The sequence below is a fragment of the Strix aluco genome, chromosome 2, assembly GCF_031877795.1.
Source record: "Strix aluco isolate bStrAlu1 chromosome 2, bStrAlu1.hap1, whole genome shotgun sequence".
NCBI classification, from domain to species: Eukaryota; Metazoa; Chordata; class Aves; order Strigiformes; family Strigidae; genus Strix; species Strix aluco.
The window spans coordinates 135,064,391-135,136,207 of record NC_133932.1 but is presented as its reverse complement, the minus strand read 5'-3'; the positions used below and the strand labels follow the sequence as shown (position 1 = coordinate 135,136,207).

Below are 71,817 nucleotides of genomic sequence, written 5' to 3'. Positions count from 1 at the left end.
TTGTGACCTTGGGAAATCATTAAGTTTATGTGGTTTCTCCATCAATGTTATGGCAGTGTTGTTTCCTTATTGCACAGTGTCGTTAACAGCAGTTAATGACTGTACATAAATAACACAGGGAGGAGAGCCTGAAGCAGGGTAAGGATGGAAGACAAAGAGCTATACAAAATTTTGTCTCTTCCTCCTAAGTTACCATCTCAAAAGAGGGAAAGCTGTCATGAGAGACGACCACATCAGTAGTTTGTGCAGTTTGTTCTCCCAGCATTTTCACTTAAACCTAGGGGAGAGGTTTCTCATTCCCAGTATTCTCCAGTGCGTGTTTTATAGCCCCAGTGGGAGACTTGGTGACCTTAGTGCTGAGATGTGTGACAGCCATGTGGCAAGCATCATTTGTTTATCTTGCTGGACGTGTGCTGGGTCTGGATGGGGTCAGGTTGCTACACCAAGTTCTCAGCTCTGGAGCATTTGACATCCTTCCAGGTCTCCCCAAGGTCCTGAGTTCAGAGAGGTCTCTGAGAGAGCTCATCCGTTGGAGCAGGAAGGAGGATTAGTTAGGCTGCCTTATTTGCAAGCAAGCTGAGGCTGTTTGTGGTGAATTTGCTCCATAAACCTCTCTCAAGGTCCTGCATGCAACCAAACACATTTGGCTACCCCTAGTGGTTCGTTAATAGAGATTGTAATGAAACACTTGGAAAGAAAGCAATAAAGTATGATCCTGTAAAGAGTATTGCAAAGAAGGAGAAAGGGATTCAACCCCAATGCAAGCTGTCGATCAGAGCTTTGAAGGTGATGAGGTAGGCAAGCACAGCCCCAGGCATCGGGTAATGGCTCCTCTTATTTCCTTTGTATTTAAGCAGTGTTTGGAAGTGGTGAAGAGCATGGGCCCCTCCTGCACTGCACATACACATAGGGAGAGATAATCTCTAAATGGAAAAGACACACTATCAGCAGGGGGGAGAAAAAAGGAGGAAGAGATTTGCTTGCTCTCATCTTTTGTTTCTGCCTTAGATCAAGCAATAAGTTGAGGTCTCTGGAGTCCAGTTCAGCAACCCACTCAATCTCATGACCTCTCCTTTTTGGTAGAGGGCTAGACAGAGGGGTGCAATTGCACTCCCTCATCACCTCCAAAGAGCTACAAGCTGATCTATATAGTGGCTTTCCAACCAGACCCCAAGTCTGTTCCCTGGGAAATCTCTCGCAGGGTATTTCCAACCTCTCCAACACTGCCAGCCCTCAGGAGCCACTGCAATCCCTGCTGTGCGTAGGGGAGAAATGATGTCAGGATGTAGGAAGGCCAGACAAGGAAAATTCACTTCTGGAGGGTTATGGCGTGTGTTTTTCCCTGTGAGGCCATTGCAGCAACACGGATGTTCAGACAACATCTGGGTATGCAGGCAGCTCTGCTTGAGGGAAGTGTTTCATGAGATGGGTCTGTGTTTGAAGTACAATGAATAAAATAAGACTGGATAAATATTTGGGGTTGCTGTTTTTCTACTTAGATTATGACCATGGTTCTAAGAGTAAATCTAGGAAAGCCAAAGTGGAGACCACTGGAAAAAAGGAACAAAACCCACAGAAAAATCACATCCCTGGCACTGAATCACAGCCCTGACCCCCACCAAACCCTGCTTAGCAGCTTGATGCTTTTTGCCCTGGCATTGCAATGGTTAAAAACTAAAGCTAAATACAAGGTACTGCACTACTAGCTGTAGTAGGCAATGGCTGTCACATGCTCACCCTCATCTGGATGCATCCACAACTCACCAGAGGGCCCAAATAATTGTTAATTGTACTCCAAAATCACCGTCAGCCCACAGAAAATGTCAAGTATGAAAGATTTGTGGCAGAGGTCAAAAATCTGGAGAAACAATAGAACATACCACTGCCAAATTACACAAAATTTGTAATAAGAATGAGAGATGCAGGAATCTGAATGAAAAGGCTCAGCAGACTTAGTAACTGTCAGGTTTTTCTCTGGCCTGTGCAGATTTTATTGTTTCTTTTCAGTACATAGTATTTGGAAAGAAATGGGTTTCTGAAATACGACTAGCAGGTGAAGAAGCTGAGGACAGTGCCCCAAAGACACTGAAATAAGTTACTCTGAGCACTGCATCAAGGGGCAGGCTATCTGACATGCACTGCAGGGTATGGACTGGACTTGTCCTGGGTGATGCTAAGTACCGAAGCAAAGCACATAGGAGTGCATTTCCTGGAGACTCCCCTTTATGCTCAGTGGAAAGAAAGAGGCACTTCCAGAAGAACTGGGCTGAAATGCCCTCTGAAGTTGTCTCCATTGGTTACAACTAGTCAAGGGTGCTCCTGACCTCGGCTGGCTAGCTGAAGTTGGGTAAAATGAGGTCTAAAATATACGGATCTAAATATCTACACATTAATAAGCTAGAGGAGAAGTGGGGGTAGAGCAGAGGAGGTGAAGGTGGACACTGAGTGGCTGGAGGTGGTGGAGGTCCTAAGTGGAATGGTAGGGTAGAAGTCAAAGGCAGGAAGATAATGGGGCTGGGGAGTGAAGGAGGCAGAAGGCAAAGCTCCTTTAGTGAATTCTCGGATAAAGAGGAGAGCAATTCTTCATAGCCATCCCCAGTTGTTCAGACCTCCAAATTGTCAACCCTCATGCTCCCACAAGAACTCTATCAAGAGCTGTGAGCATAGGAAAAGTGAACTCCCGCCTATGTGAAAGTGCAGAACAGACATAAAGTTCACCAGATATCAACAGGATGCACAAAAAGCCATGGAAAAGAAGACACAGAGAGGCTACTAGCTGGAAATACAGAGATGAGCTAGTCACATGGGATAGACGTCTCAGACAGAAATGCAGCTGAATCACAACACCCAGATTTTTGGGAACAGATGCACTCTCCAGAACACACCAGAAAGCTTAGAGGTGCCTCATACTGGCCAAATGCGATCAAGGATATCTGAAGTCTGGTGAGCAGATGTTATACAGGCAAGGAAATGCTGGCCAAGCAACAAACAGAGACAATGAAAATATACAGCATCCCCAGTAGATTTTGGAACAAACTAGGAAAGGACCTTTTCATCGCAAACCACACAAACTACCTCATTGTTGCAGACAAGTGTTCAGACCGAGGGGAGGGAGATGAACTGCCAGATGAAATGCAATAAAGCAAAGAAGCATTTCAGCAGGCACCTTGTTTGACTTGCAGTAACTTTGCATGATTTACCCAGGAAGAGAAAGCCTGTCCCAGCGTGTCGCCCTCTGACCGTGACCAAACAGCAAAGCTGAACCAGCAGTTCTATTTGCTAAGATTGTACTGAAGGAAGCAAAGACAGTGCCTGATGAGTTATTCTCCAGGGTAGAAATTCTCTCACTGATGACCAGCGTGACGCTTTGATTCAAGCACCAAAGTCTAAATACTTGCACAGCATGAAAGAACCAAGAGGAGTGGAAAAAAATACGAAATGAGAAGGAAAACAGCCAAAGACCAGAGCTTACCTTTCTCTCAAGCTGGAGACCTTGTAGAACATCTTTTTGGGGTATTTTTCAGGACCATACGATTTTCTTGGAACAAAAAATGAATGTGTAAGAGCGCTCCATGTACTGAACAGTGAAGGGCATATAAGAGAAAGCAATTCTTTGAAGCCACAAGTATATTTGCCCGTTGCACATATGAGATACAGATGCAGATGTAAGAGATTACAGATCCACTGAGACTTGACCGGAGGGACACAGAAGGAACACAAGCCACGAGCAAGCAGCAGATACAGAAATATATGCAAAATATCACATACCCCCAGAAGAAATACATTCTGGAGAGTTTCCTGTTCTAAAAACAAAGGTCAGCCCCAGTTCACTGCAAGACTTACATGAGAGTTTGAAAATAATCAAGGTCTTTGCATCAAGGGGTGAGATCTCTGGTCCAGCCCACTGCTAGACCTTATCTCTGTCTTTTCTTACTTTGTGGGCCAGCTATGGATCCTACATTACCTATACATTCCGTAGCTAAGCTATAGACTAAGACGAGATGAGGGAACCTCTCTGAACTCATCATTTATTCTTGTAATTCTTCAAAACCAATAAAGATTTGGCCGATTTTCCTTCAAAAGGTGTTGCTGTGAAATGGTGCTAAGCAATGCGTAACATAAACAAAGCTACCAAAGGAAGCATGGTAGAATGTGAAATATGGAAAGAGACTTATTACTGTTACCTATTTGTATTTTCAATTTTCCTCTTCAAGGAAAAAAAAATGGAAAAACAAACAAACAAACAAAAACACATGGAAAAGGGGACTTTACCAACTGTAGCCTCTGCCCAGGGGAAGGTAACATGATAGCAAGCTTATACTTAAAGCAGTTTTGGGAATGGAGGGACGCCTAATTGTGGGAAATGGTCAATAGGGAAGGATTGCAATGGGAAAGGAAGGGATCAGGTCTGAGTGTTGAAACTCCCTGTTTATGCTTGAACTCTGGCATCTGGTAAGGCAGATTTGCTGGAGGGTAAGTGAAGAGGGTTACGGTACAAAAGCAGAGGAAACATGTATGGGCTGGGAGTAATTTCATGCTAGTGTTTTAAGATTGAGGAGATTCGACTGATTCCTTCCCTGAGTTTCCTTGCACCAAGCACAGGTTTTTGGAGGTTGGTGCAGAAAGATAGTCCAAGTATCTGTCTGGCTTTTGTTACTAGAAAATGCATCTGTCTGCCTGACTGTCAGTCACAGTGTTTATATCTAAACATTATTTCCTTATTCAGTTGGAGGACGGGGTGCACCAGGAAAGTGATCATCTGCAAGGCACTGAAAGCTAACATGGATTGAAAAAAAATCCCTTTCCCTTCCAATCTGTCAGACTGATGGACCAGAAAGGGTATCAAATCCATCAGGCCTGGCTGTATGTGTTTAGCAACAATGGAATGTAAAACACATTTGGGGCTCACCTGTTGAGAAATTCAGACGAAAGTTTCCCTTCATGATGTCTCATTTTCACAAACACCAAAGCCCTGCATGGCGAGGAGACCTGAAGAAACTCCTGCTGTTACTCAGCATGAAAATTACCCAGCTGGGATGGGCTCCATAAATAAACATTGCATTCAGAAAATCCTCCTCTGTAGGACTGTGTATACTCTAGCAGGAAAGAGGAGAGGCAAAGGGCTGCAAAACTGAGAGATACGATTTTGCACGCTCACTTGAGAAAACTTTGATTTTCACAAGGTGTAAAGTGGAAGTTTCAACCTCTGAAACTTGATGCACCCTAAACCAGCAGCACTTTTGTTTCTCCAGTTTGGCTCTATCTGTCTCATTCAACTAAATCCACATAATTAAGCAACCCTGCACTTAAAACCGTTCTTCTGAAAATGACCTTCTGGCTTCAGACAGGCGAGGTATGCCTAAGGGGAGCAAGTGCTGATGAAGCCCTGGCCATACAGCAGATAGCTGCAAACCCTGGTTTGACTTTAGTGGAACAAGGACTGAAATTGTTTCCTACCTGCTGCTCATTCACTGATTTTGGGTAAAACTGGGTCCCTCAGTTTTCCTCCTTCCCTTGTTGCTTTTGTCTAGCTGGTTGTTGTAGAGCAAGGTTTCCTGTGATGCTTTTGGACCTTCCTCATGCTTGTCGTGTAAAAGGGACTGTCCCTGCCAGCCCTGTGTGTCTAAGAGTCCCCAAATCATCTCAAATGACAACCATGTGTAACATTTCAACACTTACTTTGGGCAGCTCTACTGAGTGCAATATTTTGAAACGTCATCTGGCACAAAGGATCCTTTGAGTTCTGTTTTTTCTAAAACTGGTGGGCTTTAGCATATAAATTTCATGTTTTCTAAAGACAGAGGGTCACTCTAAGAGGACCCATGAGTACATGAGAAACCCACATACATTTTACTTTGACTTACACACCACACAGACACAGGCAGAAATGAATTTACTCCTTTGTGGTCTATTTTTGCCTCATCGACGTTTAAGACAATACCTCTAGGGAGCTCTTAGATGGGAGAAGTTGGCTGTGGCCACCTGCAGAGGTCCGTAGTTGAACCATAATCCCAGCTGATATAAAGAAGGGAAGTTGTATTGCTGCCTATGGATCTATACCCTGGAGAGATGTGCAGGCAGGTCTGGTCCTGGAGCTGCACACTGGTCTGGTCCTGTTTGAACAGTTTCTCCTGTCACCTTCAGAGGGTTTTGTTCCAGTCTGAGCTATAAAATGCTTATTTCATAACAGACATTTGTTATAAGCCTCTTTAAAACTTTTATTTTTAGAAAGCGTAGCTGGGAGATGCCTGAAATGCAGTCACTTGAAAGCAAGCTCAGCAGGCACTGTACTTCACTGCGCTTGTCCGTAGCCTGGACAGACCATCACTAACAGAAAGAAGGTTGCTTCCATCTTCCCAGTGCTCTCCTTCTGCATGTAGGATGGTGTGAGGACCAGCCTGGTATTTCAGACACCCAGGCTCAGCATCCCACCCTGCCACTCCCTTCAGAGGTGACCTTGGCCAAAGTACTTCATCTCAGTTCCCTTTCTGAGACAATAAAAGTAAAAGCAAGGGTTGATGTCACAAAGCATTCAATATCTGCAGAGGTGGGATCACAAAAGTTCTCAGGAATACGGCTCCAGTGCCCACTGTTTTTACAGTGCAAAATTTGCACCTCGTGAGGACTGGTAAAGTTGCTCTCCTCCATGTCTTTTTTTGTCCCTTATCCCTCCAGATGAAGGACATAAGGCACCAGGTAAAGGTGGCAGGGGTTCATCTCACCTAAGCTTAGACACCTGAAGGATCCAGAGTAGGACCCTGTAACAGTCTGGGGCACATCCAAAACTTCTTTCATATCCCACCAGCCTTCATCTTCTGAAAAAAACTGGGATGGAGAGTGGGTGCCTGCCTCTCTGTCTCTAGAAGCATTTGGGATCTACATGGTCGACAGACTCAGTGCATGGGCTCACCTGTAGATGCTGGCTGAGCACTAGCATACTCCTAGGAAGGTTTTGGCAACATTGCCTGAGCACTGACCAGAGACCATTCACCACACACAGTTTTGGGGAAGAAAAGTGGGATTTTTAACTGTGTGGATGTGAGTCATGATCTGAGATCAAACCTGGGCTGCTTTCCTTACCCATTCAGGTGTAGCTTGGATGGTCAGTGTTGGCTAGAGATTGAGCTCAGAGACAGCAAGTGGGGAGAGGTGTATGTGTACCCTAGAGATCGACTCAGCTGCAGAGGAGGGCTTGATGGCGTGATAAAAATGCATCTTCAGCACTCTCAGTCACTACCCAAATTGGAGAAGGAGCCTAGCCCTTTTGGCAGAGAAACCTGGACTTGCTATCAGGGTGTTGGTGCCTTTCTGGGAGGGGATGGCCAGGCATCACCATGCTGAGGACACCCTGACTGTTTTTGGAGCTGGGACAGGTATTAAATCAGTGTCTGCACTTAAGGCTGAGCCATAAATTTCACCCTGTCAGTTGCTCTCAGTCTCTTTGTTGTTTGTTGCCTTGATGTGTGAGATTTTCCTGCCCTTATTTGAAGAAAAAAAACCTGCAGTGTGGAAAAATGAAGGTGGGTGAGAACAGCACCCTTCCCACAACCAGCGCGATGCTGGTGTTGCTGCATCTGCTGACATGACTCTCTTGAATGTTCACGTGGGGCTCTGCGGTCCCTCTCCCTTCATTTCCAAAAAAAGTTCTTGGTTGTCTGCGACTGTTGGTGTAAGCATTAATCATAACCATATTAGGACCAACAGTCAGACTGAAGCTAGCAATAACAGAACTGAGTGATGACACCCTGTCTTCTGTGACAATTCAGATTCAGATAATGATGGTGTTTTTTATTTATGAATAAGCAAATTTCCACGGGATGAGAAGCAATGAAATCTGCCCAAGCTCAGCTTTCTGGGGACACAGGAATTCACTCTAAATGGGATCCATCCCATGACGGTTAGTGTAAATTAAGCAGTTTCTGGTTTAAGTGCCTGGAGATGTACATGCTTGTCAGATACTAATAGTTTTAAGTAAGTGATGACCCTTGTGTGACTTGGGTAAGTCCTGTCCAAACCCTTACATGTTTCAGAATCATTTAGGCCTTGATCTGACATCCACTAATTGGAATAGTCTTTCTGGCAGACTAAATATTTGCAGATTCCCTTTCCCCGGTGGTTCAGGGAAGCGCTGGAGTCTCAGCACTGACATCCTCCTGGCTCTGTGTCCTGGGTACCATCCCCAGGGAAGGCGATATTGGACTTGGACATTATCTGGATCTGATTAGTGTCAGATCTTCTGGCATCTGTCCCAGTCGTCCTCTCCATCTATTTTATGTTCTCCCTTTTTAACTATTATCCTATTTTCTTTTTTTTTCAAAGAAAAGGAATATTTTTAACTAGCATCAGATTTGGAGGGAAACTGAAGCACGTCAGGAGTTGCTTAAGAGATTTAAGGCAATGCTGAGCTTGTTAATTTTTTCAGGGCTACTCCTTTTCCCAGAGGGAGGTTATTGTGACTTAACTGTGGCGAAGGCTCCAGGGTAACATAACTGCCAGCCACAGTTATGGGTTGAGGTGGTCAGCTCCATGGGAAGGTGCTACTGGAATGACAGGGATGTAGTCAGACTCAAAATAATTGCTTAATTCCCCATTTTGCTATAGCCTTTCTTTATAGTTTTTGCTGCCTCACCTTCCTAGATGAAAACCAGAACAAAACTATCCTTTTTTCCACCCTTTCATCTGCACTTCTTACTGCATGTCTATGAGTTTTCCCCCATATAATACTGTAGGAAGGGCTGCACTGGGTTAGCCTTTCTGTCCTACCTCTGAGAAGATGCAGGAGCTCAGGAAAGACTGATTGAGCCTGAATACAGCAAGGCCTATTTTGGTTCTGCTCTCATTTTGTTCCAGGACCTTAAAAGATGTTTATTTTTGATCCTACTTCACTTGCTGGCATTTTTTATTGAGGCAGTAGACTCAACATCTAAGGCAATGGAAGTGCTGCTGTTGGAAATGTAGTGGAGGATACCAAAGGCACCTTCACATCAGCAGCCAGACAGGGCAGTTTCTTTCTGCCCCCATCAGCGCAGTTTGTTCCTTATCTCTTTTCCACTACTGCAATATTTTTCAAAATCACGTCTGAAATATTTTGCCGATTGCTGGGGGTAAAATGCAAATGCACAATATCACTGACAGTCCAAGAAGCAACATGAGATGGCTTCATTTCCATTTTCTCTATCAGCTTAAGGAGTGTGTGAGTGCTTCCTGACATTTCTCTATTCGGAGATCTTAAGGGTGGCAAAAACCATCGAACCCCTAATTTGATCTCCTGCGTGGCACAGAACAGATGTTTTCACCTTGAAACTGGACTGAGCCCAGTGACCTGGATTTGTTTAAAGTATCTATTCCTGAAGGTACCCTAACAATTGGCCAACCCTTTAACCATTCCTTGATAGATCGCCCCAGGCTGTCAACCTCCCCCTTCAATTTACAAGGCTCACTTGCTCATAACCAACGTTTTTTTGGCTTCAGCTCCCAGCTGTTGGTTCTTGCTGTTTTTTTCTCTGAGTAAAGCCCTTTATTATTCCCTTGTGTTAAGCTAATATGATTGTAGCTCTTGCTGGAAGAGTGGACGGTTTTCTCCTCTGAACTTACAGCAGCTCTTACCCCATATCTATGTTCAATTAAGAGTGCTCTCAGTAACCAGCAAAAAGGGTAGGCTTGAAAAAACACAGCCCAGGATTTGGCAAAAGAGATCTCCTCTTTTCCCAAAGCTATTACCCAGCAATGAAATCACTGTCAGGTTTCTCTCTCAAGAGGCAATAGCACAAATTCAGGATCCTTACTCAGGAACTTATTTCAACATGTACCTAAGAATGACTCTAAGGGTTTTACCAAAACAATGGGTGCTTAAGCAAGTCTTTAAGTACTCTCTTCTGAGGGCACTAGGATTGGGGCAAGGCTAAATCTTTGTTGTATCAGAGTAACGCTACCCACAAAGCATGGCAGTGGGAGAAGACAAGCCTAGGGCCTCTCTGCTGTGAGGTCCCACTTCATCAGCTCACTCTGTGCTTCAGTGATGTCCCAGGCAACTAGGCAATTTTGTTGGTGGCCAGACAGGGGTGGGAGATGTGTATGATGAGGTTTCTGAGCACCAGGAGCCCCATAGTTACAACTCGTAGACTACCTGACATCCCAGGGGATACTGGGGAGACTTTGCTCTGTCCTTTTCCCCACCCTCCCTCTCAGCTGCACCTCCAGTTTCATCCAAAGCCTACTGAAGTGAAAAATGTTTTTCGGTCGACTTCAACGGGCTTCAGCTCAGGCTCCCAGCGTGTGCATGCGTCTCTCACTTCCAAACACGGCTACCCCAGTTCAGACGCAGGGTGTCTGAAGGCTCCTGGCATCCACGTCCTGCAGCTTTCCTACTCAGCTCTGAGCCACATTGCCAAGGACTTCACACCTTGAGTATGGGCCATCGCCTGGCTGGATGTGTGGCTCCTTCCAAACTGCCAGCATTAGCACCTTGTCCATGTGCAGCTTCACGCGGTGGTGTGGCTGTACTGGTCAGGGCTGAAGCTGCACAGGGACAAGGTTTCTGGTGGCCCACCTACATTTGCACCCCTGTTCCTCCCATCATGCACACATAGACACACATATGTGTATGCAGAGCCATGTGCATTTCCTGGCTTTGTTTCAACAAGAAAATAAAAAAGTGGGAACCTCTGGTCTAATCTGCAGGGACAGGATTCCTGAATTAATAAGTCACCAACATCTAATTCACCTCTCTGTCCTCAGCAGCAAGTGTAATGATTCCCTTTTTGCCTCTAACAAAAGCAATAAAAAGAAAAAAATTAAAACAGAAAATTCCTGAACAATGCTTTTCTTTTCTTTTTTTTTTTTTTTTTCCTTCTAACATCAGTAAGTGGGGGTACTTCCATGATCCTGAAATTAAAACAATCCAGACAAACAATATGTCAAGCTCTGTCCTGCTTCCTGCTGCAATTATTCCTAATGTTTGGCCTCAGATCAGAGACAGCAGCAATCTCTATAAATACGACAGTGGAGCGGAGAGTTATTTCCAACAGAAACGCCTCCCGAATCATGTCAGGAATTTATGAGGCTGAGAACGGGCCAAGATTGAAATATGTTCTGGATCAAATGGCATTGCATAGGTGGCTCTGATCAGCTTGGCAGTGGTGGGATGAAGGAGGAATCCTCCAGATGGAGGAGTGGAGGGATATTTATTGATTTAAAAAAATAATAAATTAAAGCTGAGAGTGACAAGAAAAGGCATTGGTATTTTAAAACTCAGGCTCTGCCAGACAGAGCCAGCAAGGAAAAGGCTTTAACAAGTCTAGACTCCTCTGCATCTTTTTTTTTTGTGTGTGTGTATGTGTGTTATTCTTACTGTTAAAACTCCCTGGACCACTTTGTGCCTGGTACATAGGAAGAAGCAATCCCTATACCTCTAACTTTTCCCCTCTGAATCTCATCTTCCTGGGGGTATGATAGCAGATTTGCCCCCCCCCCCCCCCCCCATTGCAGACCATTTGGAGCAGGTGTCTTCTGGCGGGTTTTGTTCAATGCCTGCCTCCCATCAAACACAAAGTAAAACATTTTGCCCATCTCTTTCTCCGCTGAGACCACGTTAGGTTAGACAGAGTCCTCCTCAGAGCCAGATCAGCCTCCTATGCCTAAATAAACCTGGGGAAGGAGAGAGCGAGCTGTGGGGAGATGGGCTGGCATGCTCTCTCCCCTTGCCAGCCCTGAAGGTGCAGCACTGAGAAACGTTTAAAATTGCAAAAGAAGCACCAGCATCTATTTTCTTTCACCGCACTTGCAGAGACTCAGTGTTAGACCTTTTCACCCCATTTTCCTGAACCATGATGTAACCAGTGCTGGAAGTAACAGATCTCACTTGTGCAGAGACACAGTGACCAGCACCAGCTCAGATAGAGCAACACCTTTCTTTGTTAAGCAAATTGAACATAGAGAAACAGCACAGACTTAGACCAGGATTTTCCAGGGGTAAACGCCTGGTTCGCATCTTAATAGGGCTTTTGGGCAGGGACAGCATATATATAGAGCCACATTGTGCTGGGTTTGGCTGGGATAGAGTTAATTTTCTTCGTAGTAGCTGGTACGGGGCTATGCTTTGGATTTATGCTGAAAGCAGTGTTGATAATACATGGATTTCTTCATTATTGCTGAGCATTGCTTACACAGAGTCAAGGCCTTGCCTGCTCCTCACCCCACACCAACAGCGCGTAGGCTGGGGGTGCACAAGGAGTTGGGAGGGGACACAGCCAGGACAGCTGACCCCAACTGACCCAAGGGGTATCCCAGACCATATGACGTCATGCTCAGTATAGAAATCTGGGGGAAGAAAAAGGAAGGGGGGGACATAAGAGGGCCACAGAAATGATGACAAGGTTGGAGCACCTCCCCTGTGAGGAAAAAGTTGGGGTTGTTCAGCCTGGAGAAGAGAAAGCTCTGGGGACACCTTAAAGGGGCCTTACAGTACTTAAAGGGGGCTCATAAGAAAGATGAGGACAAACTTTTTAGTAAGGCCTGTTGCAATAGGATGAGGAGTAATGGTTTTAAACTAAAAGAGGGGAGATTCAGACTAGATATAAGGATGAAAGTCTTTCATGTGAGGGTGGTGAGACACTGGCACAGGTTGCCCAGAGAAGCTGTAGCTGCCCCATCCCTGGAAGGGTTCAAGACCAAGTTGGACAGGTCTCTGATCTGGTTGAAGATGTCCCTGCTGATTGCAGGGGGATTGGACTAGATGACCTTTAAAGGTCCCTTCCAACCCAAACCATTCTATAATTCTATAATTCTATGACATTCAGAGTGATGGCATTTGTCTTCCCAAGTCACTGTTACGTGTGATTGAGCCTTGTTTTCCTGGAGATGGCTGAACACCTGCCTGCTGATGGGAAGTGGTGAATGAATTCCTTATTTTGCTTTGCTTGTGCACACAGCTTTTGTTATACCTATTAAACAGGTTTTATCTCAATCCACAAGTTTTCTCACTTTTACCCTTCCGATTCTCTCCACCATCCCACCGGGGGGAAGTGAGCGAGCGGCTGTGTGGGGCTTAGTTGCTGGCTGGGGTTAAACCACTACATGTTTTGTGAGTCCCAGACTCCACGAACTCCAGGATGCTTTTGAAGGACCAGTGACATTCCCAAAGGTCCCAATTAACATTTTACACTGAAACCACTCCCAGATGTCAAACCCAAAGAGCGATATCATATGTAGATCACGGTGGCATCACATGGTCGAACAAGCACTTGATCCCATGCACACACAGGGAGTAAGGGGATCATGGAAAGCTCATGCCCTCTGTGAACTTTTGGACCAATTTGCTAATTGTCATGACAAATTAACATTTGGTGCGGCGCCAAGTACACTGTTTCTATAGTCAATGGAAGGAGACAGGCAATGCAAGAAAACAGTTCATTCACCACGGTCAGATATTGAGAACGAAGTATTGAGGGAACGTGGATGACAATTTTTGTCTAGAATCCAGTGTTTAGAAGCAATGTCTATCCTTGGCTTCTGATTCATATACCAGCTCGGGGGTGGGATATAAACTCTATTTTTCACACTGTCCAAGCTGCTGATAATATATGTGATGAGAGGAGCTTGAAAGGAAAAGGAAGAGGTCTATTTTGAATAAATGAGGATATCCTACAGAGCCATTGGGAGATGCCTATATACTGCTGAGGTAAGCATGGCTTAGAGCTGGCTTGTCTAACAGAAGGAGATAAGTAGCAGAAAAGAGAATATCAGTTAAAGTAGCCCTTAACTCAGGGCTAAACTCTTCTTCAGCTTTAGCAGGAGTTCCTGAGGATAAAATGTGGGTATGGTGTATTTGCATTTGAATACAGTAAAACTGTACCCTACGCTCACCCATATCAAAAGCAAGAAGGGTATTGCAAAGGAAAGAGGAATCATTACTTGCTTTTTAGAGTACTTTTTCAAACATTTGTTTCTGACTACAGCTGGGTGGGACATCATCTGTGTATATATATGGTCTAATGTAGTTATTTTTTTATCATTACTCTCGTAAGGACAAGGTTCTGTGTAGAGATGACTTTTTAAAATGTCTCTCCTCAGCCTGTAAAGATTTAATTCAGTTCTGCTGTGGAGGCAGATTAAGTCATTTTAAGGGCAAGTTGTTGCCCCAACTCACACCTACAAAGCATGTGGGGTTGTGTTCTCCAGGCCCTCTGCACATAAGCTGCAAATATTTAGACTTCTTGGCTCTCTCCCACCAATGTGTAACTTCAACCTTCATCTTTGTGACCCCTGACTTTTGCCTCAAACCTTACAACTTGTATATCATTACTGAGTTCCTGCTCCATCATTCCTGGGCCTCCTTTGGACTTTTCCATCAGCTTCACTGGAGGTGGAGTTCCCATCTTTTTCCAATATTCTTCCACCCAGCGCTCTCATTCCTGGGGCCGGTCCATAATGCATAATGTTCCTCTTCATGTTCCTGCCAGGTAGGTCTTTATTAGTTTTGGTCTACGTGTTGGATCATTGTTTGGATCGTTGCACAACTAAGTCCTGGACAATAACAGGATTCTGTGCATTCGCTAGTGTTTCCGTCATCGTTTCCAGGACTAAAATTTCCCCAATTAAAATGAAGTAAGAAGAAAAGAAACAAAAAAGAAGAAACACAGACCATCCGCTGCTACCCTCTACTTGCAAAAGCCATCTCATCAGTGAAACAATGCTCCCAAAATTTGGCTTCAGATGTTACAGCCCAAGCGCAATAGGTTTTGTCACCTTTGACAGTTTTTTATTGCTGTTTCCTTCAACACTGGTCAATATTTGCATAATAAAGTTTCTCTGATGCTGGAATGCAGCCATGTCTTTGGAAACAAGCCCTGGCTCTGTCGGGAATGCCTCTTAGAATGAAAGAAATATATGAATTTCCTTAATTTGTGCAGGGATTTCCCTTTCAGTAGCTTGGCTGGCCCTGGTGGAATAATAGCTAAAAGAGACATTGTGCCCAGTTATTTTCTTCTTTCTCTTTGTGCTTCAGAGGTCAAGACTGTACAAGCTGCAGCTCTGCTAAACTGGAGGAAAATCTTGTGATAATCACGGTAAAGGCACAATAGAAGATGCAGCTGGATTTTTGTAGGGGAAGCAGCTGTGGGATCTGTTTTGAATGGGTAGGATTTGGGGAAATTCCTAAAGGCTTGGAATATGTGTGGCATTTCTAAAGTGCAGCATACCTGGCAGATAGAGAGCTAACATCAATGTTTATTATAGTAATAACACCCATGGCTTCCGGGAGCTGAGTACTGTACAGAAGGGAGACATTCAGTGGTCTGTAAGCCTGCTGGGATATGTTTTGGATGCTAGTTCAAATCCAGCCTGGTTTGATAGAGGTGAAAACCTGCCCTCTCCTCACTGCCTGGAGTCAGTAGGTAGACATATGTCCATCTTTTATAAAAGCACAGTTGCCCCCTGTGATGTCCTTGTCAGCAGGGAGGTGGGTGTTGAAGGAGCTGCTTTATACTCCAGCCTCACTGCAAGAGAGATGGTTTCTCTTCCACATTATCTCTGAAGACGTATCAAGCCTCTCGTATTGTTTGACTGAGGCACACTACTTCCATCCTTGCAGATGAACTGGTATCTCAGCTGGGAAGCCTGCCTTGCTTGCCTCACCTGACCTGGGATCTCCAGAGCAACTTCACGCAATGATACCTGAAGATAAAATATAGATAATATAAAAGATAATATCCTCTGAGGTGGGCCACATGCAAGGTTTGAGGAATCATCTCCCAACACCTACAGAAATGGGACAGCAGTGTCCTTGTAGTCTCAGGGATAAAGGAAAAGGCTCATGAAGTAGACTGGCTGGGAGATGAGTTCTTGACGTTCACAGCTCCACAGGCTGGTTCTTGCAGACCAACAGCAAGGCCATTGTGTCAAGAGATGTAAATTCCTCGAGTCAAAGTCAGAATGGATTTTCCAGTAGTGACCTTTCAGTCATTTGTTCACTGAGCAAACAGAGCCCAAAGTGTGTCCATGATTTTATACTAAGTCATTGCCTGAGGCACCTCCCTACCTACCTCTTCTTACACAGTCAAGGCACTCATATTCTTGCAGACCACATCCAGGCTATTGAACAGACTTAGATCACAAGCACTTTCGTACAAGGTCCTTTTGTATATACAGCAAAATATCCAAGCTCATGCTGCATGAGGACCTAGAGGTTTGTTCTGATATCTGCAGCAATGTCAAGATATGCCTGGAATGTCAAACCCATGCATTCTGGATTAAAGACAAGCTGGGTTTTCTTTCTCAAAAGAGCAGTCCACATCTGCTGTCCCTTTGTGGAGATGCAACCCATCGTCTGTGAACAGCAGGATGCTGGGGCTCAAGCACACAACCCAGTTATGGCAGCCCATATGGCATTACCAGATGTTGGCTGAGATGTAATAACTATCCCAGCGCATAGCCTCCATGAAAAGCAAGCAGAAGTTGGACACTTCTGCATGGTAAGCTGAGTTGATGTGAATGACCTCACATTTGGCTGCCATGGCTTACCTTGCATTTGATAACCTTATTAAATGACTCTGTTGTGCTGGGGACTTAACCAGGGGTATTTATGGAGACTTGCTGGGTTTAGCATGTTGCCATGTGTCTTACCAAAGGAAGATTTCTCTGAGCCACAGTTTTCATCACATGAAAGTGAGCTGAGAATTCAGTCGGATGAACGCACATCTCACAAATTATTTCCAATGCCTGCACTGGCAAAAGTCTTTCTTGCCTTCCGAGGGCATGGTTCCCCTAAATCCACAGCGATTTCCTCTGTAGCAAAGTGGGCTGTGCTCCCATCTAGCCTTGAAGTCCAGTCACACAGCCTGGTTTGTATCGCTGCACACAGCTTGGGGTTGCCAGCAGACTGCCTGGTCCACAGCACATGGCATTTGGCCTTCAGCCTCCTCTGGGTCTTGTGTGATGCCCCATGGCCCTAGTTCATAGTAATTATTGGAGGAGGGATGGGGGGGTTCAGTTCAAAGTGTCTGAAATATTAAGTGGGCTGTGCTGCAGCCTGCCAGAGTAATGTTTTTATAGCAAGAAACTGAGGGTAGGTGTTACGAGCTCTGAGATGTGGCATAAAGACTTGTGGGGGTGTTTGAAGGTGCAAAGCTTGCTGGGACAGAGGGAGCCAAAAGTGGTGTAGTCTCATCAGCAACACCTACTCTACTAAATAAAGCCGGCCAGGGCCCATTCGCTGGCCCTGAGGCCAAGTGTCACAACATGGCTTGTGTCCAAACACCTCGGCTCTCCTCTGACTGAGAGCAGGGTTTGAGAGTGAGCTAATGGTGAAGCAGCATGGACAACTGGCGCTCCAAGACCTGAGCCTACACCCTGGACCTCTCTTACTTAGCAGTGGAGATATTCCCTGAGATCCCAGGAATGATTTCAGGGATCTTTAAACAGGCTCCTCTATGGTTTAGAAGCAGCAAGAACCTTCTTATGGGGACTGCTGAGGACCTCAGATTGTATTTTATAATATAATCTGAAATTAGATGGTTGCCCAGCTCTCCTTCATCAAACACAAGAGCAGCAGCTCTGTCCACCTTCAAGTACCGGGACACTCCAGAAGAGAAGACCACCATGTCTTTCTGGTTGCCCTTTCCATAAGCCATTCACACAGACAACACCATTACTAAACAAGGCTATTATTTAAAAGTGTAATTTCACATGGGAGTAGCAGACTCAGCACTTCCCAGATGATGAGAAAAAAGTCACTGGTCTCCTACCACTAAAATGAAGTGGGCCCACTTTCTTGGAGGTAAACATCTGTCTCTCATTACTGTCATATTGGAATGATCCTCAAGCTGATAGAAAAGTAAAAACCTTATCTTGCAAATAGGGGGGAAAAAAAAAAAAAGGAAATACAGATGAAATATTGTAAGAAAATGTCACACCCAAAACCTATGCCTTTCATGTGAACCATGTCCACACCAGTGAAAAGGGTCACCTTGTTAAAGAAACTCAAATTTTGTACCATGCAACTCAATAGTTTTGTACAACATCATAACATACCAGTTATATCTTCTCAGCATCTTCCTGCATATGTTATGCAAAAGTTGGCTAATACATCCCAAATGTCCCAGCTGGTTTATGACCAAACACGCATTAGCCTGGCTAGCAATCACTCAGAAAAAGGCTTGTTAGACAGCTCTTTGCCATTAATTTTTTTTTGCTCAGACATTAAACAGCCTCGTCCACCTAGATCATAAAATGTCTTCCTAACCCTGCAGACTGTTAAAAAGTGTGTCTGCAGATATTTACTGTCACATCTGGAAAAGCCCGTGCTATCATAATGACTTCAGTACAGATTTCATCAGAAGACACATGGAAATTAAGCTGGATTCACCAAATCCCTTGCAAGCCATTCCACACTAAGCACATAGGAGCAAACTCCCTCTGCTTTGGGGTCTGCACAAGCCGGTGGTGCTCAGCTTGGTTTGCAGGTGAGTCTTCAGGTCTAGTGTTGGATCAAGCTTGAGTTAAGCATTTTTCCCTATTCCAACGATCCTGTTCCTGACTTTGTCTCTGCACATTTTGGATTCCTGCATGCCCCTGGGACCCTGGTTCATGATTCCTTCTCTGATACTTGCTAGCATGATGAAGTCGCATTTCCTTCTCTTGAAAAGAAACTTTTGTGGAAACCCCAGACTTGACTATGACTTATCTATAGGTCAAGACACAGTCCCAGTGTTTGTCACAGTGCCAGCAGGGACTGGGTGCTCCCTACTTATCTACGACCTGAGATGCCTACTAACTTACCCTCTTGTTTTCTAGTTGTCTCTACTCTACGGTGTGGTGTAAAGGCTGCAGTGAGTTGCCCATGGTCTGATATAATTATGTGGTTTAATGGGGGGTCCTGAAACTCAGTACTGCACATCTTGAGGTTGCTCTGCTGTGGCTGGAGAAGAGCAGACCCAGGAGAGCCCTTGGCCTGTGGTTGCACTGCTCCAGCTGATGGAGCACAGATCAGTTGGAAGATGGCCTTGCACTTTGCAATGCTATCTTCAAATGGTCGAGGTGGCAGCATTATATTTTCCCTGTAAATGTCTCAATCCCTTCCTGGGGCTGGAAACTTGTGGCTCTGGGGACTTTGCCTACAAAAAGGCTGTTTCCACACAGATAAGTGAGTACAGCATGAAATTTTGCAAAACGTAGAGACAGAGAAACATTTCTTTCTAAAAAGAAAAAAGCCTCCAATGTGACAAATCCAAGTATTGGAAATCTCGCTGAGAAAAAGTCTTTTCTCTTGGTGAACATAGACAGGTTTTTACTCCCAAGTTTGATTTCTAGCCAGGAAGGACAAAAGTCCTTTTCATGAAACTTTAAAAAACTGGGAAAGAAATACAAAGTTTACAAATTCCTTTCAATGCTCCTCCTTATTTTACCATCATTACTGGAAACCCACTGGACCTGAAACCTTTCTGGCTTGAAAACCAATCAGGTGACATTTTAAAATACAGCCTTGAGAAGCAATCAGTGACTTCATTCCCTTCTTTTCCTTGATTGTTGCACTTTCTTTTCTCCATGGTTCCCAACCCTCTGCCTTCCAGCCCACCCTTAAAACCTACTACCTGCCTTTTCGTGCACACAAAGGACCCAGACTTCCCACTTATTTCTACAACCAGGACACAATTGACTACATATGCTTTAAAAAAACCCACACAGGCTGTGTAAGGAACTCCGCCTTGAGCCAACCAACACTCCTGATTCTCTTTGCAGATCCTTTCCCATGGATGCAAAGCAATGATGGAGTGGGCGTCAGTGCCACCATACACAGTTTTTTGCATCCTCTTTGCAGGCCAGTCGGGCTGCAGGCTGTGAGCTGGGCCAAGAAGAGGTCTGTATCTCTTAATCTTCCTTCTCTTGGTGGGGAGCTTGGCCAGCTCTTGGAGAAGAGGGCACGTTTCTCCAGACCACTCTAGAAAAGGTTACAACATCTGCTTGCCAGGGAGGAAGAGAGCCACAGTACAAGGATCCCATCTGTTTTCCATCTTGACATGAAGCCAGAAAAGCCAGTTGGTTTTTCATTTCCCCAGATGCTTGTGGAACTCAGCTCCTCACCCTCCTAACTATGCATGAGGAATGGAGGGTGCTGGACACCGGTGAGGTTTGGTGGTCCATGAAGATCTTGTGGACTGATTCACCAGCCCCTTGCCTAGTTTCTTGAGACAGGGAAGCCTTTTGTTCCCCTGCAGACCTCACCTTGTGATACCTGAACATGTCTTCATGGTCTCAAGGATGGTGCTAAGACACAGACCTCTGTGTCCCAGGTGAACACCATGCAATGAACCTCTCAAGAGTTTGTTCTTGAACCCCCAGTGTCCAAAGTTAGCTGAACTGAGGAAACATGGAAGCTACTACTCCTGAAGCATTTTGGGATCCATCTCTGGTCCTTCTTGTGTGCTCCTCTCTCTGAGCAGCATATGAAGGGATCTCATAAAGGGAGAAGAAGTATAATAGAGGTACAGAGGCTTCCTGCCAAATTTGGGAGGTGGAGAAAAGAGCAGTTTGCTGCTAGTCCTTACAGGTTAGCTGTCCTATTCCCCTGTCCCATTGGGAGATATGGAAGGAAAGGGGTTTTGTGACCTCTGTTAGTACCTGCAGGGTGATACATGTTTGTTTTATTCCAGAACATTTGGCTCAGCAGTCTTTCCAACTACATCTCACCTACATGTAGGCAAAGCGCTGGTCATTGTTCCCAGCCTGGCTATGGGGGGCCAGGTCTTGCCAGCACCTCCATCCTCTCTCCCTGCCTGCAAAGTCCTATGGAGAAAAAGCACTACCTCAGAAGAACCAGTAAAGGATCCACCAGTTCTTTTTCAGTCTCCACCCTCAGCCTCCAATTTATTAAGCAAAAGAACCAAATCAAAACCTGACCTGGTATCACCAGTGAGGATGATGTGGTCCATATCTTGTGGTTGAGACTGGTGGTTTTTACCTGAAAAAAGTTGTTTCTCTTTCTCCTAGCCCTTCATCATGTTGTGGCCCAGGAACACTGTCTGAGCTCTCTCCTTCGGCTCTTAATCTCCTGGGAATCACTGGGACAAGAAAAATAAGCAAATGAGACTCAGTCCTACCTTGACTATCTTCAGTGAGGGAAGCCTGGACGGACATCACAGTGACTCCTGCTCCTTGCAGTCAAAAAGCTGCAAGGGCTCATTTCTGAGGAAAGATAAAAAAGAGGTCTACAGCTTGTGTGTTGCTTGACTACCAGCTATAACTATAGCAGGCTATCCCTCTTATGCCTCCATTATCACAGAATCACAGAATCACAGAATCAACTAGGTTGGAAAGGACCTTGAAGATCATCTAGTCCAACCATTAACCTAACACTGCCAGTTCCCATCTACACCATATCTCTCAGTGCTATGTCGACCCTACCCTTAAACACCTCCAGGGATGGGGACTCTACCACCTCCCTGGGCAATCCATTCCACTGCCTAATAACCCATTCTGTAAAGAAATACTTCCTGACATCTAGTCTAAACCTTCCCTGGTACAACTTGAGGCCATTCCCTCTTGTCCTATCGCTTGTTACTTGGTTAAAGAGGCTCATCCCCAGCTCTCTGCAACCTCCTTTCAGGTAGTTGTAGAGGGCGATGAGGTCTCCCCTCAGCCTCCTCTTCTCCAGACTAAACAACCCCAGTTCCCTCAGCTGTTCCTCGTACGACATGTGCTCCAGACCCTTCACCAGCTTCGTTGCCCTTCTCTGGACACGCTCGAGTAATTCAATGTCCTTTTTGTAGTGAGGGGCCCAAAACTGAACACAGTAATCGAGGTGCGGCCATTATGCATCCTTGAGGATTATAAGGGTGATGATAGCTACATGAAAGTCAGAGGATGTCCTGGAAGGACATCCAGGAGGAATGAAGAGGGATCTCTTTCAGTACAAGAACCTTCTCTTGTAGAAGGAGGACTAGGGGACACCGAATGAAGTTTATGGGAGCTAGGTTCACAACAAACAAGGGAGTTAGCTCTTCAGTCAACAGAGAGGTGAATTGCAGGACTCTCTGCTGGGGCATGAAAAGGTGACAGGAGCTCAAGGGGAAAATGTATGATTTCAGGAAAGGGAAACCTAAGGGTTACGAAATGCTTTAAGCCTCCAAGACTATGTCTGTATTAGAGCCAGCTAGAACCAGAGCAACGTCTCCAGCTCTGTTCCATGATCATCCAGACTGCCTAAATCTTAGCTTACTCCCCACCGTGTCTGAGGCCCACACCAGTTATTGAGTCCAGACAACATCCAGGCATGGTCATCCTAGCAAAGGGCAAGGATCATTGACAAAACTCAGTAGGCGTGAAGTCATCTGTTTGGGCGATAAAAACCATCTGGTTACAAGTTCTGCTGTGCCATTTGCCATGGGCAGCCAGCAAACAGGCTCCAGTCTGGTTTATTTACTAGTGAAATGCAGCCAAAGATGCAGGTATCTCGGGGCTGTACACAGGCACTTGAGTCCAAGAAAGAAGTGTGATTTCCAACACGTCTCTCTCTTTGGCAGTGCCTGTTGGCTGGGCTGAGACATTCCCCTGTGAAGCACTTCAGGCTGCTGTGATGCTGAGATGCCAGTGGTCCTCATTTAGGCATGTCCATCTGGCCTTGCCCCATCTGCTAACAGGGCTGTGTCTCCACTAGACCTTTCCCTGTTCTTCTGATCCAGGGAACTTTAAAAAACAAGTACGATGCAAGCTGGGATGAGTACCAGAAGGAGCATGGCACCCATGGCAGGAACACAATGTCCCATTAGTACCTCGCACCTTCCATAAGCAGCAGACCTGTTCTGGTCAAAACAGTTTGTCTGATGGGGTTTCTGCAAGTGAGAATAATGTGGCCCATCTGGTAGCTCCAGAGCTGGGATTTAAGCCCAGAAGCTTGGTCAAAGTCCAAACAGAAAGTTCAGCTGTAGCTGGGACATCATATTTAAAGGATAATATGGTTTTCCACTCTCAAGCACACTCTTATAAAATCCTGGTTATAACTGAGCACAAAGGAGAGCAGGAAAATGAATTGGTGTTTCATAGAGAAATGCCTTTCTTTGACTTATTATGCACATAGATTTAGCATGTTTCAAAGGCAATTTAGCCAGAATGGAGACAGGAACTCAGCTCCAAGAGTTTGGGATTATTATCACTAAAGTTAATTTGCCTAGCTCTACAAGGAATACAGTTGCTTTTTTTTTTCTTCTAAGTATCCCAGGTATAACTGATCATTTACTAGACTAATGCTGAACTACCCTGATGGTGTGCTACCTTAATCAGAGAAGTTCTGGGCTATTTTACACAACAATGTCCCTGATGCCAATTTCTAATCACTGCTTATAGAGGGAGTCCAGGATGAAGTAACTCAATGACAGAGCTAGCACATCCAGGCAGATGGGATATCATCCACCTTTGATGCTCTTGAAACCTCAACCCCCTGCCAAAGTTTTCTGGAGCTGCCCACTGAGAGCAGAAGTCATCTGAAAGGACAGAGGATGGATGTACACACATTCATGAAGGCAGAAGAATGTCACAAAAGGCTTGTATCCTTATCAAATCAGGGTCCAAACTGCAGTCCCTCCAGCTTACCAGAACTTGTCACCTCTCCTACAGCACTCAGCTCTGATAGACAAACTCTGGCCAAGTTTGCTAGGAGACTTAAGATATTGCCACCCCCAAGTGTTCATTCTTTTCCTCTGCCAGGCTTAGCTACCCCAGCGAGAAGAGCAGAAGATGTTCACTAGGTTCTCAGATGCCCCTAATCAGAGGTCCATATATTGATTGTCACTCCTTGAATTCTTTTGCCTCAGGAAAAGATCCCTCAGTCTTTTGGAGAAAAAGAAATACATTAAAAAAAAACCAATAAATGCCATTTCCTACTTGCCCTCACACTGCACTGTCCTTCCCATCCATCACCGTGGTGTGTGGACACCTGTTCCCACCTCCTCCCATTGTGAGTATCCAACCTGTAGGCTGCATCCATCACAGCTCCAGATGCCTCTGGAGGCCCCTGAGATCTCTGTAAAGCTCTGTGGGCTCCAGCGGGGCTTGCAAGCTGTCAATACCTCGTACGGGATACTCAGCACCTCAGCTTCAAGTGACTGGTCCATGATGTAAGAGGGAGCTTAGACCATTATCACCCAGCTCCTGGTCTGTTCTGCAACAAGTCCATCTTTCCTCTTGTTTAATCATGCAAACGACATGGGAATATAAAGGATATGAAAAAAAGATGGCATAAAATACAACTGTATTTTTACAAAATGTTCTTGTAACTAATATTATACACAGTCCAATGCACTTTACAAGGCAGGCCCTCTAAAACCTGCTACCAAACACCAGAATTCATATGTTCAGCTGGTATAAATCATTGCTGCTGATTTACACCAGCTGAGAAGCAGGTCACAATTGCCTAATTAAATAGCTTCTCTTTGAGCAAAAAGCTATACTTTTAAAAAGTATAACTGTGAATTACTTTATATAGCCCATCAACGGAAAGAGAGAGAAAGTGAGAAAGCAAGCACAAAAAAGAGAGAGCAAGAGAGAGCAGAAGAAAGAAAATTAAAAGGAAGGGAAAGAAAGGGAAAGAAAGAAGGAAAGGGAAAGAGAAAGAAAAAGAAAGAGAAATAAATATTTTTTTTAATTATTATTTAGTTTGGGAGCTCAATTCCTTTCACTGGGAAAGAATAGGGAAGTTTGGGAAACCCAGACTAAATCACTCACAATGATAACAGGGTGATACTGAGAGCAGTAAAACTAATTTATTGGGTTGACTTTATCTGATTCTAGGGAAAGTGAGTACTGCTGAGTGCAGTTCTGACTGTGCTTGCGTCTGACAAGACACACAGTTCAGATGCAAAATTACATTAAGCAGATGTAGCCCATTAAGAAGCCGAGTCTGAAAATGTACTTTATCCTGTCAAGGCAAATCCTAGTTGAAAACTTTGGGCCTTTAAAAAAAACAAAACTGCAAGAAGATGTTCTATTTTGGGTTTTATTGCTTTAATCTTTTTTGTGTCAGTCCTAGTTACAGGGTGATGATAAATATAAACCCACCTCCACATAACATAACTCCATTACCTTGCCTCAGCTAGAGCAGTGAAAAGTCCCTTAGTATGAAACCCAGCAGAACCATCCTGGATTCAATTATAATCCAGAATTAGGTGAGGCTGGCCAGATCTCGGAGGCAAACCAGGTAAAACAAATCATATGCTCTTACCCCAGACCAAGCTAAAAAATAGAATAGAAAAGGGGCACAGCCAGTTCCTACCTCCCTCGTGCCCATCCATCACAAAGATGGTGCTGTGTTAGCTCAGATGTAGTGTCTCCATCACTGTCATCTGAAGCTGCAACGAGATGATTCTCTCCCCAGGTACCTCTCTGCATGAGAGCACCTGAAAAAATATGGGATATGGTGCAGAAGGAAAACTTGGATGGGATTTGAGATCTGTGGAGATGCATTTGGTTGTTCTAAAAGAGGACGGGAGTTTTATTCAATAAAAATTGTGGGGAACTCCCGTACCCAATTCCTTTATAATTATCCTATTTATATACCCACATTAGTTGCAAAGCTGGGAAAGAACAATTGGTCTGGACTAAAAAAGGGCAAAATATACAATAATGTATTAGTCACTGAGGCACTTAATTCTTGCTATTGAATTTAGGTTCCTAAAAAGTATTTTGGAGCACCTTCCCTCTGAGTGCTGACTTTTTTTTGGAGTATTTCTGCTTGTTCTCCATGATTCCTTTATTCTTATGTATTTCATCCAGTACACACACCACTGAGAAAAGTGTTCAAAAGTACCAGCAGGGTATCAGCAACAAGAAAGAAAGTTAATCTCATTAGACTGACCAAGAACATTTTGAGGAGAAAAAGGATGACATTGAAAGGATGATCAGTGTATGTTTATGTAGGAATATCTCTCATCTTATCTAAGTCACCTAAAGGTAAGCCAGGGCACTTAGGTTATTAACCAGACTACGTAGAGTAATGGAAAATATTTTGCAAGGATAAATCCTCTACCAGCAATTCAGTGTTCATGTAAAACACCGTTACTCTATGGCATTCATTTTGTTCTTTGATGTTTCTTTGTTTACATTTTATTATCTGGAATAACCTCTTTAATGTTGGGAAAAAAAAAAACATTACTTTGTACCAGAGCAGTTAACAACCCAAGTCAAGTTCAGGGCCTTGAGTCTGACATTTGATTGCAACCGCAAAGTGGACAGTGCACTTAATAGTTTGATTTTCTTTATAAACTCCAAGAAAAGTAACTTTTTTAGTTTTCCTGGAATTATGTGCAAATCCCAAGATGAAAATGTTCCCTCTAATGGAGAGAAGAGGAAAAAGTAAATCTAACCACCTACATTTACATGTTTACAATGCTTGATTTCATCCATTGAGTTTCGTTGTTTTATTTGGAAGGGTCTTTAAGCAATTTATGTAAAATAATAGATGCCAGCTGTAATCATTTTGAGCATAGGAGTTACACAGGATCATGCTCTGATGCTAATAGTCCAGATATGCTTAACAACTAATTACCTTGGTTTATAACAAGACCAAACATCAAAACAGAAGGACCTCTATGACAAGCATCAGGCTAAGGATAAATCTCATCCAACTTCTGACATCTGCTCTGTGGATGTCTGCATGAAAAGGGTCACACTAACTCCCAATGGACATAATTCATCTTATCCTGATTTTTGGAGGCACGCCAGGTTTCTAGCACTCTAGAAATATCTTTATTGACAGCACAGGGAGCTGAGGACAGCTTGCTCCATGACCTGTGCAATGTCAGAGGAGGTGAGTTCCTTCTGGAGTAATTCATTCAACAACTTGGGACTTTTTGTTAAGGTCCTGTTTAACTCAGAAGCCTCTCTTGGAGATTTGGGGCTGTAAGGACCAGATCTGGAGGTCTGACCTGGCCTATGTGCGTCAGTGGAAATTAGGAGGCAGGATCAGCCCAATGGCTTTGCAGAGCTCTTTTTTGAGTGTCACCCAGTTTGTTGGTCCACAGTGGACCTGGAAGAGCCCTTGGGACCAGTGCTGTGGAGGGAAGAACGAGTCCTTGAGTCCTTGCATCACCAGATGCAGGGGTGTAATTCAATTGTCTAATTGTCAATACTATTTGAAATGCCTTTGGGTGTCCCTTGATGTTTCTGCTCCAGCCCTGGTGGGCAGAGGACTCCCGCAGGGCCAGGGTCACTCTGAAGTCCTGTGCAAAGCCTCAAATGACACCAGATGCTTCACTGCAGACTGCTGAGAGGAGCCCTACGTCCAGCAGAGGAAGAGTTATGTGTGGGGGTCAGGGCGAGCTGGGGAGTTGTGGCTGCCTTAAATCAGCCGATTCTTTGCAACTGTCAGCTTGACGCTTTTATGTCACGCCGAGGGCTGCTCCTCAAGCGTGGATATACAGGGAGTTGCTAGCTGTCAGTTCCCACTTTCCCCAAATGCAAAGAGACTTCCAGCTTGCACACACACCCCCCCCAAACCCCCCCCCACCCCCCCGCAGCTTGCACACTGCCTGCAGCAAGAAAGGAAGCACCTGCAGAGGTGAGCATCGAGGTGGTATTTTAATCTGTTCAAGACAGATGAGGAGAGCAGTCCTGGACAGAGCAAGTTTAGAAAAGAAAACAGTTTTTCTGCCTAAGCCTGGCCCTGGTCAACATGTGCAGCACTTTGTAAAATTAATTACATATTGAGCCGGTAGTGGAGTGGGAAGTAGCTGCAGGTGGTGCATGTTTTCAGTGTCTGCATGCAGCAGAGAAAGGTCTGGATCCTCCTTTGCATGGTCAACCGCCTGGACGTGGGGATTTGATTTGAGATATGCACACCAGTTGGTTTTCTTTGGTGATGTAGTTGCTGTTATTAAGGACTTTTATAATGACCCAGATTATAGCATCTCACAGAATCACAGAATCATCTCGGTTGGAAAGGACCTTGAAGATCATCTAGTCCAACCGTTAACCCAGCACTGACAGATCCCAACTACACCAGATCCCTAAGTGCTATGTCGACCCTACTCTTAAACACCTCCAGGGATGGGGACTCCACCATCTCATCTTAAATTTCAAGCTATTCAGGAGTATCCTAAATATCCTAAACATAAGATACTCCTAAATAGCTTGAAATCTATGATGAGAAACAATGGGGAAGGAAGGAAGCCCCCTGGAATGATATAGCTAAAATCTCTCTTCTAAAATTCAGTATGAATTTTGAGAAAGCAAGCAATCCTCAAAGATGTTGAAGTTGAGCTGCCATACACTCCTAGAGTTTCAGACAAATGCGGGGTTGTGAAAACCCAACTTTACCTGGTTTTATTTTATAGTCCCACCTTCGCTCCAGCTTGGGTTCATCATTCATCACCGCTGAGCAATGCTACAGATCCGATCCAGACTGAGTGAATTTGGGGCCCAGTGTTAGAAAATGTGAAAGAAACGTGGGTCTCCATTTTAAAAAAACCCGTGTTTGTCAGAAGTTACCACTTAGAGAGATCTGAGATATCGATAACTGGCATTTATAGGATTCAATTCTCCAAGGTTTTCAGCGCTTTGGCCCTGATCCAGAAAAACACTTATACACGTGTTTAGCCTTAAGCGTGCGAGCTGTCCCCGTTCAAGTTGTCATTGTGTTGTACGAGTGGGCAGACTCCCAGAGTAACTCAACCCACGACAATTTTTAGGTCTGAAGCTTGTCCCTGTGTGGACGGCAGCACAAGAGCCCCAGTGCAGTGTTACGGGTCCTGTGGCTTTCTCATAAGCTCTGCGGCCTTTGCAGCATGTGCCTTCATATCCCAGCTCCTGAAGTCGTTCAATTACATGATACCCTCTTCTGCCTTTTTATTTTCTTTAGAGAAATTTCGAGGCCATGTGGTTCTGGTGAATACCCTGAAAAATTCCACTTAAAAGAGAAAAAAAAAAACTCGACACAACCAGAAAGGATGTTTAAAATAACTCATTTCATCTTTACAATGCAGACAAAATGCAGTCCACTCACTCTAAACCAAAAGCAAATAAAACCAGTCCACAATGCATACCATTGTTATTATTTTTATTATTATTGTTGCTTTTATAATTAGAAAACAAAGCTAATGCTGCTTCCCTGAATAGCAGGTAACTTTTGCTCTAGATGAATAAACCACGGCTCTGCTGAGATATTTAATCAAACTCTGTCTGACTGATGAAACTGGTCCTGAGGGAAAAACAAAACAAAACAAAACATGTTGTACATGTTAAAGTCATTAATCTCAGGTGGATTTTAAGTTTCCTGTTCTTTCTCTCCCTCTCCCAAATCTTCCTTTCTGCTCCGTCTCCCACATGTAGAGGACAAAGTCATTCCTCTCCTGGCTCCCAACTGCTCTTGGAAGCAAAGCGATGGTGTTTCATGACCCTCTGCCTGATGCAAGGAGGGCAAATCCTTCATGGTGGAGTGGTAGTGTTAAGGACAAGCAATCCCACGGCTGAATTTTCCTCTTGCTCCCCACATCCCCAAGTACCTCCAGAGCCTCCTTCCAGCATCTTCCCAGAACAGGTAGCCTGGAGCTGGGCAGCGCAAACCCAGCTTACTTGGAGGATGCTAATGGTTGTCTACAGGGATCTGTTTTTCAGCAGAAAAAGGGAAGGTCCCTCAGGGTCTCTTACCACTTTCCTGACAACGGCACTGTTAATTGTATTCAGATTTTTGCCTCCTTTCCCCACCCCCCTTCCCCTCAGCAAGGGCTTTTGAGGCTGCACATGAAACACTCGTGGGCTGCCTGCTTTAGCATCATTAAGATACTTTCCATTTTGCAGACTAAACTAAACAATCGGATGGGAGTTTTCTATAATGAATGTAATTTGCCTACCTTAGGGAGCAACCAAAATAATATAACACTGGAAGGGGGTGAGGATGGGGGGGAATTAATCAAAAAATAGAAAGCCAGCTGGATGCATGCAAGATCTAAATCCTCAGATTTGGAAGTAGCATTAAGTCCAAACTGTTTTATTAAATCACAGATATTTTTTCAAATGAATAAATGCTACAAAGCCACGGATATAATACTTTTCAAGATAGCTTGCCTTTTCCCCTCAGGGCTAATAGTGTAAAATTTTGAAATAATAGCATTTATGGGAATATATCTCAGCTGTATTTCCCCAGCTAGTGTAAAGCAACAGAGCTGTGTAGTAGGACATGGAGCTGGACTAAATTATACCAGCTGTTAGGATCTGGTAGGGCATGTTATAAGAGAGGGAACTGTAGCATCACCTGACAGAGACATTAACAATAATTAAAGCTATTTCATTCAGAAGGTGAAAGACCTCAGTGTTTCGGAGCAAAGCCTTGAAAACTGGTTGCCAAGGGGCTGGGGTAGGAAAGGAGACTGGTACCTGAAGGTCTTGTCCTGCCATCAGGGATATATTTTCCTTGCAAAACTGGTTTGTGACAAGTGTTGTCCCAAATATCTTTCAGACTACACACACACAGAAAATAATTCGGCAGCTACATTTTGGACTCCTGTTGTATCAAGAATTGCAGGTGAGAGTAAGGATACTTCTGGCCTCTCTGTGCTTTGCTGCTGATGCCAGGATGAAAGCATCAGAGCCAGGTTGCAAGATGCACCATGGGTCGTTCTACCAGTATGGTCCCATGTTATAGACTCTCTTTTTATTCCTAGTTTGTATTAAAAGGAAAAGAAACATTTTTTCTGAAAAATTAGAAAATGCCAGAATGTCGAGAGGGAGATGACCCTAATTTGCTGGATGAAGCAGAGCTGTGTAACAAGGAAGACCCTGTGCATGACTCATCTTAAGGCACATCACCCTGGGCACATGGTTAATGCAGGGTGCTGCCGCTCCGGAGAAGGGCCCTGAAACTTAGAATTTATGGGAAAAATGGTAACCAACAGCCTAGGACGTGGGCTGGGGCCACACAGACTCTTCTCAAAGAAGCAAAATTCAGATGAAGCCCATGATGGATTATCTAGAGGAGCCAGCAGAACTTTTGAGCCTGGATGCCCCAAACTGCAAACCTCCAAACACTGCAGACATTTAAGTTCAGCATTTTCAGTAACAGACAGATGTGGTCAGAGGCAGAGACGAAGCATGAAGTACCACCGTGGCTAAAGGTCTGCTGACGGGTCATTTCCCACCAGATGGACCTGCAGATGCCTGGTAGGCTTACTCACATCTTTTCATGCTCTGCAAAGTTATGGTTTCTTCTGACATGGGGAAAAGCAGCTGAGGAACACAGGCCCAACACTGGAGGAGTGAAATGCAGCTGAAAACAGTGTGCATATAGAGCATTTCTTCCATCTCATTATTTTTTCGCCAAGCAGAAAGACTCAGGACATCAGCAAGGGAGCAAGAAAAAGAATCATTACAGAATAGCATTGAAATGCTCAATTTTTTCTTCAGTCAGAACATCCCTGCCTTGTTGGCTTCATCAGAAACTGGAAATAAAAATAAAATTCCTTAAAAGAATGAAAGTAGACAGTTTCTTTACATATCAAACGAAGCCAAATTCTGGCTTTGGAGAGCAGTGGGATTTGTGCCACCAGCCTGTCTGCATGTCAGCCTAAAGACACCCACCGCTCATCACACCGCACCGCAGAGATGTTTTAGTCCACCAGCTTTTATGGGGTGACAATAACACAAACCACTGACAAACTACCAAAGGCCTCTTTTTGCGTGCTCGTGGCTGGGGGAGGGAAGGAGGCGAGGAGACCAAATCCATTGCAGTAAAGCAAAGTAACTGAAGAGAACAAAATATCTCTAATTTTGCTCTATAGTCCATGATGTTTTTCTCCTCCAGCTCCCCAGGGCTACTCACACATATGTCAGAGGCAGTTGCCTCCTAGAGAGTGGCTGTGTGGGGAAAAATAAAAGATTTGGAGGAAGACTATGGTGTTATGGACATATTTCCCCTAGGAAAGTGCCACAGTCCCACCACATCTGTGTAGAAGTGATTTTCTGTCTGCTTACAGCACTTCTCTTGGGGAATGGGGTGCCCAAAAATGATCTGAGGGACTTCACAGGCTCTGCTGCCTTCTGCTGCTGGAGCAGACATCCTCCTCCAATGTCACCTTTCCTAACAGGGACACAGAATTAGATGCCCATTGCAAAAAAAAAAAAAAAAAAAAAAAAAAGAAAGAGCTAAAAAGGGAACCTAACCTAACCTAAAACCTCCCTTTGCATAGCAACTCCTCTCCACACGCAGGACTGAGGAGCAAACCACCCATGAGAGGTATTAGTCACATTTGTTATTAAGTTCCTTGGGGGCACTGGGATATTTTACGGATGAGAGTGATCACTGATACAAAAAGCAAAACAAGAACAGTGACTCTTCCTTTCTCCAAGTGCTCTGTTTCATTGTCTTGACTGTATCTTGGCTAGTTCTGCTCAAAATGAAGAGGCTGGGGAGACAGGGAATAAAAGAACTTATCTATCCCACGCCAGTGAGTGCCTCGAGCCATGCTCTTCTCCCGTCCTTGGGAGGAAAATCAGGGTTGCTTTCCAAGTAGGAGAGTGAAACATAAAAATCTAACATTTTGCTGTTGCACCAGTAACTTCAGCATTTATTTCATACTATTGTTAATGCTTGTTTATAATATATAGATATATTTATGTAGAAAGTAGAGTAGACAAAAGCGCGAGATATATCTTATAAATATTTCTGTATGTCCGCATAAAAAAGAAAATATGTACAGCCACAGATAGTGGTTCTCTGCTGTGTCAGGGCAGGGCCACGTGCAGGACTGGCATGTTCCCATTCCCTTTTGCTGGGAATAGCTGCTGCCCTGCATGGCTGCTTTCCCTACAGCCAGGACCAGACCCGCTCTGCTCTCTGCAGTTTCTTGGGGCTGGTTCAATAGTTTTGCTGGGGGAAAAGAGTCAGCGGCATATTTCCCTAAGGACTTGATGGCCCAATGCGGCAGAACTTCGGTGACAAAGGGCATCACACCCAAAGGGCAAGGGAGAAAGAGAGCAGGAGCTGGATTTCTTTTTCACTTTCCCACTGGATTTTGACTTCACTGTTATTTTATCCTAACGGCTGCACTACAGTCTCGTGGACCCCATAAAGTCCTTCTCAGGGTACCCTACTCTCACTGCCTCTGGAATCCCAGGGGGTTTTTTAGCATGGCTGAATGTGAAACCCCGTCCAGCCTGGATAAATCAAGGACAGCTTTTCCTGAAGCAGTAACATCAAAGTCGCAGACCTGTGTAAAAGAAAAGTCAAAATGAGTTGTTCATTTCAGGGGATTGACCTGAAATCTTTCCACCTTTATCATCCAGAGGATGCTTCCCTGCTAAAAATTAAGTCTTTGGCAACAAAGGCAGTTGTTGCTGAAAAGTTGCAGTGTTTTTCCTTCTGGGATGGTCCTAATGCAGACTCAGTACCTGTGCTAGAAGGCATAGGCAGGTGGGAGCCTTAGTTACTTTCAAACAAGAGTTGCTTTTCTTCCCCGGGGAAAGTTTTTACTTTTGTTTCTCAAAATACTCAGGCACTTGATGGCTGGACGTCATTGGCAACCATAGGAAATACTTTGGAAGAAGATACCATCCCAAATGACATTTTGTCTTCTCAGAGAGCATTTTATTGGAGGGGGAAAACATTTGTGGGTTTGGTTTTTTTTTAAGGGTCCTATTTTTACTGATGTGATTGCTTTTTTTTCCCTCCTACCATCTTTCTTCAAGTCTGTGTCTTTACAAGATAAACGATGTCTAGTCAGGGAAATGTTTTCTCTTCTCTGGATAGTGCTGGGGTGCCACTGGCGTCTCAGCTCCCGGGTGGAGAGGGGAGGGTTTTCATTTGCACACATATCTCTCGACAGTCCTCTCGCACTTTTTACAGGTTACGTAGCAGCACCAGTGGTACTTGCAGTGGCATCGTTCCACCACTTTGTCCATGTAAGGGTTGTAGCCTCTGCCACAGCACATCAAGTCACAGCTGTCGCTCCCGTTGGAGGTCTTGTTGCATTGTCTGGAAGAAAGAAAATGCCGTGAGCAAGCGCAAATCCCTGCGGGCCTTTTCCAAACCCCTGTCCTGCGGTGGTGCTGGAGCCTGACGGCTCTGCAAGGGGCTGGGTGAAGCCAACACGGTTGCATCTCAGCTGTAGCAAGCCCCTGGCAGGGGAGAACACCCAGTCAAGCAGCCCTCTACAAAGGCAAGGGAGCCAGGGAGAGCCCTCAGGCTGCTCTAGTGCCCAGGATTGCTTTGACATCCAAAATAACATTAAAGTCCTGTTCTGACTCTCAGTTCGGGCTCAGCAGCATCCAGGCTGCCTGTCAGCCAGGACCTAGCTCCCGTACAGGCAGGCAAGCAAAGCAATTGTGATACCTCCACCAAAACAAAAACTTGTAGTGACTAGCAATCTGCATTACCAGGAAGGCCCCAAAGCTGTCTGGAAGAAGATGATATCTTAAAGAACAAACACCAGTGTTTGTCCAACACTACCTAACCTGTAAAGGATGGAGGAGGAACCCTGCAGCCACGGAGTATTTGCACAGGCTCTGTGCCAATGATCCTGGGCTGGGAAAGCTCCTGAGCAGGCTGTTACAGCCACTATCCAGCCCTGACCCTAACAGGGAAATCACAACTGATACTAGCAGGGCCAGACTCTGCACTGTTCCCCTCCGAGTGTCTCCCAGCACGGCATGACCAGCCAGGGAGCTGGCCCTATAACACCCCCAGTCCTGACCCAGGAGCAGGCAGCACGGCAGGAGTACAGTGTAGGATGACAAGTCGCCAAATATCACACGGACTTTCACTGCTTGTTTTGTTTCTGCTTTTAATTAAAGCCAGACTCATCGGGATAAGTCGGCCATTGTGTGGGGTTCCCTTGCTTTGTCTGCTTGCAAGCGGCTGGCTTGAGTTTTTCAGAAGTAACTCATGAATTGGGGAATCTCTTTCATTGATCCATTGATCATGGATCCCCTGCCATTCTCAAAAATCAGCTATCTCCTTCTCCTAAAACACTCCAAGTTGGATCACTGGACATGTGAGCACAACAGACATTGACTTTTGGATGAGAAGAACCATGTCCTAGAGACGTTGTTTCTCCATGGGCTGTAAAGATAGCCCAGGGTGGAAGTGTTCATGTTTGTTCAGATGCTTGGCTGGACACTAGCGCTGTCTGACAGATCTCATTATGCATCAACACCATGGGGCTGTGAACTTGATAGAGTCTTGAAACTACTGTAAGAAAGGCAGTTTGGAGAGTAAGGGAATTGCTGAAATCTCTCCTAAATCTTATTCTGCATGGTTCTTTTGGACAGAAACACTCTAAGGCTGGTTTGGGGCAGGGAAAGGAGAGAGGAGCATGAGTCGGACTCTTGAGCTGAGCACTCCATTAATAGATGAAAACAAATCCATGAGATTTATAGGAATTCCTCATGAGGTAATGCTTTAGGAGAAGTTGCGGGATTAATGAGGTGTTGAGATTTTGTTCTTGTTCTTCCTTTATTTTTTTCTGACTCAGGCGGGCCTCCTGTTTGTTATTTCTGACTCGCATTCCTCTCCAGGTTCAGTGTTTAAAGGCACCCCCCTGCTCCCCCTCATTCGGGAGTGTGTGTAAATATTTACAAACCTTTGAAAGCCTCTACCGAAGCCGAAGTCTGCAACCACACTGAGCGTGTTTGCCTAACGCTGAACCAAAGGCGTTGTTACTGCTCCTGCGAGCCAGGGCCCCTCCGCCAGGAAACCTCTGAATGACTCCTCATAAATGCATTAGTAAATGCATTAAATATTCAGAGCAAAGGTTCAAATATAGGCGTGTTGACATTAGAAAAGGGGGGGGGTATTTGACAACCTTACTCAGTTTCATCAGTTGATGGAAAGGTTGTTGCCCGGAGGTTCACCTAAGGAGGATGGGGAGTCTGCAGAAGCATGGTGATGGATGTGCAGTGCATCCATGCCACCTCGTGCTGAAAGTTCATTAAAATGGCCAAGAAAAGGAATGCTGGTCCGCTCTGACTCCACCATTGAGGACATTGACTCCCCAAATGTACAAAGCACCTGACAGTCAAATTTACCCCATTCAAATAGAGAGCAAAACTCTTCTACCTGCTGTATTGGGACCTGGGAATCTCCCTTTCTTTGCACCCACTCCTGTGGTTTGCAAAAAACCAGCGGATCTACTAGGAGATAAACCTTTCCATAGCTGTCCCCATCCCAACCAACATGAAATAAAGACAGGAAAAAACAAAAATCTTACTAAAAAATCCCCAAGCTTCCCTCAGTTTTGGACAAATGAACATGGACATTCTAGATGGATGGGTTGAATAGTTAAAGTTTTTGACCCCATCCTGAACCTAAATGGACTTCTAGAAAACTTCCCTAACAATGCCACTAACCACAGATTTTGTTTTCTGTTTTAAAGCATAGCCCTGGATGAATTATCTTTATTTTTGTTTAAACAAGCTGAAATAGAGATAGATTCTCAGCTTTGTCTATACATACAAAAAGCAAGTGGGCAAAAGCAAAGGAGCCCAAAGACCAGAGTTTACCCACAGAAGCTGCCCCCAAGCATCTGCTTTCAGAGCCCATGGCTGCAATCTCACCAAGCTCCCTGCTGATGGGTTAAGTTCAATCTCATTTGGTTTGGGCCTGGTCCAACATGATTCCAGCAACTCAGAGAAATGCCCTCCTCCTGAGCCTCAGAGAGAAAATACGAAGGCAGGCGATTGCATCTTAACACAACATTGTAACCTCTAGAAGCACTTGGAAGACGGGTGAAAAACGATGCTTCAGCCGTAATCCCGGCCAAGGCCCTGGCTCAGGAACAGGCTTGCATATTGTCACAGTGCTTTTTGCTTCTTCATGCAAGAAGGGAGGAGGTCAGCCCTGCTGACTGTACAAATCCCACTCCTATGCCTGTCCAAAATCTCCCCTTTCCAGCCCTCATTTGCAGGAACACTGCGGTGCATCATACAGCCTCATCATGGGGGTGGCTCCTCAGCAGAGATGGTGAAGAGCATCCCAGAACTTCTAAGAGAGGTTAAGCCATCTCACAGATACCTCTGGGGGTATTTTAATGTTAAAAGCTATGAGTAGATGTCACACTTCATTTCATTGTGGATCCCAGTTCACGTCTGTCTATAAGGATAGATTTTTTTTGGTTGCCCAGCTGGCATCTGAGAGCCAAACGGAGGCCAACTCTGTACTGTGTCACCCCCAATAATGACAGATGATGACAAGGGTGGGCCATATGTCCAATGGGGCCTCACTCTGTCAGTCCTATTAATAAGTGGAAGCTGCTTATGAGCACATAAGAAAAGTCATTCTGGGTCACAGCAACTGCTTGCCTGGCCCATTACTCTGCAATGGCTGTGGGAAATGCTTTTCAGGGAGGAAAACACAAATCTGGCCACTTTCTGTAGTCCATCCCCTCATACCCCACCAGCACCTGGGCTGGTGTATCAGGGATGACAGAAGGTATATTCCTGCCTAGACATCTCGGTATTCCCCTGTGGGCATGCTGGCCATGGGTTTGCCTCATCCCTTTCTGACCTCAGGGAAACCCTCTGCCTTCACGAACTCCAGAAGCCACAAGTCCCAGAAGACAGTACTGCTGTGTAAAGAAGTAATTTATTTTTTCTCTTTTAAATCAAATTCCTATTCATTTCTTTAATGCCCCTCACTCTGGTAATGTCAAGTTGGACAGCAGTATATAAATGAAAGAAAGAGAAAAATAATTCTAATCCCCCAGGAGGTATGTAACACAATGGACATTGCTAAAAATACATCAAAGTGCACAGCTTCATATAAGATTTTGAGGGCAGAATCTTAACTACTTTTAAATTGCTTTCTCATCCACAAGGAACGACTAGAGACTGACACTGAACAACTGTACGAAAGAGAGTTATCAATAGTACATGTCAGCAAGGAGATGTCAAGGGAGATCCTGGAACCAGCCTGTATTTTCATTAATGAGGAGTAGAGAGTGAGCTTAAAAATTTGTGGATAACCCTGAGGCAAAAGGAGCTGAGAACATTTTGTGAGAATAGATTAAAATGCAATGTAAGGAACATACTTTGAGAAAGATCCAGATAAATATGGGAATGTTCCCAGGAGAATCAGAGAAGCAGTTCAGAAAGTGGGAAAAGATGAAGCAGCTGATTTAGAAATGTTTGTAAGAAGAGGTGCCTTCCCATCTATAAAAGATTATTGTAAAGAGAGAGAAGAAATATTCTTTATATGCTGAGGAAAGAGGACAAGAAATTATTAGTTTGATTTCAGATTATGATTAGTTTGAATTCAGATTAAGAAAAACGTTACATCTTTGTTGGTGACATGGACACTGGGACTGAGCGCACCCTCAGCAAGTTTGCCAACAACACCGAGCTGTGTGGTGCGGTGACACGCTGGAGGGAAGGGATCCATCCTGAGGGACCTGGGCAGGCTGGAGAGGGGGGACCCTCTGAACATCATGGAGGTCAACAAGGCCAAGGGCAAGGTCCTGCCCATGGGTCGGGGCAATCCCAGGCACAAATCCAGGCTGGGCAAGGAGTGGCTGGAGAGCAGCCCCAAGGAGAAGGACTTGGGGGGGTTGGCGGGTGGAAAACTGCCTGTGAGCCAGCAACGTGCGTTGGCAGCCCAGAAAGCCACCCGTGTGCTGGGCTGCACCCAGAGCAGTGTGGGCAGCAGGGCGAGGGGGGGATTCTCCCCTCTGCTCCGCTCTGGGAGACCCCCCTGCAGTGCTGGGTCCAGCTCTGGGGGCACCAACAGCACAAGGACACGGACCTGCTGGAGTGGGGCCAGAGGAGGCCACCAAGATGCTTGGGGGGCTGGAGCACCCCCCTGTGAGGACAGGTTGAGAGAGTTGGGGGGTTCAGCTGGAGAAGAGAAGGCTCTGGGGAGACCTTAGAGCGGCCTCCCAGGACTGAAAGGGGCTACAGGAAAGGGGGGAGGGACTCTTGATCAGAGGGGAGGGATAGGATAGGATGAGGGGTAATGGTTTTAAACTGAAAGAGGGGAGATTTAGATTAGATGTAAGGAAGAAATTCTTCCCTGTGAGGGTGGTGAGGCCCTGGCACAGGTTACCCAGAGAAGCTGTGGCTGCCCCCTCCCTGGAAGGGTTCAAGGCCAGGTTGGACGGGGCTTTGGGCAACCTGGGCTAGTGGAAGGTGTCCCTGCCCATGGCAGGGGGGTTGGAACTAGATGATCTTTCAGGTCCCTTCCAACCCAAACCATTCTGATAACTCTGAGGATAGTAAAACCCTGGCACAGGTTGTTCAGAGAAACTGTTTTTAAGACCAGAGTAGACAAACACCTTCAGTAACAGCCTAGGTGGTCTCAGTTCAGTCTTGCTCCTAAAAAGATCAGGCTCCATGCAAAGTCATTCTCAGCCTCAATATTCCCTAACTTCAATGCTGTTTTGATACAGAGGGACTAAATACATTTAGGAGAGCTGGCTGCAATTTTTATCCCTTGAATTCACTATCCACTGCAATTTTACTGTGTAAAGTTACTCTTTCCACTAATAAATTTATTTTTCACAAATCTGTTCAGGAAACTTTATGGTGAAAACCAGGTCTCTCTAAGTGGGAAGGATTCAAACTTCCTCAGGGATTAACTGAGAAAAGCTGAAAAAAGCACAGCTGGTCTGACTACCATAATGGGCACCAGTTATAAGCACATTGCCCTGGGAAAATAGAAATAGGTGAGAGGAACAGAAACCTACTGCTTTTCTGACTTTCCTCCAGTTTAAACCTCTGTGACACTTCCAGAAGAATTATTTGCTATTTTTTATCCATCATTTGTTGGATCCCATGAAAAAAGGGTGGCACACCTGATAACAATTTCAAAAATTACTAAATCATCATACACATTATAACCTGCCCAAAGTGAATGTTCATTCTATAGTTTCTTGTGCCCTCACCGAGTGACAGAAACTTAAACAGCCTGTAACAAAAAATAAAAAAATCAAATGCTGTTGTCTACCCATAACTACCACTCTTCCCCATCTAAATATAAGTACTTCTGCTAAGAAATTTCATTGCCCACATAATCATGCAATGCAAAGCATGTTTTTGGGGTGGCAGGAAACAAGTGGTATCAAGGGCTACCACTGAACACTGAAAACCACTGCATCCTTTCTTTGCAGCATTCGATCAGCCCTGCTGTTGGGACCACCAAGATGCCAAAGAGGTAACCACCAGCCACTACGTCTTTGTAGTCACCACTGAGCAGCAGATGCATGCCCAACTAACATCATGCATGTTCCTACCCAAGGAAACACACCAGCCTAAGACACCTTGGGAGACACTGAAGACTAATATTTTATATTGCAGAAAAGAATGAATATGTGAACAAGGAGCAGCCACCAAAGAATGGCCACATTCGTTGCCAAAGTGAGTCAGCTAAGGAGTGGCAGCTGATGAACCCAGCTTAGCTGCAGCGCAACATTGCAACCCGATTTCTGCAGCGTAAGAGAGCTCCTTCCCACCTTCAGCAGGGAGGTAGCAGCATTCGCTTGGCTCCAAGACTGCTCTGGGAAAGGTCAGTAATAAACAGCTCAGTTATCTCTGAATGGCTTCAAGGGCTGGAGGCTTTTGCATGTATGGCAGAAATTCCCTTTCCTTGGATTCCTTAAGGGACCTTGAACAGCCTTTGAAATATGATACATTGCACCCTGTTGATAAAGAAGGTTAATACTTTTTACTTCTTTTCTCACAAAAGGGATCTCAATTTTATAATCTGCTACTATTTATGATTTACTCAAAGCTGATATTGAATTTTTCAGGCAGGAGAAACTGAACTACCTTGTTAAAAGATGAGGTATAGGGTGCTTTTGCCCAAGAAAGCTCTGAAACAGGAACATACACTTTTTTTCCCAGTGGTTAACTTGTTGTATCAAAAGTTGTGCAATCCACTTGCTGCTCCACAGATCAGCTTCTTTAGATTTTTCACCAGACCATTTTTTATTGGCTATGAAAGTGTGATGGTGGCATATAAGCACATGGAATTTGGCTGGAGTCGATGAGGGCTGTGGTTGCAGCAAGCCTGTTTGCAGGAGCCTTGGACACCAGTTGCAAAACTCAGCTTCTTAATCAGATTTTCAGCACTTCAAAGAGGCTTCAAATCTCAGGTTCAGGTTCAGCTCCCTGACTTTGAAATCTGGATACACCCCAAGCACTTGGAGGCATGCAGATTTCCAAATCATTTCTAACTTCAGCAAACTAAAAAAGGCCAAAGTGTCTTAGAAAACATTTCAGGCCTGTTCCAAAGAAGGCTTTGAAATCCTCTCAGCGAAGAGCTCTGAAAGGCTTTTGAGTAACCGGGTGAATCTTTTCTGAGTGGATTTTCACACACTTCCACTACAAGGTAATTCAATTCCCTTTCTTGCCTGAAAAACACACAATAAGTCCGCATAATGTGAGGGGTAAATAGAGAGATGGAAGCCACAGATTAGATTATCCCTTCCACCCACCTGCCGGTGCAGGGTTGTTCCCTACAGCATCCACTGAAACCCAATATGTCCAAGGTGTTGCAATTTAGCCATCAACCTCTGTCCTGCTTCCATTGTGCTCTGAGCAAGCACCAGACCTGGGGGAGAGGGAGGGAGGAAAGGACTTTTTCTCCATATAATGCAAAATTACTAATTTTTTGTAACAAAAATGCAGAAATCTGAATTTTTTATTCCAGTAACAGGAAAGGGGGTTGTTAAGGGGCTCCCCTTTCTTCTCCACCCCTTTGGAAGCAGAAAGTGGGGCTGGAAAGCTGTAAAGCTACCCAGATCAAGGTCTTCTGGAGTGTGGTAAGAGGGGTCTGCACTGTACCATCCCGCAGGCTGATCCCTGCACCCATGTTCATGGCCAGAAAAAGGCCAAAGAGGGAGTAGGCAGGTGGTGGAAGAAGAGAAGAGAAAAAACTAACTGATGGACCACCACTAAAAATCCCTTTTTGATTGTATTTGCTATAAAAGACTTTAAAAATTACCCTAATAGGACACAACGGGATGTCCACCCAAAAAATTTTGATGTGCACAAGGATAAAACGTTAAGATGCCTCCAGGACTTGACTTATAAAATAAAAACCTGTTTGGGCTATTTCCATGTAAGCATTTTTACATCTCTGCAGAGTAAGCGCGAACCACATTTTTCCCTACCCCCTCTAACAGCATGACTTTTGTGTTCCCTCTCCCTCATCTCTGTCATTAGGCGCTATCTCTGCAGCCCCGCAGCCGGCTGGAACAGAGCCACCACCTTTAAAATACATTTAGCTGTCCTCTCCATGAGAGAAAAATTGAGAAGGGAAAAAGGCATCCATGGGAGGAGAAGGTTAGGGAAGCTCCCCTCCTTTTCTCTGCTCCCCCTGGGAAGAAAAGACTGATCTGCAAGCACATTGTGTGCATTTTACACTTATTTCCTCTGCTAATTTAATGCAGAAAAGGGACTGCTATGGCTTGTGTTACATATGCCAGTTTTGAGACACCAGGCATCTTCTCAAGGGCTGTCAGATGAATCGTGATGAAAATGAGCATAATTACACATGACCTTAAAACTTGGCCTGAGAGATGCCTACAGCTCAACACGGGCCTATCTTGCCCTCCTCCCCTCCCACGGCCATCACCATCTTGCACATCCAAGAATAAGGAGTATTTCTTGACAGGTTCCTTTTGAAAGTCATCCCCTCTGGCCTTAATATCTCAGTCCTCTAAATCCTCACTCAATCTCACTTCCCGTGGACCCTGCCTGGCAGGCTCACAATCACGGCTGTCGCCCAGCTCAGGATAAACGGATGCCTGCAATACACATTTTCCTATCCTCAGAAGAAAAAAAAAAAGAAATCATTCAAGACCTTGACATATTTTTCATCCCTAGCTGGGATAAAAAGGCATAATCTGCTGTAAAATGAAATTAGATGAAGAAGAAGTCACGTCTCCCTCCCCCTTGAAAGGTTAGAAAATGTTTTACTTGGCAAATCTGTAATGGATTGAGTTTGTTTTTGACACAACCTGTTGATTTCATGCAACTCCTATAAAACTCATTTCCAAATAATCTCCACAATTTTTTTTTTAATTGCAAAACAGAGTGGCACAACAAAGAGGTCTTTTTCAAGACACAAATTTGTCAAAATCGTTACAAATCCACAAAAATATCACTTCCACTCAAATGACATTTTCCCTCAGAAATGAGTTTCAATACGTGATTTTTCCCTACAATCCTCAGAGACTCATAAACATCTTCACTTGCTAATTACTGCACCACCACTGGGCTGGTGATGAACGTCAGCCTGGTGTTCCCACCACAAAGCTGCCAGGTAAGTGCTGTTGTAGGGCAGTCCAGCTATTGGTTTTGGAGGATACAAAACTGTAACTGCCACAAAACATCAGAGGACAAAAAGGACATACTGGTTTCACTCAACTGTCATCATCTCCTCATCAGCTCCGTCAGTCAAATATATTTTTAAATATTGTCTACAGAGTTGCAGTTTCAGATTAAATGTCTGTTGCCAAAGGATAGCTTCCAAAGTCCCCTGACCAAATTTTTCATATGAATCAAAGGTAGCCAAAGAGTATCTTTCCTGCATTTGGGTCATTTATTTCATTTCCATTACTTCATTTCCATTACAGCAAAACCTTCTCTCAATTGAACCAAAGTGGTCCAAATACCACTATGTCCAACAAGGGTTAAGATGAAGACACCCCACAAAAGGGCAGGCGCATGGTCCTTGCAACTTGACTGTCTGAGTCCCCACCACAAAGTAACACAAAGAGCAAAGAATCATGAGAAATATCTGAAAAAAGCCAAGCCAGCAGATAGCAACTAATGAGACAGCTTGAAATCCAGCCATTGCAGCCACCTAAAAAAGATCTGGAAATTCTTCACAGTTCTGGAAATACACAATTTTTTGGCTGCTGAAGGGTCTGCTGCCCACCTAGAGATGCTCAGACTGCTGAAACATGGAATTGGCCTGTCTTGGAGGGAATTAAACAGTTGATGGGAAGAGACAGGAATGTCTGCTGCCTGTGAAAGGGGACAGTGCTGTGCCCAGTGGAGGTTGGGTATGACAACCTTAAATCACTAATATTAATGAGATGAAGAAAATCCTCTGCAGAGACATAAGCAATACAAACACACCTAGATTTTAAAAATGCAGTGGAAGAAAAATCCTAAAAATTCACCTTTATAGTTTTCAGGGCTTTTTAAAGGCTGCCTAGGAGCACTGGTCCTAATTGGGTTAACACTTGCCTACTCAGAGGAGCCTTACAGTAGAGTAACAACTCATCACGTCAGCAGTGACTGCAAGAAATGACTCAAAGAGACTCGACACAGTAAAAACCAGCTGCTTGATCATTACATGTTCCTGCGGAGGTGAGTTGCCTGGGGGATTTCAAAAGGTATCTTGTGCCTGCCTGTATAATGCTAAAGGTGTCTGCAGCCCTGTCATGGCCACAGCAACCACTGAGGCATCTGTAGACCATACCATATGTTAGAGATGTCCTTCACCTGCATGCATGTGCTACCTCCTCCATTATTTGCCTCTTATTCACACATGTTTCCCTCTTCCCCTTCCCTCTTTGGGGCACAGAGTGCATTCCAGCACCCAGTGCAGAAACCCTCACCTGTCCTGGGTCCCGTGTGACCCCACTTTTTCGTTCTTCATGCAGAAATCGGGCGAGCTCTGCAGGTAAATCAGCTCCGTCTCTTTAACCGGCCTGATATCAATATCCTTTGGCACGAGGTATTTGCGTGTGCCCATGGGCCGGTGAACAACCTTGGTGGCTGATAAATACTTGTTTTTGAGGTCCAATGCAATGTCTCGCAGCTCTTGAAGGCCTTTCCAACAGGTCTTGATAGAGCATGACCCAGAAACTCCATGGCACTTACATTTCATTTCAAGAGAGGCTTTCAAGACCTGCAAAAAGGAATGCAGGAGTTAGGAAATGTCCTTCTCTTACCTCCAAACATCCCAAAACTTGCTAAAGAAGGCACTTTCTTAGCAGGGACTGCTATAGAAAAGGACTGCTGCTCTGATTTCTGCACAGTCACTCTAGAGTAGTTACTGTGTAAAGGGAATGAGATCCTACAGCTCCTTGGTGACCACTATCAGTCCAGGACTATTTTCACCAAGACACCTTTGCAGCCAGCAGACAGAAGAGTATTTTGAATTTTGATCAGACATCTACATAGGGCTGCATTTCCACCCTCTAAATTCGTAAGGAGCTGAAAATCAAAGCAGTCCATAAATAGACAATTAACAACCATTTCTACCTCCAGCAGCTTTGGGTAACAGAGATACCAAGGCTCTGATGAATTCAGGGCACCCTCACCCTATCCTTCTACTGGCCATGGGCCCAAAAGAGTGTTTTACTTTAGATCTGCACTAGTCTAATTTCTATGGGACATGCCAGGATGCTGACAGGAAGGGGTGAATGTACTAGCCATGGCAACACTACGTCCTAAACAAAAATTTGCTCATTGCAATGAAAACAAAACCTCAAGACATTACAGAAATAAAAAAAAAAAAAACAAAAAAAAAAAACAAAAAAAACCAACCAACCAACAAACAACCCAGATAGAGTGGGAAGAGTAGAGAAAAACACACAGGGGAGGCAAGTTCAGCATGGTTGTGCTCTGCAAAGGTGAGTTCTGCCTGTAACTACACATTAAGCTGCCAATGAGTTCAACATGCTCCAAGTTTGATTTGCTCCAGCGCTGGAGCACAAGCAGCCCTGGAAGGACCAAGCTGTGTGGTAGGACCAGCCTAGGGAAACGCTGCAGCCTCAGAGATGGGTGCAGGGGTCAGCTTTACAGTCCCTCACCCATTTCTCCAGCTGCACGGAGGGCTGCGATAGGGATTTGCACCTCGGTGCACACCAAGCACTGCACATGGTAAGCATTATCCCTCCACTGGATGCAAGCTGTTAAAAGCACCGTCTGCCAGATATGGGAATAATCACTAGCGAAGCAGTTTGAAAAGGAAAAATCAGCCCTCCTGGCTGCAGGGATGGCTGGGAGGCAGCTGCTTCTGGACACGTCTGGCAGATGATAATCCTCCACGCTTACACAGCACTTCGCCTGTGCAACGCCCTTGGCAGAGCACGACAGGACCCATCCCCACCACGCTCCAGGGGTAAGCAAGCCAGAGCCATCCTCGGCTTTCCATGAAAGGATGGCAATGAGACATCCCACCCACGGTTATATAGGGCTGATAATAGCATTCAGGACCTCCTGAGTCCCAGCCGCAGTCTTCAGCAGGCCAAAGTAGTTCAAAGCAAGCTGGGAGAAACCTGCTTCTTTCACTAGCTGATAGAGACACTGAACCTCACAGAGCGACCGACTACTACAGATGATTGTACAATTACAATAACTCTCGTGGATTTGTTACCTGTCTCCCTACTTCACTGTTGTGCAGATGCATCAGTTTATTGGCTTGTGATCCTGATTTTTTCATCTTCATGGGAGCATCTGAAAATTTGGACCCCATGATAAGACCATAGTTGAGGTTGTCTGCACATCCTCCCCATCGATACCCAGGTCCAGGTGTCTCACCTGGGATGGGACCACAGGAACAGCCAGGGAGGTCCCCGGTGGTGCAGGCTCTGGCAATGGTGTGGCTGATGGCAGCAGCAGAAAGGGCATACACAAATGCTGACTCCCTTGTGCCTGGAAGAGACAAGAACGCCAGCTCAGCCTCCTGAGACAGCTAGATGTTCCCCAAAAAGAGACCCACACAATCTGTACCCCACAGAGCAGCAAACACACCAACTCACTGCAGCTGAGACCTCCCATAATGTCACCAGCTTGGAACACATCTCTTAAGTGAACTCTTCAACATGAGGCAACATCCCAATAGGGCAAAGAGGCACATGGACTTAGGCAACTTGTCCACTGCAGTGTGATCTGCTCTTGGAGCTCATGAAGAAGCCCTTCCATGGACTCTCCTACCTCCTCTTGGCCCTGTGCTGGATGCTGCTTGCAGGCAGGTCACAGAGAGCTGGCATGTATGAAGCTGGGGGAGGTGGTGGGAGGCCATAGAGATGCAGCAGGAGTGTACAAGGAAAATCTGACCCATGAAAGCTGACCGTGCAGCCTCACACATGGCGTGTGCTGCTTGACAAGTCTGCATGCCCTGACCAGCAGCTCCATGGATGTGAGTAAGTGCACCGTGGCTCCTAATGAGATGAGCAGACCAGATGGATGGCATGCTTTGTAAGAGCTGTGAGAGACTAGGTCTTGGACTCAAGAGCTCCTGAGCATGACTGGCACCGTAATGATGAACATGGTCTCAAATAACAGGACAACTAGGCTGTGTAGTCCCTTCACATCCCCCCTGGTAACAAGACCTTTCCCAGCCCCAGCACGCATACACACACCAGCTGACTCTACTCACTCATGTCCCCGGCTGAGCCAGCAGTGCTGTTTACCTCTCTCTAAGTCCAGCAGGTAGTTAGGAGCCAGCTCAATGGAAGAGCAGTTCCATCGCATGTCTGAGAAAGTTTTACGGCAGGTCTTTATCACTTCTCGTGCCGCCTGGATGATGGTCTGCATTAGCTCCAGGTTGCTGCGGCACAGCTGCACCTGGGAAACCACCAAGCCTTCGAGCTGCTTGCAGTGCTGGGTTTGATTCAGGGCCAAAGCCGAAGGAGTCTTAGACAGAGCTCTGAGGAGACAAGCACAAACAAAAAGGCATTAAAACCCACAAAAAAAAGAGTTAATTTTCAGGTCAATGTTAATTTCTCCACTACTTTCAGTCCAGTGGATGCTTTGGCCTGTGTTCATCTGACTTAATTTTGGCTACCTGTAAATAGGTGTTCAGTTTAAGTTGGTGAGAAAGATGGGCAACTATAAAGGGTGATTCATCTCATCTAAAGTAGGTGTTTAAGGCAGGTGGGAAGAAACACCCTCTAGAAGTGCACATTTCTCCCTATCGTCTAGGAGAGCCTGGACAAAGCTCCTGGGGCATGTGCCAAGTTGACTGAACATGTAAATCCTTATGGGAAGGTGTTTTGCTGAAGAATGAAGGGGGTGGACTGTCCAACAGAGTGAAAAATGACCCATTAGTTCCATGATAACAGAAAGCTGGATCTTCCAAGACTGCAGTATTCAGGGAAAAAAAAAAAAAAAAAAAGTGAAGTTGGAGTTATCAGTGTTTTGCATTCAGCATCTGTCTTGCACACTCTCTAAGGATTACGCTAAATGTCATGTAATTAATTATGGAGAAGATCCCCTGCAAGGCCTAGGGAAAAGCCACCAAGTTCTCAAAACAGATGCTTTCCCTTAGATTTACACCAAGGGCCTCCACCAATTCCATCACTGTTGCACGTAGATAAGTCTGTTTCTCTAGCCTCCAAAAATGTAGTGCAGAAGCACGATGAGAGTATGTGCAGAAAGAGTCAAAACTGAGAAAGGATCTACTAGCACCAGCATGTAAGTTACCACGGAAGAAACCAGCAACATCCCAAAGACCCCATTGGTTCTTCCAGTGTGTAATTGCCAACATTTCCAGGTAAAAAAGAAAAAAAACAAATGCTGCTATGCACTGTACAGGGCTGTGCTCTTCTTCCACAAGCACCCACAGCGATCAGCAGACGCCTGGTGTGCAACTCTCTTTGTATCTTTATGACCTGCTTAGGGTAGTCATAAATGTTATTCATTCCCATAAAACAACTTTCTAGCTGGCTGCATCAGTAACTGGCATCTGATCCTGGCAACACAACTGCCTTAACACATATTTCCTTCTCTCCTTGTTAAATGTGCTGCCTTTCAGTTTCATCCTAAGCCATCTTGGTTAGTTTGGCTTATTAGCAGACACATTTCTGGGTGCATTTCACTTTATTACTGTAACATCCACGTCCTTCAGAAGTTAAATGAGATGGAAACGGAGCTAAAATTGAGCCCTAACCAAGATTGAGGGTATTAGCTCTGATCTCCGGTTTTCAGGAAAACACATCTATGTTCCACCAGCTTCCTCAAGGTTGGCTTGAACCAGCTGCTGTGTATGTTGGAGCTCTCTCTGGGCTGCGCATAACTGCTAACCCCAACTGCTTTTCCAGCAGGGAAAAGCTACGATCCTTGCTAGGGCTGAGTATGTCTGCATTGACAAATTCCCAGGCGGCTGGAGTTTGGCATTTCTGGCACTAGATAATCTGTGGCAAACTTGGAAGGGAAACCACCACTCTGCTAGCTATGTAAATATATACATCATACATATATTTAAAGAAGTCCATTAAATACACAGCGAGCAGAAGTTTTGGCCAGTGAATTTCAAGGGGTAGGAAAAAGTGGAGTATTTAATTGTCAGAAATTCTGCCCTGTAGTTCATCTCAGTCCCCTGCACGCTGTTGCTCATCCAACTCTCTGTATCTGGAGAGGGGCATATCCAAAAGGCAACTTATCCTGCCTTAGATGTGAACCAGTGCTGGACCAGAGCTGGTGGAGACAAAACCTGATGGTGATATTGTGGGTGCTCGGGTATCTCAGATATCTCATGTCCTTGAAGGTAGAGGCATGAGGCTTTGGACAACATGAATGTCACCTGACTGCAAACCTCTACAGTGTGTACCTTATGGTAGTCCTTCAGGGCCCTTCTTCAGCCCATGGAAAGAAAAAAGCCACATTTAGGGGGTAATTATCCTGATGTGCTGTTGAGATCTACAGTAGGATAACATCATGCCCTAGAAGTGCTCATTTTCTGCACTGCCCATAGAGGGAACCCAGGCACCGAGCTCAGATGCAGACATCTGGACTGTGTAAGCACAGAGCCAGGTGAGATGTGTCCAACCCCTAGAACTTGTCATCAGAAACCTGTGAAAACTTATCCCAGAAAGCCTATCAGCAACTCTCAGGAATGGGCTGAAATGCAAATCAGGCAAGAGGCCAAAGCAGCTCGTCACTAATAGAGTAAAAATGATAAATAGTCCAGCATGGTATGTCCCAGCAGCAAAATAAGGAGACAGGGTGAGGCAGATGAAACGAGAGAGCTTCACAGCCTGAGCTTCAGGCAGAGAAGGAATGCTCCAGGTCTCTAAGAGATGCTGTACTATGGGACACCAGCTCAGTTTTCTAATCAGAGATGTCAAGTGACACTTTAGAGGCTTTGGGATGTTTCACCTGGCCCTCCCGAAAGATGCATGAATCTCCTAGGTTCTGCACCACATTTTCTAATCTTGCATAGAGGTCTTCAACATCTTTAAAGGACCTGGAAGCCTATTTTGAGGCACCTGCATCTCACTATTACAGGCAAGTCAGGAACAGCAGAAATAACCACTTAAATGTTGGGATGAGAGCTGAATTCAGAATGAAACTCATCTCTATTGTGAAAAAAGGGAATGTGATACAACAAGATCATATTATTACAGATGGCTTGAAATGATCACCATTAGAGAAGCAGATTTATAATGCAACAAGAAAGAAATTCACTTGATGAAAGAGGGAAAAATATCTGCCAGACAGTCAAGAGAGGAAGGACCATGGCCCCATTGGGGAGAACTCAGTAAATGGCAGCAATGGCTGTTTCTTGTCGAATGAGCCGAGCTCCAGGGAGCCCGCCAAGAATAAAAATGCAAGACGCAGGAAGGTGTTTTCTGAACATCTCCCAGGCCTGAACTTCATGCCTTTGCTTGTGAGAACCTATAATTGGAAACATCTCCAATCGTCGGGAGGAAAAAGTAAAGGGTAATGGGGATGGAAAAGAAAACTCACAGTTACTGGAGTTGCTTGCCGTGACCAAAAAGTGCATTTATAAATCACAGATCAGGAATGTGAGAGCCTATTAGGTCATCTAGTCCATGCCCTGACAGCCCAGGTTTGCTCTGTCCGTCATTCAGAAGTGTCTTCTCCACCCCTTGTCACTTTAAACCCTCCCTGTGGAAAGGCACCAACCCTTCCTGATCCCCAAATTCTGGCAGCACCAGGGAAGGATGCCTGCCACCTGCAAAGGACATTGTTGGGGAGAAAAATCCTTTTGTGGGGCAGTGGAAAGGAAATCACCTTCCCCCAGAAGAGTCTTGTCCATGGTGGTGTTTGGTGGTGGGTCTCTATCCCATCTCCACCCAGTCTCTGTTGACCACCATCACTGGGAAGGAAACTGGAGCCAAAGGGACACAGCCAGTCTGAATAAAGCAGTCCTCAAGGGCATAGTTAGCAAAACAGCCTTTAGTCCTCAATCTGGGAAAAAATCCCTGATAAACGTATTTCCTTGGACTCACACCCTTCATCTGAGAAGCAGCATGTGGGGATTTTACCTGCTGCCACCCTACAAATGCTGCTTTTCACTGTTCCCCCCTGCTAACGTCGTGCTCTCCTCCCTTGACTCTCCTGCCCCATCCTTCATTTTCCAGAAAGTTCAGGACAACTGAGGGGCGGTTGTTTCTTTTTTTCTTTTTAATATACATATTTGACCCATCCCTTTAAATAAACAGGCCCCAAACCAAACATGCCCTGCTTTATATATAGCATAGCAAGGCTTTCAATTGAAGTTATGGATACTGACAGAAAACCATAAACGTAATTACAGAGGAAATATGATGCATGGATGGATCATGACTTTCGTTTACTCTTTTAATTATCTCAGGCAGTTAATAAATTCATTTGAAAACATGAATGCTCTACAGTGTTAGGTCCTTTGAGAGGTATGGGCCTGTTCCTGCAGATCTGGGCTTCATGAGAAGACTATTCATAGGAGCAGCAGCTGGGGAGAAGCACTGTCAGATCTGAGCAGATATCAGTGAAGGACATACATTATTTGGTTTATAAGGACCAGTGTGAGTAGGTGACTGCTCCCAGTCAAGTCAAAAGGAGAAAAACTCCTTGAATTGAGCAGTGAAGCATTGGTGCCCTTTAAAACACCCTTAAAGTGTGGAAGGATCTCCTCTCTTTCTGATGTGGGCTCTCTCTGGAGGGCATGTCCCCATCCTCCCTTGTGTGATGTGACCCATGGAGGTTTCACAGAGGGACCGTTAATGAAACCATGAACTTCTGCTCCAAACTGATCGCTGTGCTTTCTGTGAAGGCACTGTCTTTTTTATGCCTATTCTTAAACCCCTTAATCTTGCAGGGATTTAGGTGAAACAAAAATATTTAGACAAAATTACACAGCTGTGGAGAGTGAAGTGTGTGGTAAACTTTAATAGAGACACATTTTGCATTTGATCTCATTGAAGGTTTTTAATCTGCAGGAACCTAATTTTCTCAGGTTTTCAACTGGAAAAGGATGCAGGACTGTTACAATAACCTTGTCCAAGTTCCTGGTAGTCAGAGACAGCCCCTGCCCCCCTTCCCTGCATCAGTCCTGGTCTGGGGACCACAAGTGCTGGGAAAACCACCATGTCCCCTGGTAAATGCTTCCACTGGTTCTGTGAAACCTTTTCAAACAGAGAAGCAGGATTTATACAGTAAAAAAGAAAAAACGAAAACCAAACCCCGAAATAAAGAGGAGGAAGAGGGAGAGGAGTGGGGGGAAAAAAACCAACCCTGAAGTAAAAGCTTAAAATAAGAGCTGCTTTCAGATACGGTGCCAAATCCAGCGCTGGCAGTAGTGGGCACAAGGCCATTGACTTCCAGCCCAAGCTCGACTGAAGTCGATGCCAGCGGCGAGTTGGCTCACCGAGCGCCGAGGAAGGCCATGGAGCTTTGTCAAGTTTTCCCGAGCTGCCTACGGAGCGAAGAGCAAACTTCAAAGCCGTTGTCCCCCCCCTCTTCCTTGCCCCCAGCCCACTCCCCTCCCACCGTCCCCATCCTGCAGTCCTTTCACGGCAGCTCATCTAGCAGCCCCCTTGCCAGGCAGACGGTCTCCTCACAGGCGCCCATGCCCCGATGTCCCAGCTCCCCCCCCCGGTTGAAGGAGAGAAGCAGGCGCTGCTGGGAAGCACAAAATCTTTCCATTTTCTCCCCTGCTTTCTGCTGGCTGCAGAAAGGCTGCGGTGCTGCTCGAGGTTGGTGAGCTGGGGGACATCCTGGGTTCACCCAAACGCATGGCTAAGTCACCTTTTGCTCTTGAAGGGCTGTGATTTAGCCATGGGAATTGTGCAGCAAAGCTGACCTTGTAGCTGGGAATGGTGCTCAGCTAGGGATGGCTCCACAGGGCATGGGGCATGTCCAGGCCACCACAACAGGTACAGGCAGGGACTTCCCACAGTGACCAAGTTCCACCTTAAAATGAGAGGATCCCTAATGCCACCACTGGTTGTCATAGGCTGATCCTGCAAGCCATGCAAAAAAACCTTCAACGCTTCCTGCATTTGGCATTTTTACAACCACTCTTGCGTTGAAAGTGATACTCAATACAGAGGGACAGTCCAACCTGTGTCTTGGCACCTGGGTAGAGGAGATGCCAACCCCTGGGGAGGCAGAAGTGCCTCGAAAGCCACTCTGTGCCCGGACATCCTAACATCTGCAGACCTCTGTGGTGTGCACATCTGGCTACAGCTCCCTCTAGTGCTCATCTGGTTTTCAGCTCTACCCAAACAAGTTGCTCCAGCAACCTGCTTGGCCAAACCCAAACGCTCCTAGGAAAGCTAAAGGGGGTGCAAAAGGAGATGGATAAAGCAATAGAGTTCCTACAAGCGATGGCTGCCTTGCCTCCTCAGCCACTGTGATGCAAAACAAGCACTGAGGACCACAAAGCGATGCAACAATCCTCTGCTCTAAGGGTGGGAAAGTGTTTGCAAAAAGCAGCGTGCAAAAATAAGACTCCAGGGCTCATATGCATTGAACGGAAAGGCTGCCTCTCCACGACAGCCCTGATCCTGCAAAGATGTGTCTGTACCCTGACTTTACACCCGAGCAGCTCCCTGGAGCTCAGATGGAAGAGGCCAAAATATGAAGTTTCTCCAGCAGCAAGAGCAGGTTTACAAGATGCTGACTGTCCACGCACCGCACTGGATGCTCGGCGGTGCACGCCTCCATGGCAGCGAAGGACAAAGTGCCGACTTACAACAGCTGGGGATATGGACCACAGAACTCATAAAAATAAGCCAAATAAAATAAAACAAATAGCTCCCTTTTACCTTCTTCCTGCTTTTACTAATTTACAGGGGATATTTGTGTTACAGGGAAGTCCTAAATGGCTGAAAACTGTGTTTTTCTTCTCCCCCTCCCCCTGCAATTACATCATGCGCTGAATCAAAATTGAATTTCCTATCACCTTTCATATCAGTCACTCCCTCTTCCCCAGGCTGGCAAAACCCACCTCCTTATCTTCCCCCCTCCCCTCCCAAATCCTCTTTGAAGCTTGCCTCTGGCACCGTGCCTACAACAACGGCGCAGCGGGCAGACTGCTGAGACAAGCCCACGACTGAAAACATCTCGTAGCACTTTCCTCCCTTTTCATCCCGTCCTTTTTTTTCCCTCTCTCTGTTCACAAGGACAAGAGGGAAGGGGCAGGGTTTGGTTGTACAGCACCCAGCACATGAGTCCAGGGCTGCGATTGCAGCTCTGAGGTATTACTCGGTATTCGGTAGCATAGATCTCTGTTCACCAAGAGTTTACTCATGTGATTTCCAAGGATGTTCCCCTAGCCCCAGGGATGGTCCCCTAGCCTCGAGGTTGGCAGCACTGTTGCAGCAGGGAAAAGAGAGTGATGGGGAAGGCGGGAATATTGGCCCTTGTTTCCATAGAAAAACAAGGGTGGGGAAGGGAGGAGAAACAGCAAATGAAAATAAAAGAAAAAAACCAAAATTTTGTGAAATCCCAGCTGGCAGCATCCCAGTTGTGAAGTGCCCTGGGACAGGGAGGGCAGGTCTCCGCCAGGTTTTAAACAGGTGTGAGGGGAGCCCCGGCGGCACATCTGGATGCAGTTCATGCTTCAAATGCCACTTTAATCCCAGCTTTCATCTTCCCCACTTGCTTTTCGATAGGGGGGATGTGTCTGCTGGGAATGGGAGGAGCAGCAACTGCAGCGTCTTTCCTCCAACTGCTTCTCCCCCCACCCCATCCCCAAAAGCAACCCTCCAGCTTAACCACTTACCGGCCGAAAGGCTTCTTTTGCCAACAAAGCTATTAGGGACCTAGCCCTGCCTTCCAGCCTTTTTTTCATGGCTATGGCTTGTCACCACACTATCAGGTTCCATCTGAAGCTCATCTCACCCCTGCCCTTTGGCGAAACCCAGGCCCTTTTCTTGGGATTTAGGACCTTGCTTAAGTGGAACCCTAATGCCAAGCATATAAGTGAGCCCCTCCACTCAGTTATGGGTCTGCATGTAAGTGCCCTGCTGAACCAAGGTGCCACAAAACAGCTTTACTTCTGTGCTGCACGGAAATAAAAGTTGCAAAGGAGTCCAGGCCCTGCCAGCCCATGGAAATGTTGCTAAATGCCCTGCAGAGAGGAGATGCCTGCCCCATGCAAGCTGCTGGGTATATGCAGAGCTGAGAGCCTAAACACTTGAGGAAGCTGGCAGAAATAAATAGCTGGGCTATGTAATTTAGCTGTGGTGACTGCTACAAGGTGTAAAGCCAAGCCGGTGAAGAGCTAATGAGGTCCTGACTCTCCTCTGCTGCCATGGTGGTCCTTAGAGTATGGAGAGAGCAAATGAACGATGCCCTAAAGTGGGTGACTATTCCTCCCACCTGATCATGTGCGTTTAAACACCCTATGGAGGGATCCACCCTGCTTCCCTTTATGCATATAAAAATTGGATATGTGGTCTCAGCCAGCTCCCTACAGTCCATGACATCTCCAGAGGACATCTCTTGACATTTGTGTTGGACATCTCTTCGGAGATGGTGAACCTCCTCCATCTGGAAAGTCCTCTTTCCCATGACTCCATGAAGGGCAGTGGCTCCAACAAGACATCTGGCTTGAAGATGTCCAAATTTAAGAGAGCCTTTATAAAAGGTGGCAGGGGGAGAGCCACAAGTGACGATGATTGGGACGGTGGAATGGAAATTAGACATAGCATAGAAGGAGGAACAAAAAATGAACCTCTTGTCTCAATTTCCCCACCTAACTCCAAGATCCTCACCTGGACTCACTATACCCTACAGAGACTCTTCCTGGCATTGTATTTTATTGTGCCTTTTCTTTTATGGAAGATGGTCATTTGAGGCTAGCCCACATTCCCTTATTTATTTTGTCCACAGCTTCAAACCGAGTAGTAAAGACAGATCACTCATCAAGGACATGAAACCAGATGGGTGTTAGAGGGGCTTGTTTGTTTATTTTGCAGTAAGCAACTAATTGATTGCTTGCTTAAGCAAAGAAATGAGATAGTGATGTTTTCACTTTGTTTGCAGTGACATTACTTCGGAGGAAACTCAATCCAGACTTGACCACACTCCCTGGTATTTCTTCACCCTCCTCCTCCCCCCACTTCTTTTTTAACACCCTTCATGAAATCCAAAGGTTAAAAGGTCCACCAAAAAAACATGTTATCTGTCAAGCATCCCCTGTGGTTGGAGATTGGCGGCATTATCTTAGCTGCTGTCCCTACTGCTCTCAGCTCCTACTCAGCACGACCAGCGGTCCCGGTGGGAGAGTTTCCCAGCATGGCAGGAGCTAACGCTAGAAACCTCATTAAGTGGCTCATGTGAGCATTCAAGTGTGTGCCTTTCCTTTATCAGTGGGGAGAAGAAAAAGCGAGCCTAAATCATGCATATTTTGGAAAGAAGATGGAGACATATTGTTAGCACAAGCCCCTAGTACACACACTTGAAATCAATGAATGCCTGGAGAAATGCAGCGCTTGCTGCTCTTTAAATGGCTTTACAGCGTGCCTCAAATAGCAGTTGCAAAAATGGGTAAGAGACCAGCAATGCCACAAAGACTTTAAAAATGCAGAGAGATAGCCAGGTACTTACATCCATTTTATCCCATAGCAAAGCCCCGTCTGCAGAATCAAAGACAGAAAACCAGCTAAGAAAAATCGCGGACTCGGCTTCATTTTCTCCACCGTCCCCCACTTGCCGAAGGAAATCAGCTTCTCCAAAGAAAAAAAAGAAGTTTTCCTAATTTTCTGAACAATGTATTTCCCTTCAGTTTGGGTGTTGCTCCTCCTCAGAGATGAACAACCTGAAAGGAGAGAGAGAAAGAGCACGAGCTATGGTTAACTCTGAAGTTTAGCGAGTCGTCACGAGAGAGATCTATTATCCAAATTGCAAAGGAGTGGTTTATGAATCACGAAAAAGTTTGGATTATCCCCTCTCAGTCCCCTCCCTCGTCAAGCCTTGATACAACCTTTCGAGTCAACAGACAGACAAACCGTATGGCTTGAATTACACCCTGAGTTATGGTCTGATTGTGTGTTTCCATTTAACCCTGCACATGGCAAGACTTCATTCGCTGCTTCACTTTCCCCCCCCACCCCCCACCCCCTCCAAAAGGTTTGTGTAACTGCTCGGGAAGAAGTTAAAAAAAAAAAAAAAAAAGATAACTCTTTAGACGAGCCCAAATCTTCAGCTATTCATCTCTCCCTTCCTTCTCTCCAGATTTTTTTTTTTCCTCTTTTTCTGCAGAGAAGACTAATTATAAAAACTGCATTTCCCAACTTCACGCAGGTGCCCATGCCCTGCAGATGTTTCGGTCTGATCTGTTACAACAAATGTGTTTTGCTCTTTCCCTTCTGCTTTCCTTCTCACCTCATTAACTCTGCCTCTCACTTCTTCCAAGTCCTCGGGCACCTGGAGCTCACAGAAAGGGCTGCAACTTTGTAAACATAAAATCACATTTCTGTCTCTGGGGAGCAGCCAGGAGGAGACAAAAGCTCTCAAGGATCTCCCCCCCCTTCTTTTTTTTTTTTTTTTTTTTTTTTGTTGTTTTTCCCTTCTTCAGTCCAAACAAATAAACAAACCAGGTGCAGGACTTAAATTCTTAGAGGGGTCCTCTCTGTCTCCAGGGCACGGCTTGCTTATTTTAGCAGCAGTATTAATAGCAGTAAATGGGTTTCCCTTCAGTTATTCACTTCAGACACTGCTCGGGGCTGCTTTTTGTGGTCTTTGCGGTGGTTTCCCACCCCACGAGAAAGCCAATAATAAAATAAACAGAAAAACCTGCCCACCACATTGTACCGCTGTGAGGGGCTCTGTGTTTCTGGCGTCTCACAGCCTGTCGCACGGCAGGCTGGCATCCCCGAGCCCTAAACTGCACATCCATCCCCCCACGCCACCCCCTTGAAGGGATTTGGGATGGGACCAGGACCGGCTGGAGCAGCCGGCATCGCTTCGGGGAACCCCTTACCCTGGAAAAAGCACATCCCGCCTGACCCCCAGCTCTGGATTTGTCCCAGCTGCAGCTTTCTGCCCCAATACCCCCTTTTGGGGAGCAATTGGGTGGGGAAGGAATATTTCTGGGTGCTTTCTCTGTCATCTGCAGCATAATTTTCCATTCAGGCTGCTTGTCGGCTATCCCAACCCCAGTGCCTGGTGTAAAGGGTTACTAGAGAAGTGCTGTTATTATAAAGGATTTTAATAACCTCTAGGGGCGAGGTCCCGGCTCCCTTGAAGTCCGAGACAAAACTCCGACTGACTACAAGGGAGGCAGGATTTCATCGCCACAGGTTGTTTTTCTTTAATGCCCGCCTGGATTTGGGTTTGATGTGTCCCTTGAAGGCAGTGTTCCCACGAGCATCCAGGCGTACTTCTTGTTCAGGGTATTTCTGTATCTTTTCATGTTTAGAAGCTCTTTGCTTCCCGCCCCTCCATGAGCACAGTGGAAACCTTCAACCCTTAATCCTGCCCATGCCTTTTAGTGTCCATTTAGATATTTCAGACCCTTATCTCCCTCCCCTGAATTGCTGAACACTACGGGAGTTGGGTGTTAAATGTCTCAGATGGTCTAATACCCTCTCGCTAACCCTGACCAGACATCATCCTCTGCTTTGCCCCTTGCCTTGAAAAAGTCACAGTTTGATTCCACCCCCCGCTTCCAGGGAGGAAGAGAAATGATCTACCCCCCGCCATCCCCCTCCCAAGAGCTGCAAACCTGGCCTGCAATCACACCCCTGTTATTTGGGGAGGTAATAACGCCTTTTTCCACTCAGTCCAGCACAGGTTACGTTTGCAAGAGGAATTTGCAAGGGGAGGGGAAGGAGGGAGACTCTTTGGGGCAGACGTGATGTTTACAGCTCTGGAGAGCTCTGGGTCACTGATCAAACCAGCAGCAAGTGGCCTGCGGACTCCTAAAAAAACGGAGCCGTTTTTAACTCAAATCTCCCTTTTCTCTTCACCCCACGGCTGTTTGCAGCCAGCTCCACTCTTGCACACAGAAAATGCTCCCATCCGACACCTCCGAGAGTCTGGTCCCGGGGATGGGAATAGGCAATACGAAGTATATATATAAACATGTGAGTATTCATCTCACATCTTTCCAATTTTCCCACCCAAGAAGGAAAGACATCCACCTGAGCCCGCCGCCAGCCTGCAGCTCTCGCCGGGAGCACAGTCGCCTGGTTTAGGGGTCGTGCATCCCAAATGACCTGCAGTGAGGATGGGGAGCGGGAACAGGGAATGGGGGGAGTGATGTTTGAACCCCCCAGGTCTCTCCCTCTCCATGCAGCTTCTCCTCTCCCCTTCACCTCTCAGGTCTCTCCTCTCCCCTTCAGCCCTCTGTATCATCTCCCTTCTCCACTGCAGCCCCTGGGTGTCCCCACTACCCTGCAGCATCCCGGGCTCCTCTCTCCATTGCAGCCCCTGCATCTCCCTTCACGCTCGCAGTCCCGAGTCTCCCCTCTCCCATGCAGCCCCCGGATCTTAGGTGTCCCTATACCCTTCTCCATTTCCCCTCTCCCTTTTAGCCCCCGGGTCTCCCTTCTCACTTCAGCCCCCGAAGCCTCCAGTCTCCCTTGCAGCTCTTGGGTCTCCCCTGCAGCACATCGGTCTCATGTCTCTCTACACCCTCTGGGTCTCCTTCTCCCTTGCAGCCTTCTAGTCTCCCTTCTCCCTGGCAGCTTCCAAGTCTACCCTCTCTCCTGCACCCCACCAGGTCTCAGGTCTCCCTGCATCCTCCCCCTCTCTCCTGCAGCCACGAAGCCTGTCCTCTCCCCGCATCCTCCCGGGTCTCCCCTCTCCCCCTGCATCCCCCCCCCCGTGTTTCTCCTCTCTCCCTGCATCCCCCCCGGGTCTCCCCTCTCTCCCCTGCAGCCTCCAAGCCTCCTCTCTCCTCACATCTCCCTCCCCCGGGTCTCCCCTCTCTCCCTGCATCCCCCTGCATCCCCCCGGGTCTCCCCTCTCTCCCTACATCCCTCCCCCGGGTCTCCCCTCTCTCCCTACATCCCCCCGGGTCTCCCCTCTCTCCCTACATCCCTCCCCCGGGTCTCCCCTCTCTCCCTACATCCCTCCCCCGGGTCTCCCCTCTCTCTCTTGCAGTATCCCCTCTCCCTACACCCCCCCAGCCTCCCCGCAGCTCCCTGCTCTTGGTCACTCCCGCAGCTTCGGGGTTTCGGGGGGGATCTCCCGCCGGGGCACTGTCCCCTCCCGCAGCTCCCGCTCCCCGCTTACCTCGGCCGGGGCTGCGCGGGCGCGGCGGGGCTGCGCGGGGGCCGCGGCTGCTCTGACGGGGCGGCCCGCGGAGTCGCCTTATATGCGGCCCCCTCGGCTTTGATATGCGGCGTGATGTCAGCCCGGATTAGCATAACAAAGGGCTCCGCGAGGAGCGCTCCGCGCCCCGCGGATCCCCCCGCGGGCAGGGCCGGGGCTCCGCAGGGCGCTGCCCCGGGACGGGGAGGGGGGGGGGTGCTGCCCATCGTCAGCCCCCCGGGGGTGTCAGGGACCTGGCTGGACTCGGTGCTGCAACTGTTAAGGGCCTTATTCTAATGAGCGGTTAATGATTAGCAACAAAAATAGCTAGTTCGTGTTTTCACCGGAAACTTCGTAACGTTACCTCTCCCGAGGGTGATCAGCGCTCGCCGGGCTGCGCGACCGACTTCCCAATTAAAGGACAAAGATACTTTTCATGCCCGGGGCTGTCAGGTGGATTTTCCTTCTCCTGCGAGGCTCAGAAATCACTGCCCGGCGCTCCTAACGCGGGCTGCGGGCACACGTCCTGCCCCACCGAGCCCTGCCGTCAGCCTTCAGGTTTCACAGCCTCTTCTCTCTTTGGTCTGACTTTAATCAGTGGAAAGTTCAGGTGTTGAGACCTGAGTTTTGCTTTCACGCCAGTATCGGGGATGGAAGCTTGGTGACTGCCTGCTAGAAAAAGAGAAAGAAAAGAAAAAGAAAAAGGGGGGAAAAAAGAAAAAGTGGAAATAAGAAAAAAAAAAAAAAAAAGAAGAGGAAAAAGAGAAAAACAAAAAAATAAAAAGGAAAAGGAAAAAAGAAAAAGAGAAAAAAGAAAAATATAAAGAGGAAAAAAGAAAAGGCGAAAAGCTAAAAGGAGAAAACAATAAAAAGGAAAAGGAAAACAAAAATAAAAATAGAAAAAATTTAAAAAGTGGAAATAAAAAAAAGAGGAAAAAGAGAAAAACAAAAAATAACAAGGAAAAGGAAAAAAGAAAAAAGAAAAAGAGAAAAAAAGAAAAATATAAAGAGGAAAAAAGAAAAGGAGAAACGCTAAAAGGAGAAAACAATAAAAAAGGAAAAGGAAAACAAAAATAAAAATAGAAAAAATAGAAAAAATAGAAAAAATAGAAAAATTAGAAAAAATAGAAAAAATAGAAAATTTAAAAAATTAAAAAATAACAAGAAAAAGAAAAAGAAAAAGAAAAAGAAAAAGAAAAAGAAAAAGAAAAAGAAAAAGAAAAAGAAAAAGAAAAAGAAAAAGAAAAAGAAAAAGAAAAAGAATTGTTAAGAAAAAAACCCTTAAGAGAGAAAAGCACAACTGGCTTCTCAACCTCAAGCCTCATGAGTCTGAATTTAAGACATCTGTGCCAGCTACAGACTGTGAAAAAATGGGTGCTGGTTGCAAAAGTACCGGTTTCATTTTGACCACTCAGTTTAATGGTGGGCTTCAGGTGAAAGGAAAGAACAGAATAAATACTTTAGTCTCAGGACCAAGAGACTCGGAATAGATTTCCTAAAGATCTATTTTTGGAACAGCTCTTTATATAGGACAATATTTTTACGTATATGTCCCTGTGCCGGAAAGATTGCATTCATATATGCAGGTCGATAATGGGCTTTCCTATGTGAACTGCAAAGAACCCTGGACACACAATCCCAAATTCCCAAAGCCACTATATTATTTGTTTAAGACCCAGTTTTGCCAGCAGCTCTGCACAGTATGTCCATTTTTCTTTGTGTTGCCCATAAGTGCTCAAAACTGCTTGAGACTCCCATTTCCCCAGCCCCCTTCCCACCCTCACTGCCCCCCAGAAATGAGGACCTATGAGGAGGAGGTTTTGTCAGGGTTCTCCAAGGAGGACTTATTTACACGGGGAAATTGCCTGGAATATCTATTGCAGTCTGCCTTGCTGTGCAAACGCCCTGATTTCTGTATGAATAGCTTTTTTCCAAATTACCATAATTTTTAAAGGGCTGTGGGGAAAATGCAGTTGTTATTAATCAATATGAGCAGAAGTAGTAAGTAGCAGTAATCATAATACTCATGATGTTGCAGTAGGCACCTGCTGTGCTTGGAGCTGTGCAAACACATCACAGCAAGGCAAATCCTACCACCAGACCTTCACAGTCTAAATATCAGTGATGAGAGTTGAATGGCCAAAGATGATGGTGCGGAGGAGGAATATGGAATGGAGCTGGTCCCAGTCTGCATTGGTTGTCTTGTGCCCTAACAGTTTGTTAAGGTTTCTTAGGATAGGACAACACGCTGAGGAATCATTAAAAAATGACACTGGGAGCACAAGTATCTACTCCTTGCAATGTTCATGAGATCTGCTTGTCCATCAGGACAGAAGGAGAGAGGAGGCAGAAGTCAAAAGGTGGGATAAAGTGTAAGAAACCAGAAGGCTAGTGAGAAAGGATATATACATAAAAGATATAGGATAAATATGCTCTGGACTAACCACATGCATATAGGGAGTTATTCAGGAAGAGCTTCAGGAACTTTAAACCACCCCAACCATTTAATTTGAGACAATTTTGTGCATAGACAAGCCCCCAGGCCCTGGTATGCCAAAATATTAAATTCTCTTAATCTCTATGTGACATGTTGGGCTCTAAGTGCTTTGTTGAATCAGGGACATCCACTGCTGAAATGTGCAGGTCTTTGTCTCCTGCTCCTCACGCACACATTGGGGTGTGCGTCTGGTGGCAAAGCACAGATGCTTTTTGGGCACCTGGGAAGTGGGGAGCATATGGAGTTTTATTTCATGGACTTGAGTGATGAATCAGGGGCCTAAATTTAAAAGTTTGGCAATCATTACCTTTCCTACTGCTTCTGTGGGTCAGAGCTATTACCATTTTCATCATCAGAAAACAACCTGATTCACCATTTTCCAGGGGGTTCTCCCTCTTTAAAGAGAACCGGCCACACCAGTGTGACAATAAATAAACCAGAGATGGGGGTTTCTAAAAGCATTTAAGTCCCATGGGAAGCAAGTGGTTGTTGAGCAAACAACCCTCTTTGGCATTGCAGCCTGCAAAGACACGGTCTTTACGTAGGGTATGGATGTATCCATCCATTATTAGATGTGGAGGAAGTTGGATGATATTTTCTGGATTGCATTTCCCAGTTGACCTAATTATTAGACTTAAAGAAATGTTTGGAAAAATCATCTTGTTAATTTTTAGAAATATCTTTGGGGTGGTATTTTTTAGCATGTCAGAAACATACCAGGCTGGAAAATAAGGCTTTGTTGTCATCTGTTGCAGCAGGTGTGGTAACCTCCAAAACTTGAAACCCTCCCTAAATCTGCCAGCAAGTCCTTGCAGGATTCCCCAGGAGTGCCTGCAGAGTTGAGACATCAGCCTTCAAAGCAACCATCAGCAGCAGAGGCGAGACTCCCTTCACCCAGACTGCAGCTACATCTGTCCCTGGCCTCAGACCTAACTCGGAAGCAAGAGGGAGTGAGTCCTGCAACCCCTGGCAAAGGTCCTAACGCTGCTGCAGACCTCACCAGACTCATGCTACATAAACCATAACGCTGCTGTTGAGAGAGGGATACCGTTCAGGTGCTGAGGAGCTAAACTGGATGTCAACCAACCACACAGATGCAAAAAAGGCGTATTCCGTTACTAATGTCCCGGGCCCACCCAAGCTGCCTTCAGTAGCATCATTTATCATTCATTTCTGTGCATGTGTCTCCTCACCCTCTCTTCTTCTTCCTTCCCCCCCCCAAGAGGAGAAGACCCTCCATGGATGACTCAGGATAACATTAAACATATGCAGAACCAGGACCCGAGTGTAAACTCTCCTGGAGCAGGGGGCCATGCTCCTTTACTTAAAAAAATCCCTAAAGCTCTGTGCCAAGTCGTGGCACTCTGCAAATATTTATTAATATGACATAGCTATGTATACTGTGGGGTGTGGTATTATGGTTTTATCAGTGAGTTTCAAGATGCTGTGTGCTATGAATGAGCTAGGAAAGCCATCACACCCACAGAGGGGTTAGGATAGCACTTCACCCAGCATTAGTGTGTGTTCTGCATGTGACAGTCAAAGGAGCCATTTACAAATGTTCTGGAGGTTTTTTTTTTTAAATTATTTAGCCAGGACCAGTGGCTGGAAGGTGCCAGGACATGTGACAGCATGGCCTGCAGCAGGATGCCATTCCTCCATTTTAAACAAGTATTCTGGTCATCTTCAGACACAGGCTCCAGCTATAAATATAAATAACTTCGGGCTAGTGGCCATTTACTGGCCCAATGCACAACTGGTATGTAAACTGAGCTCCACTACCCAAAACAGGGTGACCACATCCACACTCTGCATTGGGAAACATCTCTCTTTAAATCCCCCAAGCCCTGCTCAGACTTTAGTGAGTGTTTTTTTGGTGAGCAATGCCAATTAATAATAAATTGTAGGTCACTGATCAGGTTTGTGCCCTTGATCCTGTGTAGTTACTAGTTTAAGCAGATGCAAGTTTTTCATTTGGTCTTTAAGTTTCAATTTCAAGCATTGATAGGGATTTTTTTTTCAAGGCTCCTCCACCTACTAAAAAAAAGCTAAATTATTATCATATGAGTTTAGAATATTCACCCACATGCTTTTTCTGTTGACAGGGAGAACAAACAAGGACCATTTGATGTGAAAATCTTCTACAAGATGCTGAAGAGCAGGAGAATATATAAAAGTAAGGACTCAGTAACTGAGGTTCCTCTAGATTAAATCAAGAATAGGGCATATACTTCAAGAGTGTTTGTTCTAGATTGCCTCATAGCAAGCATTGATACTCCTGAGGGGTAAACACATTGGTACAAGACTGGATACAGCACACCCTGGTCTGTACAGCATCCAGGGAGAAATGTCGCATCTCTGGGAAGAGGAAGACACGGGGTTTTTTAGCATGAGGTTGTTCTGAAGCCAGCCAGAGGGTTAAAACAAAAATACACTTTGGCAGGAACCAAAGTGCAGAGGAGCAATGTGTGAGCATCTCTCATACCCCACAGCTACGTGCGTGGAGGGGTAGCAGCTCCGGTTATGCCTCCGTGGTGTGTGGCAGCTATAAGGCAAATAACAGAAATGAGGTTTTTGTCCCAAGAAGGTGCAGTCAAAGGGAGGCTAAAGCTCTGTGGTTCTCCTTGTACTGCCCAAACGATGGCGATGGAGGCCAGATCTTAGAGGCCATATGCAAACTCCCTTGTACCTATAGCATGGACCAGTTTAAAAGGGGAGGAGGCCACTGTTTGTCCTTCCTCTGATGTGTGAGGCCAAACCTGTAAAGCAGCAAGATTGCAGCAACCTGAGATTTCTCCCCCACCAGACATCTTCCAGGAGATCATAACGTTTTCCAGGATAAAACGCAAGCCTGAAGCCTCACAGCTCTGCTTTATTTGGACTCTTTTCTCCCCCTACCCTGCCCTTAAATAATAGGGATTTTTGTGCACTAACACCCTGCTTACCTGACTGTAAAGGGAAAGGCTTCAGAGCTGTAGCCACAGTACATTTTCCCTAAATCTCAGTGGTGTTTGTCTCCCTCACCTTGTCTTTAATACCATCACTCATCACCTATACTGTAGGAGTGCCCAGTCCATGCCCAGTCCAAGCCACAGCAGTGGCCAACTCTTGTCGTACTGCGCCGACCCAGCTCCCACCACCAGCCAGAGGAAAATCAAAGCAGAGCTTCTTGACTCTTGTGCCATTTGGCCGGAGACCATGCAAGCCTGACCTTCCAGCCCAGGGACTGAGCAGAACATGCTTCTCCTCCAGACCAAAGGTCCCACCCCTACCCCAACACTGCCTTTTAAAGGCCTCTGTCCTAATAAAAACCAGCTGTCAGCTCCTCTCTCCAAAGCTGAATGATCCCTTCAGGGTGGGGTAGTGCTTTCTCTTCCCTACAAAGAAGTCCAGTAACCCCTCCTTTGCTGCGGTGCTGGAGCTGGAGTCCTCCTCGCAGCGGGGCTTAGCAGTGGGTGCATAATTCATAACAGTGATTTGCAAGAGTGGAGAGATGGAGACCAACTGGAAAGATAAAATGCCTGAATAGCCTTTTTGAAATAGGAGGAATAATGTAAAATGTTCAGCGGAGCATCTGCCATTATGGCCCCGGTTTTGCAAGCGCTGGCTGAGAATAGAAACACCTCATCTATGAGCAAGACATTTGTTAGACTTCCCTATTTCTGCCCATTTTTAATCTAGTCCCCGATCCCAACATTCATTCTGGTCCTGTGATGGGAAGCAGGGACCAGGAGAGAGCTGTGCCAGGTTTTGCTCTGACTCAGTGGGTCTTGGGACATCTCATGCAAGGCAGCATTACAGCCAGGTTATCCAAAGGGTTTTCAGACAAGATTCACTTGCAGAAAAGAAGGTGAACTTTTTGCAGGGCTCAAGGCAGCCCTTCCTGCTGCCACACCTCCTGGGCAGATATTCTAATGCTGTTTGTATGAACATCCTTCAAAAATGGGATTTCTGTTGCCTAAGTGGGAGCTGAGCACCTCTGCAAACCCAGCTGTGACCCAAGAGGCTGAACATTTCTGAAGATCCAGACATGACTTGCTCTGCTGAAAGGACACATTTTCAGACAATGCAAAACAAAGCAAAACCAAAATGGGACACGGGTCACCTTGGTTAGTTGCAATCCATGACCTTGAGTGGAGAACATACAGCCCCCAGACTGGGGAAAGATGCCAAAGCCACCCACAGTGCACCATCTTAGCCAAGTATTTCTATTTGCAACTGTGTGAAAAAGCTGCTTTTTGATGGAGATTTGGGACAGCAAGGAGATTAATGGCATAATCACCTTATGACCTAACTTGACAAGAGCTGCCAAGGAACCAGACAAGGTACCATGCTTTGAAACTCAGTCTGGAACCATTCAGAAAGGAAAACCTCTCCCAGATACACTCTGGTTTATGTAATCATAAACCACAGATAACACCAGACTTTTATATTTTTACATAAAAACTTCCTTGAGTTTCATAGGAGTCATTTCATACAGCTGTTTCACTCACCCCTTCCCTGGCTTGAAGACTAAATTTGAAGCTCCTCTGGACAGCTCAGGTGGGATCTGATTTTCAAGCATTCACACTCCATTTAGTCCCCTCTAATACATGGCTCTTCTCTCAACTCTGGGTGTTAGTTTCTCCTAAAATCCTGCCTGGCTGGGTCACAGATATGGGCAAACCAGAGTTGCTCATCTGCTCGCTTTGCTGGGAGCCCAGATTCCAAAAAACTTGCTTTCTGATTTTCTTAGGTATCTTTTAAGACATCCTTAAGACATTCTTAAGACATCCAGCTTAAGTTATCTTCCCTTCCTGTTGCTTTTATTAAAGAAGTTCTTCAAGGGGATGCTATGAAAATCCTTCATCCTTTCCCAGAAACACCCGGGCTTGGCTGTTTTGTTCATATCTAAAACTGCCAGGAAAACACAGAGATGAATCCTTTTTATTGACAGCAGTCATTTATTTTCTTGAGTGATTTCTCTCTGATCCTCGTGTGATTTATCTCTGATTCCACCTTGATGGTTCAGTTAGGCTTTCTGTTTATCTACAAACACCTGATTAGGGGTGTTGGTTCCTCTTCCATGGTGGAATATGTCCATCATAGAAACTTTGTGGAATAGGTGCTGAGCAAGGTATAGGACTTTTGAGGTAGTATGGATTCAGGGCCTGACTTAGCACTGAGTTACTTGAATTTTATTCCAGAGCCATTCCAGGGGTTAATTATAGGATGGCATAAAAACACAGGCAGGCATTTGTTCCTTTTGCCTCCTCATAGCATTGCTGTGCTATCGCTTGGACACCATCCTGCTCTTGGAAAACATAGGCTGTTACATATCACTTATTCACTTAATGGCATGGAATCCACAGAACAAATATTCATGAAGCCATTTTAATTGAGGAAATCTGCAGGGTAAATATTCACAAAGCTCGTTCCCTCAGCAAAATGCAAGGCAGATTTGAAAGCTATATTTCACTTTGCTCAAAAAGTTGAGGGCTTGCCAGGGTGATTACAGAGAGTTCATTAAGGTGAGGTAATGAGGAAGAGATGTGGGGTCTTGTCTGAGCCACCTTACCTAGGCACATCCCTGCCTGCCTTCTGCGTGCCACAGAAGTCTGAAAACAGTATGTCAAATTCCCTCTTCTGATCTCATCTCCATCCCTGGTCCCCACCGAGACCTGTGAGATGGGTCTAAGAGAGTTCTGGATGCCTCTAGAAGTTGTGCCTGGCAGAGGGTGGCCACTGGTGTGACCAAGCTGGGATTATAGTGCTGCTTCATCAGCTCACAGAGCTTGGGAGCCTGTGTCCTAGGGGGGACATCCCACCCCACCCCACCTGCCTAGCACACCATTTTCTCTGGGAGTGAGGGTTGTTATCCTAAATTCAGTAAGAAATAGTGCAACCAAACTGCATGCAGGCCCCAAATCTGGCCGTAGACTAGCTATAGGACCATGGTACACCAGCTTGGTAGAGCTCCCTTCCACAACCCACGAGGTTCACCAAGCTGCTGCCAGTTTAGCCGCTGGAGGCATGTGGTGGTGTGGAGGTGGTGCTGAGAGTCAGGGCTGACATGTTGTCTTTGAAATGTTTGGGATGACAGATGTTGGAGAGAAATGAATGAGTTAATTTAGGACTTCCCCAACTCCCCACTTGTTTGTGTGCAGTTTCACCGCTCTTGTCTCCTCTCCCATCCTTCTCCTGGGGACAGTGGACTGTCACAGGTACAAAATCCCTGCTGCTGCTGCAATATAAATAGTATTCTTTATTTTTGAACATGAATACAAAGGCATCAGGCCTCCTTGAATTATCCCGATTTGTTAGATTGCAGCTTCCTAATACTGCAGAGCCACAGATACCATGTCTGGGTGTGCATGTGCTTTACCAGTCACGACTGGGAAGGACCACACTGTCTATAAACCCAGCAAGTCTGGATGCCATCCCAAAGGATGCCCTTGTGCTCACACAGAGGTTGGGGGCTTGATGTTGTAAACATTTTGGGTAGATTCCCCATCCCTCTCCATGCTGGAGGTCAAGCTCAATGATTTCTTCTTGCCTTTCAGCTTCTGAATCCAGTCCTCAATTGACTCAGTGGAAAAGCTCTGTTAATATCAACAGGACATGATCAGATGTGAAAAACATCTGATAAACCTCGATAAACTATAATTCATATTCACTGAGGAGCTGATCCTCCTTCTCACTGCTTCTTTTATCCCTCCCACAGCTGTGATAACAGTAAGACTTTATGCTACTAGAATAACCCAGAAATTGCTACTTGCATGTGAAAACACAACAGCTTCAATTACTGACTCATCCCAATACTTTATGGGACAACTCCTATATTTTTCTACTTTTTTAACATTTTGTGCTGTCCCTTTCTTCTGGTCGTCTTCTCTTCAGCACAAAAAGAGCATGCAACTGTTCTTCAGTTGTTGGGGTGGTGTTGCTTTGTTTTCTTGCTTTTGTGGTGGTTTGGGGTTTTTTTCTGAACTGAAGAAGGTGAAATATAGGTGCAAGGGGAAGGAGCATACCAGAACGCATTAAGGCAGACACTGGAACGGTAAGCCAGCAGTTATCCAAGTACATGTGTCAGAAAGCATCTCTGAATAAACAATAATAATAATATTATTATAATAAAATAATATCAACAACAATAAATTATAATAATGATAATAAAAATAAAAATAAAAATAAAAAATAAAAATAAAAATAAAAGCAGCAGAAAGTTCTCTCCCATCCAACCAGGCCAAAAAAATGAAGATTTGGCAAAGAACAATCTGGGAAAGTGTCTGAAGAGCTAGAAGTATCATACAGAAGAGCCAAAAATGTGTTTAGCCACAAACAGTGCGTGATGCATTGCAAAACATTTCATGAGGAGATATTTAGAGGGTGGGATGGTTGGCATGGAGAGGAAAAGGGGGGGGAGGCATCACTGCTGGAGGAATATCTTTAACCTTCGAACAACAGCCACTAAAATATCCCGAATGCTCTGCCTCCCCAGAGGTGCCAAGGGTTGAAAGTTTTGTGCAGAATGGCTTTCACAGGATAATGTAATGTAATTTAAAATTATTTTTTAACTGCCCCTTTCATAGTGAAAAGGAAAAGCCCAAAGATAGGGCCTGATGCAGGGATGTCAGTAGGCTTTGGATTAATGGGTTTTGGATTGGACCCATGGTGTAAGAGACAGTGCTCCAATCTAGCCATAAATAAAGTGGCTTCCATTAACGTTTATATTTGCCTTAATTTATTTAACCAAGAAAGTCAGCAGGGGCCCATAGGTCTCGGTATTAAGAATGAGCTGGCCAAGACAGCAGCAGATAAAGCTTGCACCAGTGTAAATCAAAGCTTCCATAAGTCAAACTCAAGAAACAATGGGCGAGTAAGGCAATAAAATGCGACCACTGTTTCTTTATTGTATCATTCTCGACTTTCACTTGCTGTCGGAGCCAAACATCATTTCTGCTCCGTCTTTTTAAGAGGTCCTGGAAAGGATGGACCAAACTCATTGCAAACCCGGGATCTAGAGCAAGAGTTCAGAAGCTGGGATTTGCAAGCAGCTCACAAATGCTTTGCCTCCCTTTATGGCCAGATAATAATAAAGATGAGATCCAGAAGCTTTATTACATTTTTTTATACTTTAATGTTGGAAAAGTCTGCACCCCCACCTTGTTAGACCCACAGTATGAAAAATCGCTGCAATACAGCATTGCTTTGCCCAGTATAAGTTGAATTTACCTACATATAGACAGCCATCCCTCCTGGAAATGGATATATTTAATTTTCCCTGTCTCAGGGGTGCAAAGAGCTGGCACATGCCCCATGGAGGGGCCAGTTCAGCATCTCGCCTCCCTCAACATGGAGCCATGGAGACACCGTAGATGACATTTTGCACCAGGGGGGAGATTTAATCCTTTAAAGTTCATCTTGGCAAGTAGCCCTTTTCCTATCCAGTCATGGCACCGACCTCCTCGGACCTTTTCAGGGTACCAAGTGCACTTTAGAAGCCTTTTTTTCCTTTTATAATACCCTGCAGGACAGTACCAGTTTATGACTGTATTACAGTGATGCTGTTCCTGCTACTACAATCATGGCTCTGTCATGATTTCCATTATAAACCTAGGACTGGATTTTTTTAATTTTTTTTTTTCTTTTTCTGGGGTCTATAATTTGATCGTAAAAACTCATGCTGGGCTGAAATTCAGCTGCCAGGTCTTGGTTGGATACCAAATCTGATTTAACCCTGAGGATGCTGAACTGCTTGCAGGTAGATGTGAGCTTTGGGGTGCTGAATATGCCAAGGTGTGGGAGATGAGTCCTTAGGGGGAGCAAGAAGGGATGGTCCACTTTCGTTTGGGGTATCTGGGGACCAAGATGCAGTGAAAATCCAACTGGGCAATGCCACATCCCAACCGCCACAGTCCCCTTGGCATCTCTTTGACTACAGGTTGATATGCCTTATTCCTTTGATTGACATCTTTATT

At 45.5% G+C, this 71,817-nt stretch overlaps 1 protein-coding gene across 1 annotated transcript; it reads right to left on the bottom strand.

Annotated features, from left to right (window-relative positions):
* Positions 1 to 32,525: 32,525 nt before the first annotated feature.
* Positions 32,526 to 56,836, bottom strand: WNT11 (Wnt family member 11). Its single transcript, XM_074817034.1, has 5 exons — positions 56,710 to 56,836; positions 47,340 to 47,575; positions 46,301 to 46,578; positions 44,535 to 44,827; positions 32,526 to 33,946 (listed from the first exon to the last, which is right to left on the bottom strand). Exons 1-5 carry the CDS (start codon positions 56,790 to 56,792, stop codon positions 33,772 to 33,774), a joined length of 1,065 nt encoding a protein of 354 aa, XP_074673135.1. The 5' UTR covers positions 56,793 to 56,836; the 3' UTR covers positions 32,526 to 33,771.
* Between the last annotated feature and the right edge of the window lie 14,981 nt (positions 56,837 to 71,817).

Bases quoted from the DNA above. Each gene is read 5' to 3' on its own strand.
- WNT11 (XM_074817034.1), bottom strand. From the start codon at position 56,792: ATGAAGCCGAGTCCGCGATTTTTCTTAGCTGGTTTTCTGTCTTTGATT. The intron at 46,579-47,339 runs GTAAACAGCACT...TGTCTCTTCCAG, and splicing joins CCTGCTGGACTTAGAGAGAG to GCACAAGGGAGTCAGCATTT. The intron at 44,828-46,300 runs GTAACAAATCCA...TCCTTTTTGCAG, and splicing joins ACAGTGAAGTAGGGAGACAG to GTCTTGAAAGCCTCTCTTGA.